The 70,901-nt window shown below is 41.3% G+C and overlaps 6 pseudogenes; all 6 read right to left on the bottom strand.

Moving 5' to 3' along the window:
• Window positions 1-680: 680 nt before the first annotated feature.
• LOC141192476 (U2 spliceosomal RNA) lies at window positions 681-849 on the bottom strand (annotated as a pseudogene).
• A 1,469-nt stretch (window positions 850-2,318) lies between these two features.
• LOC141192473 (U2 spliceosomal RNA) lies at window positions 2,319-2,490 on the bottom strand (annotated as a pseudogene).
• A 9,867-nt stretch (window positions 2,491-12,357) lies between these two features.
• On the bottom strand, window positions 12,358-12,526 carry LOC141192469 (U2 spliceosomal RNA; annotated as a pseudogene).
• A 1,473-nt stretch (window positions 12,527-13,999) lies between these two features.
• LOC141192479 (U2 spliceosomal RNA) lies at window positions 14,000-14,168 on the bottom strand (annotated as a pseudogene).
• Window positions 14,169-15,639: 1,471 nt separating this feature from the next.
• On the bottom strand, window positions 15,640-15,808 carry LOC141192477 (U2 spliceosomal RNA; annotated as a pseudogene).
• A 1,472-nt stretch (window positions 15,809-17,280) lies between these two features.
• Window positions 17,281-17,449, bottom strand: LOC141192471 (U2 spliceosomal RNA; annotated as a pseudogene).
• Window positions 17,450-70,901: the final 53,452 nt, after the last annotated feature.

Raw genomic sequence — 70,901 nt, 5'->3', positions numbered from 1 at the left:
ATTCCATCTACTGCAGGCAGGATACCTGGCTGGCTGAACGGCACTGAGAAGCTCACAGAGACCGCCATAAGCAACAGTTTAAAAGAATGCCATAGACTAATCAACCAAACTTTTTGGGTTGGGTTATTTTTTATAGTCTGCAGGCGTTAAATGAAAGAAGTCAGTGTTCCACCAGAGGGAGACAACGTTTCAGAAAAGGCATTGGAGCAAGCCAAAAAAGACATTTTAAGTGCAGCAGAGTATAACCAGCGCACATACGTGTTAGCTCAGGTGAGTTTAAACGGCTGCTGTTGATAACAAGGGCATTTGCTAAATAGATGGTGTGTGTGCAACAATATACTGAAAGAACAATTATATTGTGCAGCTTATCTCACCACCTGTAGTTAGTTAGGTGAAAGCTCCAAAATGCTTGCCTAATATGGCTGTTTATCCAAAAGGAAGGAAAGGGGGGTATAGCTGGATACATAGCATTGCATTACAGTAGATTAAAATGCAATGCAGAGTTTCTGAAGTTGAACCAAAACAAGTTTGTCATCTGGCTTCTGCAACTTGTAACTTGAAAAATCCAATGAGGGGAAGAAAAGCAAGGCTAAAATGTCCTTCCAAAAATGTAACAAACAAGCAAAAGCAACAAAATGTATTGAATTCAATTCTTTCTGATTTTAGAAACTGCATTAAAGAAGGAGTGCACCGGTCCTGGAAATGCTGCAATACCAGGTCAATGCGTGGAGTGGACAGAGCAAGCTCTTTTACCATCTCCCTGTTCTAAAAATCCATTTAATATATGGTCCCCAGATAGGGGACGTATCAGATATTAAACTGATAAGAACAGATTTTGATTGAATATATCTTTTATTAGCACAGAAAATAAGTTAACAGACAGTGTACAGTGCCGCAGCCCAGTACACACAGAATTCTACATCATATTTACATAGCATGAGGATACGACGCACTAACTAGACACATCACACCCCTATGCTACACAAAACACTCAATCTGAAAGAAAAAGCGTGTCAATCAATACAGTACGACGAACCATGATAAGGGATGGGGATTGGGAAAAAGGGGATGGGGAGGGGAAAATCACAGGCCCAAAGCTTTATTGAAAGACAAGACACATAAGGGGAGAGGGGGAGGAGGAGTTTAGTCCTCATCCTCGTCCTCCGGACCGTCCACGATGGATTAGTCTCTGAGCAGGCCGAGAAGCGATAACCAGAATTGGTTTCGGCCTACGCTACCACCCTCGGATCCTGAAAAGTCCATTGGTGGAGATGGGCACCTGGACTCCCGTTAAGAAGACATGTTGTCAACCTCTAGATCCCTTACATGCCTGCACTTTTCGGCTTGCTGCTGCCGCAATCCACGCGTTTTAGATATGCATAACTCCACCTATATTAGCACAGCACCCTCACCCCCTGCTGTTCCCACCCACCTCAACACCGGTGGAAGGGAGGAGAACCAATTAAGGGGGGGGGGGTGGAACGAGCAGCTGTCTACACTTAGCAGGAGTGTTGCTGATTACTTACCTTTCCTGCTGCTGCTGGCTGTCCAGCAGCAGACTGAAGGTGGCTGCTGCCGTGCGCAGGTATATAAAGGCTCAGAGCCTATTAAGACACGCGCAGCCAGCGTTCCATTGCCACATTCCATCTACTGCAGGCAGGATACCTGGCTGGCTGAACGGCACTGAGAAGCTCACAGAGACCGCCATAAGCAACAGTTTAAAAGAATGCCATAGACTAATCAACCAAACTTTTTGGGTTGGGTTATTTTTTATAGTCTGCAGGCGTTAAATGAAAGAAGTCAGTGTTCCACCAGAGGGAGACAACGTTTCAGAAAAGGCATTGGAGCAAGACAAAAAAGACATTTTAAGTGCAGCAGAGTAACCAGCGCACATACCTGTTAGCTCAGGTGAGTTTAAACGGCTGCTGTTGATAACAAGGGCATTTGCTAAATAGATGGTGTGTGTGCAACAATATACTGAAAGAACAATTATATTGTGCAGCTTATCTCACCACCTGTAGTTAGTTAGGGGAAAGCTCCAAAATGCTTGCCTAATATGGCTGTTTATCCAAAAGGAAGGAAAGGGGGGTATAGCTGGATACATAGCATTGCATTACAGTAGATTAAAATTCAATGCAGAGTTTCTGAAGTTGAACCAAAACAAGTTTGTCATCTGGCTTCTGCAACTTGTAACTTGAAAAATCCAATGAGGGGAAGAAAAGCAAGGCTAAAATGTCCTTCCAAAAATGCAACAAACAAGCAAAAGCAACAAAATGTATTGAATTCAATTCTTTCTGATTGTAGAAACTGCATTAAAGAAGGAGTGCACCGGTCCTGGAAATGCTGCAATACCTGGCAATGCGTGGAGTGGACAGACAGAGCAAGCTCTTTTACCATCTCCCTGTTCTAAAAATCCATTTAATATATGGTCCCCAGATAGGGGACGTATCAGATATTAAACTGATAAGAACAGATTTTGATTGAATATATCTATTATTAGCACAGAAAATAAGTTAACAGACATTGTACAGTGCCGCAGCCCAGTACACACAGAATTCTACATCATATTTACATAGCATGAGGATACGACGCACTAACTAGACACATCACACCCCTATGCTACACAAAACACTCAATCTGAAAGAAAAAGCGTGTCAATCAATACAGTACGACGAGCCGTGATAAGGGATGGGGATTGGGAAAAAGGGGATGGGGAGGGGAAAATCACAGGCCCAAAGCTTTATTGAAAGACAAGACACATAAGGGGAGAGGGGGAGGAGGAGTTTAGTCCTCATGCTCGTCCTCCGGACCGTCCATGATGGAATAGTCTCTGAGCAGGCCGAGAAGCGATAACCAGAATTGGTTTCAGCCTACGGTACCACCCTCGGATCCTGAAAAGTCCATTGGTGGAGATGGGCACCTGGACTCCCGTTAAGAAGACATGTTGTCAACCTCTAGATCCCTTACATGCCTCCACTTTTCGGCTTGCTGCTGCTGCAATCCACGCGTTTTAGATCTGCATAACTCCACTTATTTTAGCACAGCACCCTCAACCCCTGCTGTTCCCACCCGCCTCAACACCGGTGGAAGGGAGGAGAACCAATTACGGGGGGGGGTGGAACGAGCAGCTGTCTACACTTAGCAGGAGTGCTGCTGATTACTTACCTTTCCTGCTGCTGCTGGCTGTCCTGCAGCAGACTGAAGGTGGCTGCTGCCGTGCGCAGGTATATAAAGGCTCAGAGCCTATTATGACACGCGCAGCCAGCGTTCCATTGCCACATTCCATCTACTGCAGGCAGGATACCTGGCTGGCTGAACGGCACTGAGAAGCTCACAGAGACCGCCATAAGCAACAGTTTAAAAGAATGCCACAGACTAATCAACCAAACTTTTTGGGTTGGGTTATTTTTTATAGTCTGCAGGCGTTAAATGAAAGAAGTCAGTGTTCCACCAGAGGGAGACAACGTTTCAGAAAAGGCATTGGAGCAAGCCAAAAAAGAAATTTTAAGTGCAGCAGAGTATAACCAGCGCACATACCTGTTAGCTCAGGTGAGTTTAAATGGCTGCTGTTGATAACAAGGGCATTTGCTAAATAGATGGTGTGTGTGAAACAATATACTGAAAGAACAATTATATTGTGCAGCTTATCTCACCACCTGTAGTTAGTTAGGTGAAAGTGACGCGCCCCCTGGGCCATGTTGTGTAGCATTGCACACGCGGGGAATACCCGGAGCCGGATCCGATAGGGTTAGTAGTCCTCGTGGCGGTGACCCGGTCCGTGCCCACGGTGTCAAACTAAGTGGCGGAATTTTAGTGTATGATGTTATAGTGTTCGACTACGCCACCCGTTGAATGTGGTTACGAAACCGCCGCTGCAGGGCAGACCGCTGAGGCCGGTGGTACAGTTGTGCAGCGTGGGTAGTATAACCCCCAACGGGAGGGGTATGGCCTCAGGGCAGCGGACGTGGATGATGGGGAAGTAGAATTGCACGCAGGCACCAGGAACCACTCAGAGACGGTGCGGTGTAGTTCAGGGTCTTTATGTTATGTTCTGCTACCAGAGCTAAGGAAAGAGAGGAGATCTGTCCCTACGATAGGACTCAGCTGAATCTCTACGATGTAACAGGGAACCTGATCCTGCGATCAGACCTGCTAAAGTCCTAAGCTAGTCTGTACGGAGACCTATAGATGTGGGGAGGGAATCCCTACAAGTACTAAGGACTGGGAGGAATATGGGACACCTCCTAACAGAAATAGTAGCAGACAGACGAACAAACAAAATAAATAGAACATAGAGGTCCGTAGACCAAGCAAACTAACAGAGTTAGATACAGAGCACAGGCTAGCTAGAAAGTAGATATACAATGAAGTCCAGCAAAGCCAGAAGGGCGGAGCAGGATTAAATAGGCCAACAAGGTCATGTGACCAGCAAAGGAAAAAAACTAAGAGCAAGGTTCTAACACTTTACTGGTGGCAAAGGTAGACCCTCCCGGGAGTACTGGCTAGCGGTCGGGGTCTGGTCAGTCCGTGAGCAGATAGGATCTCCCCCGGCCAGGCGGAGTTGTAGGCCTCCCCAACTAATTGTACTCTTCTTGGCTACCTTGCTAGAAGCGGGTAAAAGTAGCCCACGTCCCTGAGTGTGCCGTGTGGTGCTCACCCGTATGGCCGGTGACTCGGGGCCTTCTGGTAGCCTCCGCTCCAGGGAGGCGGTGCTGGTCCCTTGCGTGTGACCGTGCCTTCGGGTTTCTTGGCCAGAGGACCTGAAATCCCCTGCCGGGCGGTTTCTGCTGCTGGGTATGGAACAGTCCCCACAGCCTCGGACTCCGTGTCCGGTGAGATCTATTCAGTCAGGACCAGCTCTACAGCTTTCAGTCCCTGACCTCTTTTGTCACTGCTCCCACAGAGCTCCTGTTCTTGCTTTTCCTGCAACTGCTCCACTCCAGACCAGACTGTGTCTCTGTCTGGGACTCCTCTTCTTCTCCTTCTCCTAACCCTGCCTCAGCCCCAGTTTATATAGGGGAAGTTCTTCCCCTCCCAGGACTGGGCAGGAGGTGTGGCATGCTTAGGGTTTCCTGACCAGGAGACCTCCCACCTGCTCACAGACGTAATATTGCTATTACTGTGGTAACCAGACCCCTGGGGTTCCACATTCCCCCCTAGTAAAATTTAGTACTCCGGGACTAAACATATTTTTAAAACATAACAGGGTATAAACAAGAACAATACAATAAGGAAAAACACGTTAAGGTGGTCATGGAGTGTCCACAACCGGGTACAAATTTTTGAAGAAATAAGGGTGTCCATTTCACCAAAGAACAGGGAGCCGTAACCAGGTAGGGGTCTGTCCTGCCCCGAGTCTTTAACAGTCTTTAGTCCGTTCCTGGGTTACGCTCCAAACATATATACAACACCTATAAATTAACTGGAAAAACATAATTATTTACAAGCAACAGTAAACAGGTAAATACCAATAAAACAGTCTGAACACTTTAGATCCTCCAACGTACGGGCAACTGGCCTCTAGTGGCCCTAGTAGACCTACGGAGCTTACTGACTGGTCCTGAGCTACAGGGTGTAGGAGCTGTCAAAGGTAAGCTGGGCAGCTGTCTACGGGGTCTTTGGCTCCCTAGGGGCACGGCAGGCTCACTATAAGCAGAGGGTCGATTCTCCTGGTCTGCTTGTGTAGGGTCTTCTGCCTCCTGGACCGGCTGCTCTTCCAGCTCTACCTGTTTTTCCGTAGGTACTTGGGATGCTGGCTGGAGGAAGGTGAGGACGGGTACCACAACAGCGCCATTTACTTGTGTCCAAGACCGAGGGAAGTCTCCGAGTACAGTACTGACCATCTCTTCCCTTTTCTCTGCGGGTCGAGGGTTTTCTTGATCTTCTTCAGGGTTTCGTAGCTGCTCGGGACACTTCTTCAGGTGATCTCGGGAGACAATGGCTGTGGTTTCTCCTCCATCCTTACTGATTGTGCAGACTTTTGGGTTTTCATGGCTTGATGGCAGTACGGTGTACGGGTCCTTCTCCCACTGGTCGTCCAACTTGTGGAGCCGTCTTTTCCTCTTCAAGACCTGCTCTCCAGGTACCAGGGGAACAGCGGAGCATACTGGTTGTAAGTCTTCTCCTGTCTTTCTCTTGCTTGACAGAGACTTCGCTCAACGGTGTCCTGTACTTTCCGGTACTGCTGCTGCCTCTCTGTGTCCCAGTCTGCTTCTGGTGAAGTGTCCTCGGGTGTCAGGACTCCCATATCCAGATCAACAGGCAGCTTACCAGGTCTTGCTCTCATTAGGTAAGCCGGGGTACAGTTGGTAGAACCTACAGGGATGTGGTTGTATAGGTCCACCAGATCAGGCAGTTTCTCAGGCCACAGACTGCGTTCTTCCAGGGGCAATGTTTTCAGAAGGTCTATCACCACCTGGTTCATCTTCTCGCAGAGTCCATTGGTTTGCGGATGATAGGGTGTTGTTCTTATCTTCCGGCAGCCATACAGAGTGCAGAACTCCTGGAAGACTTCCGCTTCAAAGGCAGGTCCTTGGTCCGTCAGCACCTGCTCTGGGTATCCGTGTGGACGGCAGAAGTGCTGCTGGAAGGCTCTAGCTGCTGTTTGAGCCGTTAAGTCCTTGACGGGGACTACAACCAAGAACCGGGAGTAGTGATCCACGATGGTTAACGCATAGACGTAGCCACTTCTGCTGGGGGTCAGTTTTACATGGTCCAAGGCTACCAGTTCCAACGGCTGCCTGGTGACGATGGACTGCAGGGGGGTCTTCTGGCTGGCACGGTCCTTCCTTCTTAGGTTGCATGGGCCACAGTCTCTGCCCCACCTCTCGATGGTTCCTCTCATGCCTACCCAGTGGAACCGCCCGCGCAGCAGGAACTCTAGCTTCTTCCATCCGAAGTGCCCAGCTCCGTCGTGGTATGCCTCCAGTACCATAGCCGCGTCTCTTCTTGGCACCACTACTTGCCAGATCAGTTCATGCGTCCGGGAGTTAACCAATCTGCGGCACAACTTCCCCTTGTAAAGGAACAGTCGACTCTTCTCAGCCCACAGTTGCTTGGTCTCCTCCGGAGCGTCTGGGTCAAGGCGGGCATCTGGCTGAGTCAGCATCTCCTTCACCAGTCGGACGGCGGGGTCACTGTCTTGCGTTTCCGCCCAGTTGTAATGAGGTAAGGGGTTGAACGTAGCGGATTGCTTACCCCTTACACGGTGGGAATACTGGGTAGTCCCATGACGGTGGAACGCGGGGAGTTCAACTTCTTCCAGTTCCTCTGGATCTTCCCCTACGTCCGGTAGGTTTGGCATTCTGGACAAGGCATCCGCGTTGGTATTGGAGCGTCCTGCCCGGTATTTGATCGTGAACTCATAGTTGGTCAGGCGGGCCATCCATCTCTGCTCCAGGGCACCGAGTCTTGCAGTGTCCAGGTGTGTCAACGGGTTGTTATCCGTGTACACGGTGAACCGGGAAGAGGCGAGGTAGTGCTTAAAGCGTTCGGTGACTGCCCACACCACTGCCAGGAACTCTAGCTTGAATGAGCTGTAATTCTCAGGGTTTCTTTCGGTGGGTCGCAGTTTTCGGCTGGCGTAAGCAATTACCCGTTCTCTCCCCTGCTGGATCTGGGACAGTACGGCTCCTAGCCCGATGTTACTTGCGTCGGTGTAGAGGATAAAGGGCTGGCTGTAATCAGGGTACGCCAGGATTTCATCCCCCGTGAGGGCCATCTTCAGCTGGCGGAAGGACTCTTCTTCCAGCTTCTCCCATCTGAAGGGCGGCTTCTGGTTCTTGGCCTTCCTGGACTGGCCTATCAGGAGGTCCTGCATAGGAGCTGCCTTTTTGGTGAAACCGGGAATGAACCTTCGGTAGTAGCCTACCAACCCGAGGAACTGCCGCATTTCCTTTACGCTGGAGGGTCTTGGCCATTCCTTAATCGCGGTGATCTTATCAGGGTCGGGAGCCACTCCGTCAGCACTCACCACGTGTCCCAGGTACTGCACTTTTGGTTTTAGCAGGTGACACTTCGACGGTTTCACCTTCAGACCGTAGTTTGCCAGGGCTTCAAACACTTCCGCCAGGTGTTTCAGGTGGTCCTCGTAGGTTTTGGAATAAACTATAACATCGTCCAGGTACAGCAGGACCGTCTCAAAGTTCCGGTGTCCCAGACAGCATTCCATCAATCGTTGGAAGGTTCCTGGTGCGTTGCAGAGTCCGAACGGCATGCAGGTAAACTCGCTAAGTCCCATCGGGGTGGTGAATGCGGTCTTCTCCCGGTCCGCCTCTGCTACAGGAACCTGCCAGTACCCGCTAGTGAGATCCAAAGTGGAGAAGAAGTTAGCAGATTTTAAAGCAGCCAAAGACTCCTCTATCCTTGGTAAGGGGTACGCGTCTTTGTGTGTGATACGGTTGATTTTCCGGTAATCTACACACATTCTCATGGTGTTGTCTTTCTTTTTAACCAAGACTAGTGGAGCTGCCCAGGGGCTACAGCTATCCCTGATTACCCCAGCCTCCTTCATGTCTCTAAGCATCCCCTTGGCGTGTTGGTAGTGTGCAGGGGGTACGGGACGATACCTCTCCTTTATGGGAGGATGGTCTCCCGTGGGGATGTGATGTTCCACTCCCTTTACTCGCCCAAAGTCTAGCGGGTGTTTACTGAACACTCTCTCGTATTCCTGGATCACCCGGTAGACTCCCTGCTTTTGGTGAGCGGGTGTGGAGTCAGTACCCAAATGCAGTTGCTGACACCAGTCCTCCATTTGTTGCTTAGAGCCGTTACCTTCCTCTGGATGAGATGAAGGCAAGGGTTCCACGGACTGTACAGAATTTTGGTTGATGGTATACAATTTGGCTAGCGTAGCATACCGGGGCAGGTACACTTCCCTCTTCCCAATATTTATTATGCGAACGGGCACCCTCCCATGGCGTACATCAACCACCCCCCGTGCCGTCAAAATGGTGGGCCTACTATCTGAGTAGACTGGTTCTACCATTGCCTGGTAATCTCTACCTCTCAGACCAATAGCTGCCTGGCACCAAATCATCATTTCACTTTTCGGGGGCATGGCAATAGGGAAAGGGTCACACATTCTCACGCTACCAATCTCACTACCGGAGAGTTCCACCTGTTGCCGTCGCATCAGTGCCCGGATCTCTTTTTGGAGCACTCGCTGCTGGCCGGAGCTGGCGTTCTTGGCAACCTGCTGTAAAATGAGAATCACCTCTGCAAGACAATTTTCAATCACATTAGTTCCTAGAGTTATCTTTGGGTGACTCTCGCGCTTGTCAATGTCCACAATGATCAGTCCCTGTGCTGCCAGTTCGACTTTACCGATTTTAATGGTCACCTCTTTAAATCCGATCTGTGGCACGGGCTGACCATTGCTGGCGATGATACTCAAGTCGTCGTCTGGGTAGCGGGTTATATCCGAGTCATTCCAGTACTGCTTGAAGAGCACGTACGGGATGGTGGTGACCTGTGACCCGGTGTCAAGTAGGGCACTCATAGGAATGCCATCCAGTACCACAGGCAAGACTGGACGTCCTCCCACATATTTGTCACGCCAGTTCGATGGGCCTGGTGATCTTATTCCTAGGGGTTGGCCCTCTACCCCAGGTTGTGCCAGTTTAAAGGACAGTACCTTGCCATATGTCCGGGTTGATTGCAGCGGCGGCAGATGGGTTGTCCGTCCTCGTTGTATCGGTCGCTGGGTCTTCCTCTGGCCGGTGGGGTCCTCCTTGGTCGGCGCCACGGGATATCCTCCGGTCCGGATGCCAGCTGGATCTTCCCTGGAGTAGAAACCTGTAAAGACTGCACAGTTCGGGTTAGCGCGGCAACGCTTTTAGTTAGCTCTTGGACCTGATGGTGCAGGTCTGTAGCCGGGTCATTGTTTAAAGCCTGCGCATCAGCTCCCACAGGCCCTGCCGACAAGGGCGCCGTCTCCTGGTGGTAAGTGGTAGCAGGGCGTTTGTGGGTCACAGCGCCACCTGGTGCCGGTTCTCGGAGCACCCGGATGGCTCTGTCCTTGAACTGTGCAAAGTCCAGATGAGGGTCCTGTAAGGCCATTGCTCGCAACTGGGTTCGGTGGGCATTACAATGTAGACCCTCTATAAATTGTTCAGTCAACAGCTTGTCTTCGTTTCCCACGCCGTCAGGGTCGGCCTGCTTAATGGCTCTCAGGGCCTCTTGTAGGTTTAGTGCATAGTCCCTTATATTCTCATGTGCTCGCTGCTTGCACCCGTAGAATCTAAGCTTGATCTCGGCTGAGGTACGGGTATCAAAGGTGTCCTTCAGCCGGGCTAGTATCTCTGCGACAGTCCTCCTCCTCCCAAGTGGCCAGGACTTTACCTCCCTTTGGGCTGCCCCTGTTAATTGAGCCACCAGGATGCTCACTTTTTGCTCTTCTGTGAGGGGGTACACCTGGAAGAGGCTATCCAGCCTTTCTCTGAAGTCATTTAGGGTATGTGACTCCCCTGAGTACTGGGGTAGCCAGGCTGCCCCTGGGATATAGGGCATGGTGAAAGGCATGACCGCAGCAGCGGTGGCGCTGGCGGTGGCTGTGGCAGTGAAGCTCTCCTCCGTATCCGACATCCTCCTCCCCCCTAGTGGACCGTGGCCTACCTGGCGATGATCCTCTTCCGTAGGCCGCGGCTCCGCAGTGGATCGTCAGGGTTGAGGACCTTCCGTCGCGCTCCTGTGACGTCGGCGTCTGCTGGGCTCCTTCCAGGACCTTAAGCAACGTCCGGACGTGAGGCGGAGCTTCAGTTCTCGCGCACTTTCGGAGTTCACGCCCCTCTTCTTCCCGCGCGGCGTCCTCAAGATGGCGTCCAATGGCAGGAAAACTCCACGGATGGCGGGAAGAAGGCAGAAGATGGCGTCGGATGGCGGGAAAACTCCACGGATGGCGGGAAGAAGGCAGAAGATGGCGTCGGATGGCGGGAATCTTCACCACAGGTTAGTTTAACAGTCTTTTTCAGGCACGCAGTACCCGGTGGTTGCGGGCACGGAATCCTGCCGACTACGCCAAAAGTTGACGCGCCCCCTGGGCCATGTTGTGTAGCGTTGCACACGCGGGGAATACCCGGAGCCGGATCCGATAGGGTTAATAGTCCTCGTGGCGGTGACCCGGTCCGTGCCCAGGGTGTCAAACTAAGTGGCGGAATTTTAGTGTATGATGTTATAGTGTTCGACTACGCCACCCGTTGAATGCGGTTACGAAACCGCCGCTGCAGGGCAGACCGCTGAGGCCGGTGGTACAGTTGTGCAGCGTGGGTAGTATAACCCCCAACGGGAGGGGTATGGCCTCAGGGCAGCGGACGTGGATGATGGGGAAGTAGAATTGCACGCAGGCACCAGGAACCACTCAGAGACGGTGCGGTGTAGTTCAGGGTCTTTACTGGTGGCAAAGGTAGACCCTCCCGGGAGTACTGGCTAGCGGTCGGGGTCTGGTCAGTCCGTGAGCAGATAGGATCTCCCCCGGCCAGGCGGAGTTGTAGGCCTCCCCAACTAATTGTACTCTTCCTGGCTACCTTGCTAGAAGCGGGTAAAAGTAGCCCACGTCCCTGAGTGTGCCGTGTGGTGCTCACCCGTATGGCCGGTGACTCGGGGCCTTCTGGTAGCCTCCGCTCCAGGGAGGCGGTGCTGGTCCCTTGCGTGTGACCGTGCCTTCGGGTTTCTTGGCCAGAGGACCTGAAATCCCCTGCCGGGCGGTTTCTGCTGCTGGGTATGGAACAGTCCCCACAGCCTCGGACTCCGTGTCCGGTGAGATCTATTCAGTCAGGACCAGCTCTACAGCTTTCAGTCCCTGACCTCTTTTGTCACTGCTCCCACAGAGCTCCTGTTCTTGCTTTTCCTGCAACTGCTCCACTCCAGACCAGACTGTGTCTCTGTCTGGGACTCCTCTTCTTCTCCTTCTCCTAACCCTGCCTCAGCCCCAGTTTATATAGGGGAAGTTCTTCCCCTCCCAGGACTGGGCAGGAGGTGTGGCATGCTTAGGGTTTCCTGACCAGGAGACCTCCCACCTGCTCACAGACGTAATATTGCTATTACTGTGGTAACCAGACCCCTGGGGTTCCACAAAAGCTCCAAAATGCTTGCCTAATATGGCTGTTTATCCAAAAGGAAGGAAAGGGGGGTATAGTTGGATACATAGCATTGCATTACAGTAGATTAAAATGCAATGCAGAGTTTCTGAAGTTGAACCAAAACAAGTTTGTCATCTGGCTTCTGCAACTTGTAACATGAAAAATCCAAAGAGGGGAAGAAAAGCAAGGCTAAATTGTCCTTCCAAAAATGCAACAAACAAGCAAAAGCAACAAAATGTATTGAATTCAATTCTTTCTGATTTTAGAAACTGCATTAAAGAAGGAGTGCACCGGTCCTGGAAATGCTGCAATACCAGGTCAATGCGTGGAGTGGACAGAGCAAGCTCTTTTACCATCTCCCTGTTCTAAAAATCCATTTAATATATGGTCCCCAGATAGGGGACGTATCAGATATTAAACTGATAAGAACAGATTTTGATTGAATATATCTTTTATTAGCACAGAAAACAAGTTAACAGACAGTGTACAATGCCGCAGCCCAGTACACACAGAATTCTACATCATATTTACATAGCATGAGGATACGACGCACTAACTAGACACATCACACCCCTATGCTACACAAAACACTCAATCTGAAAGAAAAAGCGTGTCAATCAATACAGTACGACGAACCGTGATAAGGGATGGGGATTGGTAAAAAGGGGATGGGGAGGGGAAAATCACAGGCCCGAAGCTTTATTAAAAGACAAGACACACAAGGGGAGAGGGGGAGGAGGAGTTTAGTCCTCATCCTCGTCCTCCGGACCGTCCACGATGGAATAGTCTCTGAGCAGGCCGAGAAGCGATAACCAGAATTTGTTTCGGCCTACGGTCCCACCCTCGGATCCTGAAAAGTCCATTGGTGGAGATGGGCACCTGGACTCCCGTTAAGAAGACATGTTGTCAACCTCTAGATCCCTTACATGCCTGCACTTTTCGGCTTGCTGCTGCTGCAATCCACGCGTTTTAGATCTGCATAACTCCACCTATTTTAGCACAGCACCCTCACCCCCTGCTGTTCCCACCCGCCTCAACACCGGTGGAAGGGAGGAGAACCAATTAAGGGGGGGGGGGGGTGGAACGAGCAGCTGTCTACACTTAGCAGGAGTGCTGCTGATTACTTACCTTTCCTGCTGCTGCTGGCTGTCCAGCAGCAGACTGAAGGTGGCTGCTGCCGTGCGCAGGTATATAAAGGCTCAGAGCCTATTATGACACGCGCAGCCAGCGTTCCATTGCCACATTCCATCTACTGCAGGCAGGATACCTGGCTGGCTGAACGGCACTGAGAAGCTCACAGAGACCGCCATAAGCAACAGTTTAAAAGAATGCCACAGACTAATCAACCAAACTTTTTGGGTTGGGTTATTTTTTATAGTCTGCAGGCATTAAACGAAAGAAGTCAGTGTTCCACCAGAGGGAGACAACGTTTCAGAAAAGGCATTGGAGCAAGCCAAAAAAGACATTTTAAGTGCAGCAGAGTATAACCAGCGCACATACCTGTTAGCTCAGGTGAGTTTAAACGGCTGCTGTTGATAACAAGGGCATTTGCTAAATAGATGGTGTGTGTGCAACAATATACTGAAAGAACAATTATATTGTGCAGCTTATCTCACCACCTGTAGTTAGTTAGGTGAAAGCTCCAAAATGCTTGCCTAATATGGCTGTTTATCCAAAAGGAAGGAAAGGGGGGTATAGCTGGATACATAGCATTGCATTACAGTAGATTAAAATGCAATGCAGAGTTTCTGAAGTTGAACCAAAACAAGTTTGTCATCTGGCTTCTGCAACTTGTAACATGAAAAATCCATTGAGGGGAAGAAAAGCAAGGCTAAAATGTCCTTCCAAAAATGCAACAAACAAGCAAAAGCAACAAAATGTATTGAATTCAATTCTTTCTGATTTTAGAAACTGCATTAAAGAAGGAGTGCACCGGTCCTGGAAATGCTGCAATACCAGGTCAATGCGTGGAGTGGACAGAGCAAGCTCTTTTACCATCTCCCTGTTCTAAAAATCCATTTAATATATGGTCCCCAGATAGGGGACGTATCAGATATTAAACTGATAAAAACAGATTTTGATTGAATATATCTTTTATTAGCACAGAAAATAAGTTAACAGACAGTGTACAGTGCCGCAGACCAGTACACACAGAATTCTACAACATATTTACATAGCATGAGGATACGACGCACTAACTAGACACATCACACCCCTATGCTACACAAAACACTCAATCTGAAAGAAAAAGCGTGTCAATCAATACAGTACGACTAACCATGATAAGGGATGGGGATTGGTAAAAAGGGGATGGGGAGGGGAAAATCACAGGCCCGAAGCTTTATTAAAAGACAAGACACATAAGGGGAGAGGGGGAGGAGGAGTTTAGTCCTCATCCTCGTCCTCCGGACCGTCCACGATGGAATAGTCTCTGAGCAGGCCGAGAAGCGATAACCAGAATTGGTTTCGGCCTACGGTCCCACCCTCGGATCCTGAAAAGTCCATTGGTGGAGATGGGCACCTGGACTCCCGTTAAGAAGACATGTTGTCAACCTCTAGATCCCTTACATGCCTGCACTTTTCGGCTTGCTGCTGCTGCAATCCACGCATTTTAGATCTGCATAACTCCACCTATTTTAGCACAGCACCCTCAACCCCTGCTGTTCCCACCCGCCTCAACACCGGTGGAAGGGAGGAGAACCAATTAAGGGGGGGGGAGTGGAACGAGCAGCTGTCTACACTTAGCAGGAGTGTTGCTGATTACTTACCTTTCCTGCTGCTGCTGGCTGTCCAGCAGCAGACTGAAGGTGGCTGCTGCCGTGCGCAGGTATATAAAGGCTCAGAGCCTATTATGACACGCGCAGCCAGCGTTCCATTGCCACATTCCATCTACTGCAGGCAGGATACCTGGCTGGCTGAACGGCACTGAGAAGTTCACAGAGACCGCCATAAGCAACAGTTTAAAAGAATGCCACAGACTTATCAACCAAACTTTTTGGGTTGGGTTATTTTTTATAGTCTGCAGGCGTTAAATGAAAGAAGTCAGTGTTCCACCAGAGGGAGACAACGTTTCAGAAAAGGCATTGGAGCAAGTCAAAAAAGAAATTTTAAGTGCAGCAGAGTATAACCAGCGCACATACCTGTTAGCTCAGGTGAGTTTAAACGGCTGCTGTTGGTAACAAGGGCATTTGCTAAATAGATGGTGTGTGTGCAACAATATACTGAAAGAACAATTATATTGTGCAGCTTATCTCACCACCTGTAGTTAGTTAGGTGAAAGCTCCAAAATGCTTGCCTAATATGGCTGTTTATCCAAAAGGAAGGAAAGGGGGGTATAGCTGGATACATAGCATTGCATTACAGTAGATTAAAATGCAATGCAGAGTTTCTGAAGTTGAACCAAAACAAGTTTGTCATCTGGCTTCTGCAACTTGTAACATGAAAAATCCAATGAGGGGAAGAAAAGCAAGGCTAAAATGTCCTTCCAAAAATGCAACAAACAAGCAAAAGCAACAAAATGTATTGAATTCAATTCTTTCTGATTTTAGAAACTGCATTAAAGAATGAGTGCACTGGTCCTGGAAATGCTGCAATACCAGGTCAATGTGTGGAGTGGACAGAGCAAGCTCTTTTACCATCTCCCTGTTCTAAAAATCCATTTAATATATGGTCCCCAGATAGGGGACGTATCAGATATTAAACTGATAAGAACAGATTTTGATTGAATATATCTTTTATTAGCACAGAAAATAAGTTAACAGACAGTGTACAGTGCCGCAGCCCAGTACACACAGAATTCTACATCATATTTACATAGCATGAGGATACGACGCACTAACTAGACACATCACACCCCTATGCTACACAAAACACTCAATCTGAAAGAAAAAGCATGTCAATCAACACAGTACCACGAACCGTGATAAGGGATGGGGATTGGGAAAAAGGGGATGGGGAGGGGAAAATCACAGGCCCGAAGCTTTATTGAAAGACAAGACACATAAGGGGAGAGGGGGAGGAGGAGTTTAGTCCTCATCCTCGTCCTCCGGACCGTCCACGATGGAATAGTCTCTGAGCAGGCCGAGAAGCGATAACCAGAATTGGTTTCGGCCTACGGTACCACCCTCGGATCCTGAAAAGTCCATTGGTGGAGATGGGCACCTGGACTCCCGTTAAGAAGACATGTTGTCAACCTCTAGATCCCTTACATGCCTGCACTTTTCGGCTTGCTGCAGCCGCAATCCACGCGTTTTAGATATGCATAACTCCACCTATATTAGCACAGCACCCTCACCCCCTGCTGTTCCCACCCACCTCAACACCGGTGGAAGGGAGGAGAACCAATTAAGGGGGGGGGGGGTGGAACGAGCATCTGTCTACACTTAGCAGGAGTGCTGCTGATTACTTACCTTTCTTGCTGCTGCTGGCTGTCCAGCAGCAGACTGAAGGTGGCTGCTGCCGTGCGCAGGTATATAAAGGCTCAGAGCCTATTATGACACGCGCAGCCAGCGTTCCATTGCCACATTCCATCTACTGCAGGCAGGATACCTGGCTGGCTGAACGGCACTGAGAAGCTCACAGAGATCGCCATAAGCAACAGTTTAAAAGAATGCCACAGACTAATCAACCAAACTTTTTGGGTTGGGTTATTTTTTATAGTCTGCAGGCGTTAAATGAAAGAAGTCAGTGTTCCACCAGAGGGAGACAATGTTTCAGAAAAGGCATTGGAGCAAGCCAAAAAAGAAATTTTAAGTGCAGCAGAGTATAACCAGCGCACATACCTGTTAGCTCAGGTGAGTTTAAACGGCTGCTGTTGATAACAAGGGCATTTGCTAAATAGATGGTGTGTGTGCAACAATATACTGAAAGAACAATTATATTGTGCAGCTTATCTCACCACCTGTAGTTAGTTAGGTGAAAGCTCCAAAATGCTTGCCTAATATGGCTTTTTATCCAAAAGAAAGGAAAGGGGGGTATAGCTGGATACATAGCATTGCATTACAGTAGATTAAAATGCAATGCAGAGTTTCTGAAGTTGAACCAAAACAAGTTTGTCATCTGGCTTCTGCAACTTGTAACATGAAAAATCCAATGAGGGGAAGAAAAGCAAGGCAAAAATGTCCTTCCAAAAATGCAACAAACAAGCAAAAGCAACAAAATGTATTGAATTCAATTCTGTCTGATTTTAGAAACTGCATTAAAGAAGGAGTGCACCGGTCCTGGAAATGCTGCAATACCAGGTCAATGCGTGGAGTGAACAGAGCAAGCTGTTTTACCATCTCCCTGTTCTAAAAATCCATTTAATATATGGTCCCCAGATAGGGGACGTATCAGATATTAAACTGATAAGAACAGATTTTGATTGAATATATCTTTTATTAGCACAGAAAATAAGTTAACAGACAGTGTACAGTGCCGCAGCCCAGTACACACAGAATTCTACATCATATTTACGTAGCATGAGGATACGACGCACTAACTAGACACATCACACCCCTATGCTACACAAAACACTCAATCTGAAAGAAAAAGCGTGTCAATCAATACAGTACGACGAACCGTGATAAGGGATGGGGATTGGGAAAAAGGGGATGGGGAGGGGAAAATCACAGGCCCGAAGCTTTATTGAAAGACAAGACACATAAGGGGAGAGGGAGAGGAGGAGTTTAGTCCTCATTCTCGTCCTCCGGACCGTCCACGATGGAATAGTCTCTGAGCAGGCCGAGAAGCGATAACCAGAATTGGTTTCGGCCTACGGTACCACCCTCGGATCCTGAAAAGTCCATTGGTGGAGATGGGCACCTGGACTCCCGTTAAGAAGACATGTTGTCAACCTCTAGATCCCTTACATGACTGCACTTTTTGGCTTGCTGCTGCTGCAATCCACGTGTTTTAGATCTGCATAACTCCACCTATTTTAGCACAGCACCCTCACCCCCTGCTGATCCCACCCGCCTCAACACCGGTGGAAGGGAGGAGAACCAATTAAGGGGGGGGGTGGAACGAGCAGCTGTCTACACTTTGCAGGTGTATGCCCAGTGGTGGCCACTCTTAGTCTCGGAATTCCGCTAATGTTTAACAATGCTTTGGAACTCTTCCATTGTTTTCGGAATTTCGCTGATGTTTATCAATGCTTTGGAACTCTTCCATTGTTCTCGGAATTCTGATGAAGTTTAAAAATACTTTGGAACTGTTCCATTGTTCTCGATATTCTGGTGAAGTTTAAAAATGCTTTGGAACTTTTCCATTGTTCTTGGAATTCCAGTAATGTTTTACAATGCTTTGGAACTCTTCCATTGTTCTCGGAATTCCGCTGATATTTAACAATGCTTTGGAACTCTTCCATTGTTCTCAGAATTCCGCTGAAGTTTAAAAATGCTTTGGAACTCTTCCATTGTTCTCAGAATTCCGCTGAAGTTTAAAAATGCTTTGGAACTCTTCCATTGTTCTCGGAATTCTGCTGAAGTTTAAACATGCTTTGGAACTTTTCCATTGTTCTCGTAATTCCGCTGATGTTTAACACTGCTTTGGAACTTTTCCATTGTTCTCGTAATTCCGCTGATGTTTAACACTGGTTTGGAACTCTTCCATTGTTCTCGGAATTCCGCTGAAGTTTAAAAATTCTTTAGAACTCTTCCTTTGTTCTCGGACTTCCGCTGATATTTATCAATGCTTTCGAACTCTTCCATTGTTCTCGGAACTCTGCTGAAGTTTAAACATGCTTTGGAACTTTTCCATTGTTCTCGTAATTCCGCTGATGTTTAACACTGCTTTGGAACTCTTCCATTGTTCTCAGAATTCCGCTGACGTTTAAAAATGCTTTGGAACTCTTCCTTTGTTCTCGGAATTCCGCTGATATTAATCAATGCTTTCGAACTCTTCCAGTGTTCTCGGAACTCTGCTGAAGTTTAAAAATGCTTTGGAACTTTTCCATTGTTCTTGGAATTCCACTAATGTTTAACAATGCTTTGGAACTCTTCCATTGTTCTCGTAATTCTGCTGATGTTTAAATATGCTTTGAAACTCTTCCATTGTTCTCAGAATTCCGCTGAAGTTTAAAAATGCTTTGGTACTCTTCCATTGTTCTCGCAATTCCGCTAAAGTTTAAAAATGCCTTGGAACTCTTCCATTATTCTCGGAATTCCGGTGAAGTTTAAATATGCTTTGGAACTCTAACACTGCTCTCGGAATTCCGCTGAAGTTTAAAAATACTTTGGAACTCTTCCATTGCTCTCAGAATTTCACTGAAATTTAAAAAAGCTTTGGAATTGTTCCATTGTTCTAGGAATTCTGCTGAAGTTTAAAAATGTTTGGGAACTCTTCCATTGTTTTTAGAATTCCGCAGATGTTTAACAGTGCTTTGGAACTCTTCCATTGTTATCGGAATTCCGCTGAAGTTTAAAAATGCTTTGGAACTCTTCCTTTGTTCTCGGAATTCCGCTGATATTTGTCAATGCTTTCGAACTCTTCCATTGTTCTCGGAACTCTGCTGAAGTTTAAAAATGCTTTGGAACTTTTCCATTGTTCTTGGAATTCCACTAATGATTAACAATGCTTTGGAACTCTTCCATTGTTCTCGTAATTCCGCTGATGTTTAAATATGCTTTGGAACTCTTCCATTGTTCTCAGAATTCCACTGAAGTTTAAAAATGCTTTGGTACTCTTCCATTGTTCTCAGAATTCCGCTGAAGTTTAAAAATGCTTTGGAACTCTTCCATTGTTCTCGGAATTCTGCTGAAGTTTAAACATGCTTTGGAACTTTTCCATTGTTCTCGTAATTCCGCTGATGTTTAACAGTGCTTTGGAACTATTCCATTGTTCTCGGAATTATGCTGAAGTTTAAAAATGCTTTGGAGCTCTTCCATTGTTCTTGGAATTCCGTTGATGTTTAACAATGCTTTTGAACTCTTCCATTTTTATCGGAATTTCGCTGAAGTATAAAAATGCTTTGGAACTCTTCCATTGTTCTCGGAATACTGCTGAAGTTTAAAAATGCATTGGAACACTTCCATTGTTCTCAGAATTCTGCTGAAGTTTAAAAAAGCTTTGGAATCCTCCATTGTTTTCGGAATTCCGCTGAAGTTTAAAAATGCTTTGGAACTCTTCCATTGTTCTCGGAATTCCGCTGAAGTTTAGCAATGCTTTGAAACTCTTCCGTTTTTCTCGGAATACTGCTGAAGTTTAAAAATGCATTGGAACTCTTCCATTGTTCTCAGAATTCTGCTGAAGTTAAAAAATGCTTTGGAATTCTTCCATTGTTCTCGGAATTCCACTGAAGTTTAAAAATGCTTTGGAACTCTTCCATTGTTCTCGGAATTCTGTTGATGTTTAACAATGCTTTGGAATTCTTCCATTGTTCTCTGAATTCTGCTAAAGTTTAAAAATGCTTGGAACTCTTCCATTGTTCTCAGAATTGCGCTGAAGTTTAAAAATGCTTTGGAACTCTTCCATTGTTCTCGGAATTTCGTTGAACTTTAAAAATGCTTTGGAACTCTTCCATTATTCTAGGAATTCTGCTGAAGTTTAAAAATGTTTTGGAACTCTTCCATTATTCTTGACATTCCGCTGAAGTTTCAAAATGCTTTGGTATTCTTCCATTGTACTCGGAATTTTGCTGAAGTTTAAAAATGCGTTGGAACTCTTCCATTGTTCTCGGAATTCTCCTGAAATTTAAAAATGCTTTGGAACTCTTCCATTGTTCCTGGAATTCCGCTGATTATTAACAATGCTTTGCAACTCTTCCATTGTTATCGGAATTCCGCTGAAGTTTAAAAATGCTTTGGAACTCTTCCATTGTTCTCGGGCTTTTGCTGATGTTTAACAATGCTTTGCAACTCTTCCATTGTTCTCGGAATTCCGCTGATGTTTAACAATGCTTTGAAACTCTTTCATTGTTCTCGGAGTTCCGCTAAAGTTTAACAATGCTTTGGAACTCATCCATTGTTATTGGAATACTGCTCTAGTTTAAAAATGCTTTGCAATTCTTCCATTGTTCTCAGAATTCTGCTGAAGGTTAAAAATGCTTTGCAACTCTTCCATTGTTCTCGGAATTATGCTGAAGTTTAAAAATGCTTTGGAGCACTTCCATTGTTCTTGGAATTCCGCTGATGTTTAAAAATGCATTGGAACTCTTCCATTGTTCTCGGAATTCTGCTGAAGTTTAAAAATTCTTTGGAACTTTTTCATTGTTCTCTGAATTTTGCTGATCGGTAACAATGCTTTGGAACTCCTCCCTTGTTCTCGGAATTCCGCTGATGTTTAACAATGCTCTGGAACTCTTCCATTGTTCTCGGAATTATGCTGAAGTTTAACAATGCTTTGGAACTCTTTCATTGTTCTCGGAATTCTGCTGAAATTTAAAAATGCATTGGAACTCTTCCATTGTTCTCGGAATTCCGCTGAAGTTTAAAAATGCTTTGGAACTCTTCCATTGTTCTCGGAATTCCGCTGAAGTTTAACAATGCTTTGAAACTCTTCCACTGTTTTCAAAATACTGCTAAAGTTTAAAAATGCATTGGAACTCTTCCATTGTTCTCAGAATTCTGCTGAAGTTAAAAAATGCTTTGGAATTGTTCCATTGTTCTCTGAATTCCGCTGAAATTTAAAAATGCTTTGGAACTCTTCCATTGTTCTGGGAATTCTGCTGATATTTAACAATGCTTTGGAACTCTTTCATTGTTCTCGGAATTCTGCTGAAGTTTAAAAATGCTTGGAATTCTTCCATTGTTCTCAGAATTCCCTGAAGTTTAAAAATGCTTTGGAACTCTTCTATTTTTCTCGGAATTCCGCTGAAGTTTAACAATGCTTTGGAACTCTTCCATTATTCTTAGAATTTCGCTGAAGTTTAAAAATGCTTTGGAACTCTTTTATTGTTCTCGGAATTCCGCTTATGTTTAACAAGCTTTGGAACTCTTCCGTTGTTCTCGGAATTCTGCTGATGTTTAACAATGCTTTGAAACTTCCATTGTTCTTGGAATTCCGCTGAAGTTTAAAAATGCTTTGGAACTCTTCCATTGTTCTCGGAATTCTGATGAAGTTTAAAAATGTTTTGAAACTCTTCCATTGTTCTCACAATTCTGCTGAAGTTTAAAAATGATTTGGAACTCTTCCATTGTTCTGGAAATTCCGCTGATATTTAACAATGCTTTGGAATTCTTCGATTGTTCTCAGAATTCTACTGAAGTTTAAAAATGCTTTGGAATTCTTCCATTGTTCTCGGAATTCCGCTGAAGTTTAAAAATGCTTTGGAACTCTTCCATTGTTCTCGGAATTCTGCTGATGTTTAACAATGCTTTGGAATTCTTCCATTGTTCTCTGCATTCTGCTGAAGTTTAAAAATGCTTAGAACCCTTCCATTGTTCTCAGAATTGCGCTGAAGTTTAAAAATGCTTTGGAACTCTTCCATTGTTCTCGGAATTCCGTTGAAGTTTAAAAATGCTTTGGAACTCTTCCATTGTTCCTTGAATTACGCTGATTACTAACAATGCTTTGGAACTCTTCCATTGTCATCGGAATTCCGCTGAAGTTTAAAAATGCTTTGGAACTCTTCCATTGTTCTCTGACTTTTGCTGATGTTTAACAATGATTTGCAACTCTTCCATTGTTCTCGGAATTCCACTGATGTTTAACAATGCTTTGAAACTCTTTCATTGTTCTCGGAATTCCGCTGAAGTTTAACAATGCTTTGGAACTCATCCATTGTTATGGGAATACTGCTCTAGTTTAAAAATGCATTGGAACTCTTCCATTGTTCTCAGATTTCTGCTGAAGTTTAAAAATGCTTTGGAACACTTCCATTGTTGTCAGAATTCCGCTGAAGTTTAAAAATGCTTTGCAACTCTTCCATTGTTCTCAGAATTCTGCTGAAGTTTAAAAATGCTTTGGAACTCCTCCATTGTTTTCGGAATACTGCTGAAGTTTAAAAATGCATTGGAACTCTTCTATTGTGCTCAGAATTCTGCTGAAGTTAAAAAATGCTTTGGAACTCTTCCATTGTTCTCAGAATTCCCTGAAGTTTAAAAATGCTTTGGAACTCTACAATTGTTCTCGGAATTCCGTTGAAGTTTAAAATTGCTTTGGAACTCTTTCATTATTTTCGGCATTCCACTGAAGTTTAAAAATGCTTTGGTATTCTTCCATTGTTCTGGGAATTCCGCTGATGTTTAACAATGCTTTGGAATCAATCCATTTTTCTAAGAATTCTGCTGAAGTTTAAAAATGCCATGGAATTCTTCCATTGTTCTCGGAATTCTGCTGAAGTTTAAAAATGCTTTGGAGCTCTTCCATTCTTCTCGGAATTCCGCTGATGTTTAACAATACTTTGGAACTCTTCCATTGTTCTCGGAATTCTGCTGAAGTTTAAAAATGCTTGGAACTCTTCCATTGTTCTCAGAATTGCGCTGAAGTTTAAAAATGCTTTGGTACTCTTCCATTGTTCTTGGAATTCCGAGAAGTTTAAAAATGCTTTGGAACTCTTCCATTATTCTCGGAATTCCGCTGAAGTTTAAAAATGCTTTGGAACTCTTCCATTATTCTTGGCATTCCGCTGAAGTTTAAAAATGCTTAGGTATTCTTCCATTGTTCTCGGAATTTCGCTGAAGTTTAAAAATGCTTTTGAACTCTTCCATTATTCTTGGCATTCCGCTGAAGTTTAAAAATGCTTTGGTATTCTTCCATTGTTCTCGGAATTTCACTGAAGATTAAAAATGCTTTGGAACTCTTCCATTGTTCTCGGAATTCTGCTGAAGTTTAAAAATGCTTTGGAACTCTTCCATTGTTCCTGGAATTCCGCTGATTATTAACAATGCTTTGGAACTCTTTCATTGTTATCGGAATTCTGCTGAAGTTTAAAAATGCTTTGGAACTCTTCCATTGTTCTTGGACTTTTGCTGATGTTTAACAATGATTTGCAACTCTTCCATTGTTCTCGGAATTCCGCTGATGTTTAACAATGCTTTGAAACTCTTCCATTGTTCTCGGAATTCTGCTGAAGTTTAAGAATGCTTTGGAACTCTTCCATTGTTGTCAGAATTCCGCTGAAGTTTAAAAATGCTTTGGAACTCTTCCATTGTTCTCAGAATTCTGCTGATGTTTAAAAATGCTTTGGAACTCTTCCATTGTTCTGGGAAGTCCGCTGATGTTTAACAATGCTTTGCAATACTTCCATTGTTCTCAGAATTCTGCTGAAGTTTAAAAATGCTTTGGAACCCTTCCATTGTTCTCGGAATAATGCTGAAGTTTAAAAATGCTTTGGAGCTCTTCCATTGTTCTTGGAATTCCGCTGATGTTTAACAATGCTTTGGAACTCTTCCATTGTTCTCGGAATTCTGCTGAAGTTTAAAAATTCTTTGGAACTTTTTCATTGTTCTCTGAATTTTGCTGATGGGTAACAATGCTTTGGAACTCTTCCCTTGTTCTCGGAATTCCGCTGATGTTTAACAATGCTCTGGAACTCTTCCAATGTTCTCGGAATTACTCTGAAGTTTAACAATGCTTTGGAACGCTTTCATTGTTGTCGGAATATTGCTGAAATTTAATAATGCATTGGAACTCTTCCATTGTTCTCGGAATTTCGCTGAAGTTTAAAAATGCTTTGGAACTCTTCCATTGTTCTTGGACTTTTGCTGATGTTTAACAATGATTTGCAACTCTTCCATTGTTCTCGGAATTCCGCTGATGTTTAACAATGCTTTGAAACTCTTCCATTGTTCTCTGAATTCCGCTGAAGTTTAACAATGCTTTGGAACTCATCCATTGTTATCGGAATACTGCTCTAGTTTAAAAATGCATTGGAACTCTTCCATTGTTCTCAGAATTCTGCTGAAGTTTAAAAATGCTTTGGAACTCTTCCATTGTTGTCAGAATTCCGCTGAAGTTTAAAAATGCTTTGGAACTCTTCAATTGTTCTCAGAATTCTGCTGAAGTTTAAAAATGCTTTGGAACTCTTCCATTGTTCTGGGAAGTCCGCTGATGTTTAACAATGCTTTGCAATTCTTCCATTGTTCTCAGAATTCTGCTGAAGTTTAAAATTGCTTTGGAACTCTTCCATTGTTCTCGGAATTATGCTGAAGTTTAAAAATGCTTTGGAGCTTTTCCATTGTTCTTGGAATTCTGCTGATGTTTAACAATGCTTTGGAAGTCTTCCATTGTTCTCGGAATTCCGCTGAAGTTTAAAAATGCTTTGGTATTCTTCCATTGTTCTCGGAATTTCGCTGAAGTTTAAAAATGCTTTGGAACTCTTCCATTGTTCTCGGAATTCTAATGAAGTTTAAAAATGCTTTGGTATTCTTCCATTGTTCTCGGAATTTCGCTGAAGTTTAAAAATGCTTTGGAACTCTTCCATTGTTATCGGAATTCCGCTGAAGTTTAAAAATGCTTTGGAACTCTTCCATTGTTCTCGGACTTTTGCTGATGTTTAACAATGATTTGCAAATCTTCCATTGTTCTCGGAATTCCGCTGATGTTTAACAATGCTTTGAAACTCTTTCATTGTTCTCGGAATTCCGCTGAAGTTTAACAATGCTTTGGAACTCATCCATTGTTATGGGAATACTGCTCTAGTTTAAAAATGCATTGGAACTCTTCCATTGTTCTCGGAATTTCACTGAAGTTTAGAAATGCTTTGGAACTCTTCCATTGTTCTCGGAATTCCGCTGAAGTTTAACAATGCTTTGAAACTCTTCCACTGTTTTCGGAATACTGCTGAAGTTTAAAAATGCATTGGAACTCTTCTATTGTGCTCAGAATTCTGCTGAAGTTAAAAAATGCTTTGGAACTCTTCCATTGTTCTCAGAATTCCCTGAAGTTTAAAAACGCTTTGGAACTCTACCATTGTTCTCGGAATTCCGTTGATTTTTAAAATTGCTTTGGAACACTTCCATTATTCTCGGAATTCCGCTGAAGTTTAAAAATGCTTTGGTACTCTTCCATTATTTTCGGCATTCCGCTGAAGTTTAAAAATGCTTTGGTATTCTTCCATTGTTCTGGGAATTCCGCTGATGTTTAACAATGCTTTGGAATCAATCCATTTTTCTAAGAATTCTGTTGAAGTATAAAAATGCCATGGAATTCTTCCATTGTTCTCGGAATTCTGCTGAAGTTTAAAAATGCTTTGGAGCTCTTCCATTCTTCTCGGAATTCCGCTGATGTTTAACAATGCTTTGGAACTCCTCAATTGTTTTCGGAATTCTGCTGAAGTTTAAAAATGCTTGGAAGTCTTCCATTGTTCTCAGAATTGCGCTGAAGTTTAAAAATGCTTTGGTACTCTTCCATTGTTCTCGGATTTCCGAGAAGTTTAAAAATGCTTTGGAACTCTTCCATTATTCTCGGAATTCCGCTGAAGTTTAAAAATGCTTTGGTATTCTTCCATTGTTCTCGGAATTTCACTGAAGATTAAAAATGCTTTGGAACTCTTCCGTTGTTCCCGGAATTCTGCTGAAGTTTAAAAATGCTTTGGAACTCTTCCATTGTTCCTGGAATTCCGCTGATTATTAACAATGCTTTGGATCTCTTCCATTGTTCTCGGAATTCTGCTGAAGTTTAAAAATGCTTTGGAACTCTTCCATTGTTCCTGGGATTCCGCTGATTAATAACAATGCTTTGAAACTCTTCCATTGTTATCGGAATTCCGCTGAAGTTTAAAAATGCTTTGGAACTCTTCCATTGTTCTCGGACTTTTGCTGATGTTTAACAATGATTTGCAACTCTTCCATTGTTCTCGGAATTCCGCTGATGTTTAACAATGCTTTGAAACTCTTTCATTGTTCTCGGAATTCCGCTGAAGTTTAACAATGCTTTGGAACTCATCCATTGTTATGGGAATACTGCTCTAGTTTAAAAATGCATTGGAACTCTTCCATTGTTCTCAGAATTCTGCTGAAGTTTAAAAATGCTTTGGAACTCTTCCATTGTTGTCAGAATTCCGCTGAAGTTTAAAAATGCTTTGGAACTCTTCCATTGTTCTCAGAATTCTGCTGAAGTTTAAAAATGCTTTGGAACTCTTCCATTGTTTTCGGAATACTGCTGAAGTTTAAAAATGTATTGGAACTCGTCTATTGTGCTCAGAATTCTGCTGAAGTTAAAAAATGCTTTGCAACTCTTCCATTGTTCTCAGAATTCCCTGAAGTTTAAAAATGCTTTGGAACTCTACAATTGTTCTCGGAATTCCGTTGAAGTTTAAAATTGCTTTGGAACTCTTTCATTATTTTCGGCATTCCGCTGAAGTTTAAAAATGCTTTGGTATTCTTCCATTGTTCTGGGAATTCCGCTGATGTTTAACAATGCTTTGGAATCAATCCATTTTTCTAAGAATTCTGCTGAAGTTTAAAAATGCCATGGAATTCTTCCATTGTTCTCGGAATTCTGCTGAAGTTTAAAAATGCTTTGGAGCTCTTCCATTCTTCTCGGAATTCCGCTGATGTTTAACAATGCTTTGGAACTCTTCCATTGTTCTCGGAATTCTGCTGAAGTTTAAAAATGCATTGGAACTCTTCCATTGTTCTCAGAATTCTGCTGAAGTTTAAAAATGCTTTGGAACTCTTCCATTGTTGTCAGAATTAAGCTGAAGTTTAAAAATGCTTTGGAACTCTTCCATTGTTCTCAGAATTCTGCTGAAGTTTAAAAATGCTTTGGAACTCTTCCATTGTTCTGGGAAGTCCGCTGATGTTTAACAATGCTTTGCAGTAACTTCCATTGTTCTCAGAATTCTGCTGAAGTTTAAAAATGCTTTGGAACCCTTCCATTGTTCTCGGAATTATGCTGAAGTTTAAAAATGCTTTGGAGCTCTTCCATTGTTCTTGGAATTCCGCTGATGTTTAACAATGCTTTGGAACTCTTCCATTGTTCTCGGAATTCTGCTGAAGTTTAAAAATTCTTTGGAACTTTTTCATTGTTCTCTGAATTTTGCTGATGGGTAACAATGCTTTGGAACTCGTCCCTTGTTCTCGGAATTCCGCTGATGTTTAACAATGCTCTGGAACTCTTCCAATGTTCTCGGAATTACGCTGAAGTTTAACAATGCTTTGGAACTCTTTCATTGTTCTCGGAATATTGCTGAAATTTAATAATGCATTGGAACTCTTCCATTGTTCTCGGAATTTTGCTGAAGTTTAAAAATGCTTTGGAACTCTTCCATTGTTCTCGGAATTCCGCTGAAGTTTAACAATGCTTTGAAACTCTTCCACTGTTTTCGGAATACTGCTGAAGTTTAAAAATGCATTGGAACTCTTCTATTGTGCTCAGAATTCTGCTGAAGTTAAAAAATGCTTTGGAACTCTTCCATTGTTCTCAGAATTCCCTGAAGTTTAAAAATGCTTTGGAACTCTACCATTGTTCTCGGAATTCCGTTGAAGTTTAAAAATGCTTTGGTATTCTTCCATTGTTCTGGGAATTCCGCTGATGTTTAACAATGCTTTGGAATCAATCCATTTTTCTAAGAATTCTGCTGAAGTTTAAAAATGCCATGGAATTCTTCCATTCTTCTCGGAATTCTGCTGATGTTTAACAATGCTTTGGAACTCTGCCATTGTTCTCGGAATTCTGCTGAAGTTTAAAAATGCTTGGAACTCTTCCATTGTTCTCAGAATTGCGCTGAAGTTTAAAAATCCTTTGGTACTCTTCCATTGTTCTCGGAATTTGGAGAAGTTTAAAAATGCTTTGGAACTCTTCCATTATTCTCGGAATTCCGCTGAAGTTTAAAAATGCTTTGGAACTCTTCCATTATTCTTGGCATTCCGCTGAAGTTTAAAAATGCTTTGGTATTCTTCCATTGTTCTCGGAATTTCGCTGAAGATTTAAAATGCTTTGGAACTCTTCCATTGTTCTCGGAATTCTGCTGAAGTTTAAAAATGCTTTGGAACTCTTCCATTTTTCCTGGAATTCCGCTGATTATTAACAATGCTTTGGAACTCTTCCATTGTTATCGGAATTCTGCTGAAGTTTAAAAATGCTTTGGAACTCTTCCATTATTCTTGGACTTTTGCTGATGTTTAACAATGATTTGCAATGCTTCCATTGTTCTCGGAATTCCACTGATGTTTAACAATGCTTTGAAACTCTTCCATTGTTCTCGGAATTCCGCTGAAGTTTAACAATGCTTTGGAACTCATCCATTGTTATCGGAATACTGCTCTAGTTTAAAAATGCATTGGAACTCTTCCATTGTTCTAAGAATTCTGCTGAAGTTTAACAATGCTTTGGAACTCTTCCATTGTTGTCAGAATTCCGCTGAAGTTTAAAAATGCTTTGGAACTCTTCCATTGTTCTCAGAATTCTGCTGATGTTTAAAAATGCTTTGGAACTCTTCCATTGTTGTGGGAAGTCTGCTGATGTTTAACAATGCTTTGCAATACTTCCATTGTTCTCAGAATTCTGCTGAAGTTTAAAAATGCTTTGGAACCCTTCCATTGTTCTCGGAATTATGCTGAAGTTTAAAAATGCTTTGTAGCTCTTCCATTGTTCTTGGAATTCCGCTGATGTTTAACAATGCTTTGGAACTCTTCCATTGTTCTCGGAATTCTGCTGAAGTTTAAAAATTCTTTGGAACTTTTTCATTGTTCTCTGAATTTTGCTGATGGGTAACAATGCTTTGGAACTCTTCCCTTGTTCTCGGATTTCCGCTGATGTTTAACAATGCTCTGGAACTCTTCCAATGTTCTCGGAATTACTCTGAAGTTTAACAATGCTTTGGAACTCTTTCATTGTTCTCGGAATATTGCTGAAATGTAATAATGCATTGGAACTCTTCCATTGTTCTCGTAATTTCACTGAAGTTTAAAAATGCTTTGGAACTCTTCCATTGTTCTCGGAATTCCGCTGAAGTTTAACAATGCTTTGAAACTCTTCCACTGTTTTCGGAATACTGCTGAAGTTTAAAAATGCATTGGAACTCTTCTATTGTGCTCAGAATTCTGCTGAAGTTAAAAAATGCTTTGGAACTCTTCCATTGTTCTCAGAATTCCCTGAAGTTTAAAAATACTTTGGAACTCTACCATTGTTCTCGGAATTCCGTTGAAGTTTAAAATTGCTTTGGAACTCTTCCATTATTCTCGGAATTCCGCTGAAGTTTAAAAATGCTTTGGTACTCTTCCATTATTTTCGGCATTCCGCTGAAGTTTAAAAATGCTTTGGTATTCTTCCATTGTTCTGGGAATTCCGCTGATGTTTAACAATGCTTTGGAATCAATCCATTTTTCTAAGAATTCTGCTGAAGTTTAAAAATGCCATGGAATTCTTCCATTGTTCTCGGAATTCTGCTGAAGTTAAAAAATGCTTTGGAGCTCTTCCATTCTTTTCGGAATTCCGCTGATGTTTAACAATGCTTTGGAACTCTTCCATTGTTCTCGGAATTCTGCTGAAGTTTAAAAATGCTTGGAACTCTTCCATTGTTCTCAGAATTGCGCTGAAGTTTAAAAATCCTTTGGTACTCTTCCATTGTTCTCGGAATTCGGAGAAGTTTAAAAATGCTTTGGAACTCTTCCATTATTCTCGGAATTCCGCTGAAGTTTAAAAATGCTTTGGAACTCTTCCATTATTCTTGGCATTCCGCTGAAATTTAAAAATGCTTTGGTATTCTTCCATTGTTCTCGGAATTTCACTGAAGATTAAAAATGCTTTGGAACTCTTCCGTTGTTCTCGGAATTCTGCTGAAGTTTAAAAATGCTTTGGAACTCTTCCATTGTTCTTGGAATTCCGCTGATTATTAACAATGCTTTGGAACTCTTCCACTGTTATCGGAATTCCGCTGAAGTTTAAAAATGCTTTGGAACTCTTCCATTATTCTTGGCATTCTGCTGAAGTTTAAAAATGCTTTGGTATTCTTCCATTGTTCTCGGAATTTCGCTGAAGATTAAAAATGCTTTGGAGTTCTTCCGTTGTTCTCGGAATTCTGCTGATGTTTAAAAATGCTTTGGAACTCTTCCATTGTTCCTGGAATTCCGCTGATTATTAACAATGCTTTGGAACTCTTCCATTGTTATCGGAATTCCGCTGAAGTTTAAAAATGCTTTGGAACTCTTCCATTGTTCTTGGACTTTTGCTGATGTTCAACAATGATTTGCAACTCTTCCATTGTTCTCGGAATTCCGCTGATGTTTAACAATGCTTTGAAACTCTTCCATTGTTCTCTGAATTCCGCTGAAGTTTAACAATGCTTTGGAACTCATCCATTGTTATCGGAATACTGCTCTAGTTTAAAAATGCATTGGAACTCTTCCATTGTTCTCAGAATTCTGCTGAAGTTTAAAAATGCTTTGGAACTCTTCCATTGTTGTCAGAATTCTGCTGAAGTTTAAAAATGCTTTGGAACTCTTCAATTGTTCTCAGAATTCTGCTGAAGTTTAAAAATGCTTTGGAACTCTTCCATTGTTCTGGGAAGTCCGCTGATGTTTAACAATGCTTTGCAATTCTTCCATTGTTCTCAGAATTCTGCTGAAGTTTAAAATTGCTTTGGAACTCTTCTATTGTTCTCGGAATTATGCTGAAGTTAAAAATGCTTTGGAGCTTTTCCATTGTTCTTGGAATTCTGCTGATGTTTAACAATGCTTTGGAAGTCTTCCATTGTTCTCGGAATTCCGCTGAAGTTTAAAAATGCTTTGGTATTCTTCCATTGTTCTCGGAATTTCGCTGAAGTTTAAAAATGCTTTGGAACTCTTCCATTGTTCTCGGAATTCTGCTGAAGTTTAAAAATGCTTTGGTATGCTTCTATTGTTCTCGGAATTTCGCTGAAGTTTAAAAATGCTTTGGAACTCTTCCATTGTTCTCGGAATTCTGCTGAAGTTTAAAAATGCTTTGGAACTCTTCCATTGTTCCTGGGATTTCGCTGATTAGTAACAATGCTTTGACACTCTTCCATTGTTATCGGAATTCCGCTGAAGTTTAAAAATGCTTTGGAACTCTTCCATTGTTCTCGGACTTTTGCTGATGTTTAACAATGATTTGCAACTCTTCCATTGTTCTCGGAATTCCACTGATGTTTAACAATGCTTTGAAACTCTTTCATTGTTCTCGGAATTCCGCTGAAGTTTAACAATGCTTTGAAACTCATCCATTGTTATGGGAATACTGCTCTAGTTTAAAAATGCATTGGAACTCTTCCATTGTTCTCAGAATTCTGCTGAAGTTTAAAAATGCTTTGGAACTCTTCCATTGTTGTCAGAATTCCGCTGAATTTTAAAAATGCTTTGGAACTCTTCCATTGTTCTCAGAATTCTGCTGAAGTTTGAAAATGCTTTGGAACTCTTCCATTGTTTTCGGAATACTGCTGAAGTTTAAAAATGCATTGGAACTCTTCTATTGTTCTCAGAATTCTGCTGAAGTTAAAAAATGCTTTGGAACTCTTCCATTGTTCTCAGAATTCCCTGAAGTTTAAAAATGCTTTGGAACTCTACAATTGTTCTCGGAATTCCGTTGAAGTTTAAAATTGCTTTGGAACTCTTTTATTATTTTCGGCATTCCGCTGAAGTTTAAAAATGCTTTGGTATTCTTCCATTGTTCTGGGAATTCCGCTGATGTTTAACAATGCTTTGGAATCAATCCATTTTTCTAAGAATTCTGCTGAAGCTTAAAAATGCCATGGAATTCTTCCATTGTTCTCGGAATTCTGCTGAAGTTTAAAAATGCTTTGGAGCTCTTCCATTCTTCTCGGAATTCCGCTGATGTTTAACAATGCTTTGGAACTCTTCCATTGTTCTCGGAATTCTGCTGAAGTTTAAAAATGCTTGGAACTCTTCCATTGTTCTCAGAATTGCGCTGAAGTTTAAAAATGCTTTGGTACTCTTCCATTGTTCTCGGAATTCCGAGAAGTTTAAAAATGCTTTGGAACTCTTCCATTATTCTCGGAATTCCGCTGAAGTTTAAAAATACTTTGGAACTCTTCCATTATTCTTGGCATTCCGCTGAAGTTTAAAAATGCTTTGGTATTCTTCCATTGTTCTCGGAATTTCGCTGAAGTTTAAAAATGCTTTGGTATTCTTCCATTGTTCTCGGAATTTCGCTGAAGTTTAAAAATGCTTTGGAACTCTTCCATTGTTCTCGGAATTCTGCTGAAGTTTAAAAATGCTTTGGAACTCTTCCTTTGTTCTCAGAATTCTGCTGAAGTTTAAAAATGCTTTGGAACTCTTCCATTGTTCTGGGAAGTCCGCTGATTTTTAACAATGCTTTGCAATACTTCCATTGTTCTCAGAATTCTGCTGAAGTTTAAAAATGCTTTGGAACCCTTCCATTGTTCTCGGAATTATGCTGAAGTTTAAAAATGCTTTGGAGCTCTTCCATTGTTCTTGGAATTCTGCTGATGTTTAACAATGCTTTGGAACTCTTCCATTGTTCTCGGAATTCTGCTGAAGTTTAAAAATTCTTTGGTACTTTTTCATTGTTCTCTGAATTTTGCTGATGGGAAACAATGCTTTGGAACTCGTCCCTTGTTCTCGGAATTCCGCTGATGTTTAACAATGCTCTGGAACTCTTCCAATGTTCTCGGAATTACGCTGAAGTTTAACAATGCTTTGGAACTCTTTCATTGTTCTCGTAATATTGCTGAAATTTAATAATGCATTGGAACTCTTCCATTGTTCTCGGAATTTTGCTGAAGTTTAAAAATGCTTTGGAACTCTTCCATTGTTCTCGGAATTCCGCTGAAGTTTAACAATGCTTTGAAACTCTTCCACTGTTTTCGGAATACTGCTGAAGTTTAAAAATGCATTGGAACTCTTCTATTGTGCTCAGAATTCTGCTGAAGTTAAAAAATGCTTTGGAACTCTTCCATTGTTCTCAGAATTCCCTGAAGTTTAAAAATGCTTTGGAACTCTACCATTGTTCTCGGAATTCCGTTGAAGTTTAAAATTGCTTTGGAACTCTTCCATTATTTTCGGCGTTCCGCTGAAGTTTAAAAATGCTTTGGTATTCTTCCATTGTTCTGGGAATTCCGCTGATGTTTAACAATGCTTTGGAATCAATCCATTTTTCTAAGAATTCTGCTGAAGTTTATAAATGCCATGGAATTCTTCCATTGTTCTCGGAATTCTGCTGAAGTTTAAAAATGCTTTGGAGCTCTTCCATTCTTCTCGGAATTCCGCTGATGTTTAACAATGCTTTGGAACTCTGCCATTGTTCTCGGAATTCTGCTGAAGTTTAAAAATGCTTGGAACTCTTCCATTGTTCTCAGAATTGCGCTGAAGTTTAAAAATGCTTTGGTACTGTTCCATTTTTCTCGGAATTCGGAGAAGTTTAAAAATGCTTTGGAACTCTTCCATTTTTCTCGGAATTCGGAGAAGTTTAAAAATGCTTTGGAATTCTTCCATTATTCTCGGAATTCCGCTGAAGTTTAAAAATGCTTTGGAACTCTTCCATTTTTCCTGGAATTCCGCTGATTATTAACAATGCTTTGGAACTCTTCCATTGTTATCGGAATTCCGCTGAAGTTTAAAAATGCTTTGGAACTCTTCCATTATTCTTGGACTTTTGCTGATGTTTAACAATGATTTGCAACTCTTCCATTGTTCTCGGAATTCCGCTGATGTTTAACAATGCTTTGAAACTCTTCCATTGGTCTCGGAATTCCGCTGAAGTTTAACAATGCTTTGGAACTCATCCATTGTTATCGGAATACTGCTCTAGCTTAAAAATGCATTGGAACTCTTCCATTGTTCTCAGAATTCCGCTGAAGTTTAAAAATGCTTTGGAACTCTTCCATTGTTCTCAGAATTCTGCTGATGTTTAAAAATGCTTTGGAACTCTTCCATTGTTCTGGGAAGTCCGCTGATGTTTAACAATGCTTTGCAATACTTCCATTGTTCTCAGAATTCTGCTGAAGTTTAAAAATGCTTTGGAACCCTTCCATTGTTCTCGGAATTATGCTGAAGTTTAAAAATGCTTTGTAGCTCTTCCATTGTTCTTGGAATTCCGCTGATGTTTAACAATGCTTTGGAACTCTTCCATTGTTCTCGGAATTCTGCTGAAGCTTAAAAATTCTTTGGAACTTTTTCATTGTTCTCTGAATTTTGCTGATTTTTAACAATGCTTTGGAACTCTTCCCTTGTTCTCGGATTTCCGCTGATGTTTAACAATGCTCTGGAACTCTTCCAATGTTCTCGGAATTACTCTGAAGTTTAACAATGCTTTGGAACTCTTTCATTGTTCTCGGAATATTGCTGAAATGTAATAATGCATTGGAACTCTTCCATTGTTCTCGTAATTTCGCTGAAGTTTAAAAATGCTTTGGAACTCTTCCATTGTTCTCGGAATTCCGCTGAAGTTTAACAATGCTTTGAAACTCTTCCACTGTTTTCGGAATACTGCTGAAGTTTAAAAATGCATTGGAACTCTTCTATTGTGCTCAGAATTCTGCTGAAGTTAAAAAATGCTTGGGAACTCTTCCATTATTCTCAGAATTCCCTGAAGTTTAAAAATGCTTTGGAACTCTACCATTGTTCTCGGAATTCCGTTGAAGTTTAAAATTGCTTTGGAACTCTTCCATTATTCACGGAATTCCGCTGAAGTTTAAAAATGCTTTGGTACTCTTCCATTATTTTCGGCATTCCGCTGAAGTTTAAAAATGCTTTGGTATTCTTCCATTGTTCTGGGAATTCCGCTGATGTTTAACAATGCTTTGGAATCAATCCATTTTTCTAAGAATTCTGCTGAAGCTTAAAAGTGCCATGGAATTCTTCCATTGTTCTCGGAATTCTGCTGAAGTTTAAAAATGCTTTGGAGCTCTTCCATTCTTCTCGGAATTCCGCTGATGTTTAACAATGCTTTGGAACTCTTCCATTGTTCTCGGAATTCTGCTGAAGTTTAAAAATGCTTGGAACTCTTCCATTGTTCTCAGAATTGCGCTGAAGTTTAAAAATGCTTTGGTACTCTTCCATTGTTCTCGGAATTCCGAGAAGTTTAAAAATGCTTTGGAACTCTTCCATTATTCTCGGAATTCCGCTGAAGTTTAAAAATGCTTTGGAACTCTTCCATTATTCTTGGCATTCCGCTGAAGTTTAAAAATGCTTTGGTATTCTTCCATTGTTCTCGGAATTTCGCTGAAGATTAAAAATGCTTTGGAACTCTTCCGTTGTTCTCGGAATTCTGCTGAAGTTTAAAAATGCTTTGGAACTCTTCCATTGTTCCTGGAATTCCGCTGATTATTAACAATGCTTTGGAACTCTTCCATTGTTATCGGAATTCCGCTGAAGTTTAAAAATGCTTTGGAACTCTTCCATTGTTCTTGGACTTTTGCTGATGTTTAACAATGATTTGCAACTCTTCCATTGTTCTCGGAATTCCGCTGATGTTTAACAATGCTTTGAAACTCTTCCATTGTTTTCGGAATTCCGCTGAAGTTTAACAATGCTTTGGAACTCATCCATTGTTATCGGAATACTGCTGTAGTTTAAAAATGCATTGGAACTCTTCCATTGTTCTCAGAATTCTGCTGAAGTTTAAAAATGCTTTGGAACTCTTCCATTGTTGTCAGAATTCCGCTGAAGTTTAAAAATGCTTTGGAACTCTTCAATTGTTCTCAGAATTCTGCTGAAGTTTAAAAATGCTTTGGAACTCTTCCGTTGTTCTGGGAAGTCCGCTGATGTTTAACAATGCTTTGCAATTCTTCCATTGTTCTCAGAATTCTGCTGAAGTTTAAAATTGCTTTGGAACTCTTCCATTGTTCTCGGAATTATGCTGAAGTTTAAAAATGCTTTGGAGATCTTCCATTGTTCTTGGAATTCTGCTGATGTTTAACTATGCTTTGGATTTCTTCCATTGTTCTCGGAATTCCGCTGAAGTTTAAAAATGCTTTGGTATTCTTCCATTGTTCTCGAAATTTCACTGAAATTAAAAAATGCTTTGGAATTCTTCCATTGTTCTCGGAATTCCGCTGAAGTTTAAAAATGCTTTGGAGCTCTTCCATTGTTCTCGGAATTCTGCTGATGTTTAACAATGCTTTGGAACTTTTCCATTGTTCTCGGAATTCCGCTGAAGTTTAAAAATGATTTGGAACTCTTCCATTGTTCTCAGAAATCCGCTGAAGTTTAAAAATGCTTTGGAACTCTTCCATTGTTCTCGGAATTCCGTTGAAGTTTAAAAATTCTTTGGAACTCTTCCATTATTCTCGGAATTTCGCTGAAGATCAAAAATGCTTTGGAACTCTTCCATTGTTCTCGGAATTCCGCTGAAGTTTAAAAATCCTTTGGAACTCTTCCATTGTTCTCGGAATTCTGCTGGAGTTTAAAAACGCTTTGGAACTCTTCCATTGTTCTGGGAATTCCGCTGAAGTTTAAAAATGCTTTGGAACTCTTCCATTGTTCTTGGAATTCTACTGATGTTTAACAAAGCTTTGGAACTCTTCCATTGTTCTCGGAATGCTGAGAAAGTTTAAAAATGCTTTGGAACTCTTCCATTGTTCTCGGTATTCAGCTGAAGTTTAAAAATGCTTCGGAACTCTTCCATTGTTCTCAGAATTCCGCTGAAGTTTAAAAATGCTTTGGAACTCTTACATTGTTATCTGAATTCCGCTGAAGTTTAAAAATGCTTTGGAACTCTTCCATTGTTCTTGAAATTCCGCTGATGCTTAACAAGCTTTGGAACTCTTCCATTGTTCTTGGAACTCTGCTGATGTTTAACAATGCTTTGGAACTTTTTCATTGTTCTCTAAATTCCACTGATGTGTAACAATTCTTTGGAACTCTTCCATTGTTCTTGGAATTCCACTGATGTTTAACAATGCTTTGGAACTCTTCCATTGTTCTCGGAATTATGCTGAAGTTTAAAAATGCTTTGGAGCTCTTCCATTGTTCTTGGAATTCTGCTGATGTTTAACAATGCTTTGGATGTCTTCCATTGTTCTCGGAATTCCTCTGAAGTTTAAAAATGCTTTGGTATTCTTCCATTGTTCTCGAAATTTCACTGAAATTAAAAAATGCTTTGGAATTCTTCCATTGTTCTCGGAATTCCGCTGAAGTTTAAAAATGCTTTGGAACTCTTCCATTGTTCTCGGAATTCTGCTGATGTTTAACAATGCTTTGGAACTCTTCCATTGTTCTCGGAATTCCGCTGAAGTTTAAAAATGATTTGAAACTCTTCCATTGTTCTCAGAAATCCGCTGAAGTTTAAAAATGCTTTGGAACTCTTCCATTGTTCTCGGAATTCCGTTGAAGTTTAAAAATGCTTTGGAACTCTTCCATTATTCTCGGAATTTCGCTGAAGATCAAAAATGCTTTGGAACTCTTCCATTGTTCTCGGAATTCCGCTGAAGTTTAAAAATGCTTTGGAACTCTTCCATTGTTCTCGGAATTCTGCTGGAGTTTAAAAACGCTTTGGAACTCTTCCATTGTTCTGGGAATTCCGCTGAAGTTTAAAAATGCTTTGGAACTCTTCCATTGTTCTTGGAATTCTACTGATGTTTAACAAAGCTTTGGATCTCTTCCATTGTTCTCGGAATTCTGAGAAAATTTAAAAATGCTTTGGAACTCTTCCATTGTTCTCGGTATTCAGCTGAAGTTTAAAAATGCTTCGGAACTCTTCCATTGTTCTCAGAATTCCGCTGAAGTTTAAAAATGCTTTGGAACTCTTACATTGTTATCGGAATTCTGCTGAAGTTTAGAAATGCTTTGGAACTCTTCCATTGTTCTTGAAATTCCGCTGATGCTTAACAAGCTTTGGAACTCTTCCATTGTTCTCGGAACTCTGCTGATGTTTAACAATGCTTTGGAACTTTTGCATTGTTCTCTAAATTCCGCTGATGTGTAACAATTCTTTGGAACTCTTCCATTGTTCTTGGAATTCCACTGATGTTTAACAATGCTTTGGAACTCTTCCATTGTTCTCGGAATTCCGATGAAGTTTAACAATGCTTTGGAACTCTTCCATTGTTCTCGGAATACTGCTGAAGTTTAAAAATGTATTGGAACTCTTCCATTGTTCTCGGAATTCCGCTGAAGTTTAAAAATGCTTTGGAACTCTTCCATTGTCCTCAGCATTCCACTGAAGTTTAACAATGCTTTGGAACTCTTCCATTGTTCTCGGAATACTGCTGAAGTTTAAAAATGCATTGGAACTCTTCCATTGTTCTCAGAATTCTGCTGAAGCTTAAAAATGCTTTGGAATTCTTCCGTTGTTCTCGGAATTCCACTGAAGTTTAAAAATGCTTTGGAACTCTTCCATTGTTCTCGGAATTCTGCTGATGTTTTGCAATGCTTTGGAACTCTTCCATTGTTCTCGGAATTCCGCTGAAGTCTTAAAATGCTTTGGAACTGTTCCATTGTTCTCGGAATAGCGCTGAAGTTTAAAAATGCTTTGGAACTCTTCCATTGTTTGCGGAATTCCGCTGAAGTTTAAAATTGCTTTGGAACTCTTCCATTGCTCTCGAAATTTCGCTGAAGTTCAAAAATGCTTTGGAACTCTTCCATTGTTATCAGAATTCCGCTGAAGTTTAAAAATGCTTTGGTACTCTTCCATTGTTTCGGAATTCCGCTGATGTTTAACAAGCTTTGGAACTCTTCCATTGTACATGGAATTCCGTTGATGTTTAGTAATGCTTTGGAACTCTTCCATTGTTCTCTGAATTCTGCTAAAGTTTATAAATGCTCTGGAACTCTTCCATTGTTCTCGGAATTCCGCTGAAGTTTAACAATGCTTTGGAACTCATCCATTGTTATTGGAACACTGCTGAAGTTTAAAAATTAGTGTTGAGCGAACATGCTCGACACTGCTCGGTACTCGCCCGAGCATCACGCTACTCGGGATGTTCGGCGAGCACCGACCATTTCCGGGTTACTCGGGCGGGAGCTCGGGTCTCTGCCCTGCATGTTTGGTGCTCTTTACAGAGCCAATGAACATGCAGGGATTGCCAGCCAGTCACTGTAATGCCGTAGCCATGTTGTTTGTGGACATTACAGTGATTGGCTGGCCGCACAGCGTCACCTTGAGTATTTAAAACCGGGCGCCGCCATCTTGGACACAGTCGCTTCGGATCAGACAGTGTAGGGACAGCGCTGCTGATTTAGGGAGAGATATATCCTGCAAAATAGTTAGTGTAGGGTCTGTAAAGGCTGCCAGATCAAACAAACAGTCCTTCTCAGGACTAATATCCATCCCAGGTATATCAGGCAGGCAGGCAGGCTGTATAGGAGACGCAGTGGTTATATCAGCAAACGCTGCATTACAGTCCTGTGTGCTGCTCCTGTTGCTGAAATTGCTGGACTTAGCTCCAGGTCCCGGGGGCCAGGAAAAATCCTTTTTTTTATCTAAATCCTCTTTTTTTTTTCCTCCTTCACAATGTACAAATACCCATCTTATTAACCTTTTGGTCCCCCCCCCCCCCCAAAAAAAAAACGTGTGCCTCTGATTTTTCAGACACAAATATATCTGTTGAAAATAGTCTGGTGTAGGCCAGAGAAATAGAAGTGTGGTTTTGCAGTTCAATGGGCCATTTGTATCTAAAAAAAACAGTTTGAGTGTGTCGCTCACTGTTTAGCCGCAAATATATATATTTAAAAAAGTCTGGTATACACCAGTAAATTATTACTGTGGTTTTGATGCTCCACGGTAAAACATCTCTATTATCCTGTTTTTGGCATTTTTTGCTGTATAAAAATAATAATAGTGTCTCCCTGATTTTTCAGACACAAATATATCTGTTGAAAATAGTCTGGTGTAGACCAGAGAGACAGAAGTGTGCTTTTGCTGTTCCACGGTAAAAAATCTCTATTATCCTGCTTTTTGCATTTTTTGCTCTAAAAAAAAATAATAATAGTGTCTCCCTGATTTTTCAGACACAAATATATCTGTTGAAAATAGTCTGGTGTAGGCCTGAGAAATACAAGTGTGGTTTTGCAGTTTCACGGTACAAACCTCTGTATTATCCACTTTTGGGCCATTTGTATCTAAAAAAAACAGTTTGAGTGTGTCGCTCACTGTTCAGCCGCAAATATATATATATTCAAAAAAGTCTGGTATACACCAGTAAATTATAACTGTGGTTTTGCTGTTCCACGGTAAAACATCTCTATTATCCTGCTTTTGGCATTTTTTGCCGTAAAAAATAAATAGTGCCTCCTGATTGTTCAGACACAAATATATCTGTTGAAAATAGTCTGGTGTAGGCCCGAGAAATACAAGTGTGGCTTTGCAGTTTCATGGTTCAAACCTCTGTAGTATCCACTTTTGGACCATTTGTATCTAAAAAAAAACAGTTTGAGTGTGTCGCTCACTGTTCAGCCGCAAATATCTCTATTTAAAAAAGTGTGGTATACCCCAGTAAACAATAACTGTGGTTTTCCTCTTCCATGGTTCTAATCTACTCTTTATTACCCTTTTTCCATTGATAGTGCAAGTGTAAGCTATTTTACTTCATTTACAATGGGCAAGGCGCGTGGCAAGGGACGTGGAAGTGGACGTTCTGGTGATGGTTCGTGCAGAGGACGGGGCCGTGGCCAAGGTGAAAATGTGCCACAACCAACAGCCACATCTTCTCGCTCCCACTTCTTGACTGAATTACTAGGGAAGCACAGAACACCAGTATTGAGAACTGATTAGTGTGAACAGGTTATTAATTGGATAGCAGACAATACTTCCAGTTACCTGGGCACCACCACCTCCGGTCTATCTTCCACACGGTCAACTCTTAGTAGCCGTGAGTCTCGACCGCATACTCCTCCTCACCCTGATGCTCCTTCCTCCCACCATGCCAAGTGTCGTCAGACAGCAAGTGATCCCACACTTGGACACTCTGAAGAGCTGTTCACTGGTCCATTTCCATATTTGGGCCCCTCGCCTGATACGCTTGAAGTGGTGGAAGAGGAGATCCCATGTTGCGATGCCCAAATATTTGAACAGCCACGGCCACAGGAAGTCGACGTTGGCAATCTGTCACAAGAGGTGGACGATGACGAGACACAATTGCCAGGAAGTGAGGAGGAGGATCGTGGTGCGCAAGTGGAAGATGAGGAGGTGGTGGATGATCTAGTAACTGACCCAACGTGGAAGGAGGACATGCAGAGTGAGGCCAGCAGCAGACAGGGGGAGGGAGGCAGAGTACCCCAACAGGCAGGAAGAAGCAGTGTGGTGGCCGCAGACAGAAGGCAGGCAACCGTTCCCCGCAACACCAACATGAGGGACGTTGCCAGTACAAGCAGTAGGTCTTCCAGAGTCTGGAATTTTTTTAAAGACTCTGCTGATAACCCCAAAAAGGCCATATGTTCCACCTGCCATGCCAGCATCAGCAGGGGTGACAAAACTACCAGCCTGACCACCACCAGCATGATCAGGCACATGGCAACAAAGCACCCGACTTTGTGGGGCGAAACCCAGGGTCCACGACCAGTGTCAGCGGGTGTCATCACTGCTTCTTCCACTGTTGTGCATGCAATAGAACCCCCTGTTGTGTGTGCAAGGCAATCCCCTGTCCATACTGCATGTAAAGATGCCCCCTCCTCTCAGTCTTCACTTGTTATGGCAGTTTCTCAAGAAACAGCATCAACGTCCACGTCCACGTCCCACCGCAACGTTCAATTGTCCATATCCCAGACCTTTGAACGAAAGCAGAAATTCGCAGCTAACGTCCCACAGGCCACAGTCCTAAATTCGCACATTTCACGACTGCTTGCATTGGAAATGCTGCCTTTTAGGCTGGTGGAGACAGAATCCTTCCGCAATCTTATGGCGGTGGCCGTCCCTCGGTACTCGTTCCCCAGCCAACACTATTTTGCCCGGTGTGCCATCCCCGCACTACACAAGCACGTGTCCCAAAGCATCTGCCGTGCCCTCAACAACGCAGTTACTGGGAGAGTCCACCTGACAACGGACACGTGGACAAGTGCTTGTGGCCAGGGACAGTACATCTCTCTGACGGCACACTGGGTAAACATAGTGGAAGCCGGGACCCAGTCGGACCTTGAGATGGAACACATCCTCCCCACACCGAGGATTGCGGGCCCTATGTCAGTCAGAGTTGCCCCCACAGTGTACAGCTCCTGCGCATCCTCCTCCTCCTTCTCATGTTCAGCCTCCATCTCAGATATCACCACATCAGTTACAAGCTGGAAGCATTACAGTACTGCCTCCGCCAAGCGGCAACAGGCTGTGCTGAAACTCATAAGCTTAGGTGATAAACCTCACACTGCTTGTGAGTTGTGGACAGCTGTGAAAGAGCAGGCAGATCTGTGGCTGAGACCGCTGAACCTACATCCCGGCGTGGTCGTGTGTGACAATGTCAAAATGTTGGGTGACAGTCATTACTGGTTGGTGACACTTGTAGACCCCCGCTACAAGGAGAACTTTCACTCTCTTATTCCTGAGGTGGAGAGGTCTACAAAAATGGGGCAATACCAGAAGGCCCTTGCTGCAGAACTATTAAAAAAATTCCCATCTGAACACGCTAGCGGCAGAGGTCACAGTTCGTTGTCCAACCAAGGCGTACAGGCGAGAGAGATGCAACTCCAATCCAGCAGAGGCAGGGGAACACTGTCAACGTTCTGGGACAGTTTTCTGACACCCGCCCAGCTTACAGGCCCTGAGGCGCGGTGTACTCTCACAAGGAGTGGAAAGTTTCAAAAGATGGTGAGGGAGTACCTTGCCGATCGTACCAGCGTCCTCCGTGATTCCTCTGTGCCTTTTAATTATTGGGTATCCAAGCTGGACACTTGGAATGAACTCGCTCTGTACGCCTTGGAGGTCCTGGCCTGCCCTGCCGCTAGCGTGTTATCGGAGCGTGTTTTTAGTGCCGCTGGGGGAATTATAACTGATAAGTGCACTCGCCTGTCAACTGACAATGCTGACAAGCTGACCCTTATCAAAATGAACAAGGGCTGGATTGGGCCAGACTTTTCATCACCACCAAATGACAACAGAGTAACATAAAGTCAAATCCACTGTGTTATTTCGGGAGGTGTATTCACATGCACCGCTTCACACCCACACATGGGTATACGCTTTCTCGTTTCGGCTGTTTAATCTTCTTCTCCTTATCCTCAGCCTCCACCACCACTATACCACCAGGGTGCCAGCATTTTTGTAAGGGGCATTGCAAGTTGCTCCGTCCTAATTTTTGGCAGCTTTTGCTGGGAAAGCATAAGCAAATACTATGGGAGACCCACTCCCCAATAATGGGACGTATGTTTGTAATATGCTGTACTGCATGGCTCTTGTAAGGGGCATTGCAAGTTGCTCCGTCCTAATTTTTGGCAGCTTTTGCTTGCAAGGCATAAGCATATACTATGGGACACCCACTCCCCAATAATGGGACTTATGTTTGTAATATGCTGTACTGCATGGCTCTTGTAAGGGGCATTTCAAGTTGCTCCATCCTAATTTTCGGCAGCTTTTGCTGGGAAAGTATAAGCAAATACTATGGGAGACCGACTCCCCAATAATGGGACTTATGCTTGTAATATGCTGTACTGCATGGCTCTTGTAAGGGGCATTGCAAGTTGCTCCGTCCTAATTTTTGGCAGCTTTTGCTGGGAAAGCATAAGCAAATACTATGGGAGACCCACTCCCCAATAATGGGACTTATGTTTGTAATATGCTGTACTGCATGGCTCTTGTAAGGGGCATTGCAAGTTGCTCCGTCCTAATTTTTGGCAGCTTTTGCTTGCAAGGCATAAGCAAGTACTATGGGAGACCCACTCCCCAATAATGGGACTTATGTTTGTAATATGCTGTACTGCATGGCTCTTGTAAGGGGCAGTGCAAGTTGCTCCGTCCTAATTTTTGGCAGCTTTTGCTTGCAAGGCATAAGCAAGTACTATGGGAGACCCACTCCCCAATAATGGGACTTATGTTTGTAATATGCTGTACTGCATGGCTCTTGTAAGGGGCATTGCAAGTTGCTCCGTCCTAATTTTTGGCAGCTTTTGCTGGGAAAGCATAAGCAAATACTATGGGAGACCCACTCCCCAATAATGGGACTTATGTTTGTAATATGCTGTACTGCATGGCTCTTGTAAGGGGCATTGCAAGTTGCTCCATCCTAATTTTTGCCAGCTTTTGCTTGCAAAGCATAAGCAAATACTATGGGAGACCCACTCCCCAATAATGGGACTTATGTTTGTAATATGCTGTACTGCATGGCTCTTGTAAGGGGCATTGCAAGTTGCTCCGTCTTAATTTTTGGCAGCTTTTGCTGGGAAAGCATAAGCAAATACTATGGGAGACCCACTCCCCAATAATGGGACTTATGTTTGTAATATGCTGTACTGCATGGCTCTTGTAAGAGGCATTTCAAGTTGCTCCGTCCTAATTTTTGGCAGCTTTTGCTGGGAAAGCATAAGCAAATACTATGGGAGACCCACTCCCCAATAATGGGACTTATGTTTGTAATATGGTGTACTGCATGGCTCTTGTAAGGGGCATTGCAAGTTGCTCTGTCCTAATTTTTGGCAGCTTTTGCTGGGAAAGCATAAGCAAATACTATGGGAGACCCACTCCCCAATAATGGGACTTATGTTTGTAATATGCTGTACTGCATGGCTCTTGTAAGGGGCATTGCAAGTTGCTCCGTCCTAATTTTTGGCAGCTTTTGCTTGCAAGGCATAAGCATATACTATGGGACACCCACTCCCCAATAATGGGACTTATGTTTGTAATATGCTGTACTGCATGGCTCTTGTAAGGGGCATTTCAAGTTGCTCCATTCTAATTTTCGGCAGCTTTTGCTGGGAAAGTATAAGCAAATACTATGGGAGACCGACTCCCCAATAATGGGACTTATGTTTGTAATATGCTGTACTGCATGGCTCTTGTAAGGGGCATTGCAAGTTGCTCCGTCCTAATTTTTGGCAGCTTTTGCTGGGAAAGCATAAGCAAATACTATGGGAGACCCACTCCCCAATAATGGGACGTATGTTTGTAATATGCTGTACTGCACGGCTCTTGTAAGGGGCATTGCAAGTTGCTCCGTCCTAATTTTTGGCAGCTTTTGCTTGCAAGGCATAAGCAAGTACTATGGGAGACCCACTCCCCAATAATGGGACTTATGTTTGTAATATGCTGTACTGCATGGCTCTTGTAAGGGGCATTGCAAGTTGCTCCGTCCTAATTTTTGGCAGCTTTTGCTGGGAAAGCATAAGGAAATACTATGGGAGACCCACTCCCCAATAATGGGACTTATGTTTGTAATATGCTGTACTGCATGGCTCTTGTAAGGGGCAGTGCAAATTGCTCCGTCCTAATTTTTGGCAGCTTTTGCTTGCAAGGCATAAGCAAGTACTATGGGAGACCCACTCCCCAATAATGGGACTTATGTTTGTAATATGCTGTACTGCATGGCTCTTGTAAGGGGCATTGCAAGTTGCTCCATCCTAATTTTTGGCAGCTTTTGCTTGCAAGGCATAAGCAAATACTATGGGACACCCACTCCCCGATAATGGGACTTATGTTTGTAATATGCTGTACTGCATGTGACGCACCCCCTGGGCCGTGTGTACACGTGTGTGGGACACCCGGTGCCGGGTCTCTGGGGTCTGTAGTCTCCGTGGCGGTGACCCGGTCCCGTGGCTCAGGCTGGTCAAACCAGTGGCAGTCTTTCTTAGGTTTTGAGGTTAATTGTCCGACTGCGCCACCCGTGGATTGCGGTCAGGGAGTACCACCGCTGCGAGGCAGACCGCTGAGGCTGGTGTTGTGTGCGCAGCATAGAATGGGATAACTCCCCTCGGGAGGAGTATAGCCTCAGGGCAGTGAGTGTGGATGATGGGGGTGATGGTGCGCGAGCGCAGCAGGAGCGACTCAGAGTCTTTGCAATGCAGTTCAGGGTCTTTACTGATGATTATAAGGTAGACCCTCCCGGGAGTACTGGCTAGCATAAGAGGCCTGGTCAGTCTGTGAGCAAGCAGGAGTTCCCCTGGCCAGGTGGAGTTGTAGGCCTCCCCGTCTGTTTGCACTCTTCCTGGCTACCTTGCTGTAAGCGGGTAGAAGTAGCCCACGTCCCTGAGTGTACCGTGTAGTGCTCATCCGTATGGCTGGTGACTTGGGGCCTTCTGTTAGCCTCCGCTCCACGACGGCGGTGCTGGTCCCTTGCTTGTGACTGAGCCTCCGGGCTTCTATGGCCAGAGGACCTGAAATCCCCTGCCGGCTGATTTCTGCTGCTGGATATATAAGTCCTCACAGCTTCGGACTCCTGTGTCCGGTTCCTATTGTCTTCTGCCACGGCAAGCTCTACTCAGCTTCCAGCCCCTGGTCTTTAGCTCCTAGCTCCTACAGAGCTCCTTGCTGTTACTTTCCCTTGCTCTCACTCTGACTCTGACTGTTCTCTGACTCACTCAACCCCGCCCCAGATCCAGTTTATAAGGGCAGAATTCTCCCCTCCCAGGACTGGGGCAGGAGGATGTTGCATGTTTAAGGGATCCTGACCAGGAAACCTCCCACTTGCTCTCCGACGTAATATCTCTATTACTGTGGTGAGCAGACCCCTGGGGTGCCACATATGGCTCTTGTAAGGGGCATTGCAGTTCCTCATAATTTTTGGAAAGCCTTCCATTCACTGCTTAGGCCAACAGTGCACAGGAGACCCAGTTGCTATAAATCGAAAAAAAGGTTTAGTTAACGCCCTCTGACCTCCATGTCATTTCCAAGGGGCATTGGAGTGGCTCGAAATTTTTGGTAGGCATTGCACTCACTGTATGCCCTATAACTGTGTAGCCGAACCGCTCCTTTTGTTACAGAAACATATCCTACAAGACATATCTGGTTGACTGGCCTGATATTGATGTGAATGGTCCCTGTTCCTCCTGCTCTTTCTCCTTTGCCACCACCTCATCCATCATTTATCACCTGAAGCTTTGTTTTAACGGGAGTCATAGAACTGGGATAGTAGCAGGAAAACATCCAGCAATCCTCGGAGGAGGTAGGATATGCGCCAAAACGCGGACCACCTCAGGCCTAGCCGCTACTACATACATGCGCTTGCATTCCAAGAAAACAAAGCAGATGCTAACTTCTATCATCATCATCATGCTCCTCACCTAGGCACTCTCAACTCCCCTGATGGAGAAGCCAGGGCCCACTGGAGGAGTCTGGTTCTCTGGTGGGCTCATCCAATGCTGCCCTAAAGCAGGCCAGGCTAAGAAAAGTGTGGGGGAAGGTGACAGGAGAAATCAGGGCGGCTGGGGACCGAGTATGGACACCTGGCCGCCACCTGGCGGCTGGGGACCGAGCGTGGACACCCGGCCACCGGGCGGCTGGGGACAGAGTATGGATACCTCGCTGCCGAAGCGGCCATGAGGTAGTGGCCAGCTTCGGCCTCCTCCAAACTAAAAGGCCCCATTTCAAGTGAAAGCTAGCAGTATGGTATTGCAGCCTGCGGGTGGGTGGGTGGTTGGCTGCATATTTTCGATTGCATTGCAAGGAATGGGGGAGGTAGAATTGAACACTGCCCCGGGACAAGGACTTGCACGAGGATAGTTGCAAGTCTGCATCTTCTGATGCGGCAAGGATCATTTCTAATGGGCACACTTTTAGACAGTGACCTGGGGGTCAGAGATGCTTTCAGGGGTCTTCCCCATGCTGATCCCTTGTCTTTTCAGCACTGTATGCATGTGTCACACAGCACATGGCCAGACAAGGTTGTAAAATGTTAAAATGACATTTCCCGGTGAACGCATTTGTCACGGTTGAAAGCAATACAAAAGTGCAAAAACGCATGAAAAATGCTACTTGTGAACATAGCCCAAGGTGTGGAGGAGTATTTTTGTTTTTGGTTATTTATTTTACCTTATCCACAAGTTTTTACCCTGGAAAGGAAATTCCTTAACATATTTCACAGGAAAACCGTTTCAGTTTCGTTTTTGAACATTTTATTGTGAGCCCGCAAAAGTGGCTTAATACCTCTGACCACGTTGTTGACAGCAGTGACCTGGGGGTCAGAAATGCTTCCAGGGGCGATCCCCATGCTGTCCCCATGTCATTTGAGCACTGTCACTCTTCCATTGTTCTCAGAATTCTGCTGAAGTATAAAAATGCTTTGGAGATCTTCCATTGTTCTGGGAATTCCGCTGATGTTTAACAATGCTTTGGAATCCATCCATTTTTCTAAGAATTCTGCTGAAGTTTAAAAATGCTATGGAATTCTTCCATTGTTCTCGGAATTCTGCTGAAGTTTAAAAATGCTTTGGAGCTCTTCCATTCTTCTCGGAATTCCGCGGATGTTTAACAATGCTTTGGAACTCTAGCATTGTTCTCGGAATTCTGCTGAAGTTTAAAAATGCTTGGAACTCTTCCATTGTTCTCAGATTTGCGCTAAAGTTTAAAAATGCTTTGGTACTCTTCCATTGTTCTCGGAATTCCGAGAAGTTTAAAAATGCTTTGGAACTCTTCCATTATTCTCGGAATTCCGCTGAGGTTTAAAAATGCTTTGGAACTCTTCCATTATTCTTGGCATTCCGCTGAAGTTTAAAAATGCTTTGGTATTCTTCCATTGTTCTCGGAATTTTGCTGAAGTTTAAAAATGCTTTGGAACTCTTCCATTGTTCTCGGAATTCTTCTGAAGTTTAAAAATGCTTTGGAACTCTTCCATTGTTCCTGGAATTCCGCTGATTATTAACAATGCTTTGGAACTCTTCCATTGTTATCGGAATTCCGCTGAAGTTTAAAAATGCTTTGGAACTCTTCCATAGTTCTCGGAATTCCGCTGATGTTTAACAATGATTTGCAACTCTTCCATTGTTCTCGGAATTCCGCTGATGTTTAACAATGCTTTGAAACTCTTCCATCGTTCTCGGAATTCCGCTGAAGTTTAACAATGCTTTGGAACTCATCCATTGTTATCGGAATACTGCTCTAGTTTAAAAATGCATAGGAACTCATCCATTGTTCTCAGAATTCTGCTGAAGTTTAAAAATGCTTTGGAACTCTTCCAATGTTGTCAGAATTCCGCTGAAGTTTAAAAATGCTTTAGAACTCTTCCATTGTTCTCAGAATTCTGCTGAAGTTTAAAAATGCTTTGGAACTCTTCCATTGTTCTGGGACGTCCGCTGATGTTTAACAATGCTTTGCAATTCTTCCATTGTTCTCAGAATTCTGCTGAAGTTTAAAAATGCTTTGGAACTCTTCCATTGTTCTCGGAATTCCGCTGATGTTTAACAATGCTTTGGAACTCTTCCATTGTTATTGGAATTCTGCTGAAGTTTAAAAATTCTTTGGAACTTTTTCATTGTTCTCTGAATTCCGCTGATGTTTAAAAATGCTCTGGAACTCTTCCATTTTTCTCGGAAATCCGCTGAAGTTTAACAATGCTTTGGAACTCTTCCACTGTTCTCGTAATTCCGCTGAAGTTTAACAATGCTTTGAAACTCTTCCATTGTTCTCAGAATACTGCTGAAGTTTAAAAATGCATTGGAATGCTTCCATTGTTCTCAGAATTCTGCTGAAGTTAAAAATTGCTTTGGAATTCTTCCATTGTTCTCGGAATTCCGCTGAAGCTTAAAAATGCTTTGGAACTCTTCCATTGTTCTCGGAATTCTGCTGATGTTTAACAATGCTTTGGAACTCTTCCATTGTTCTCGGAATTCCGCTGAAGTTTAAAAATGCTTTGGAACAAGTCCATTGTTCTCAAAATTCCGCTGAAGTTTAAAAATGTTTTGGAACTCTTCCATTGTTCTCGGAATTACGTTGAAGTTTAAAAATGCTTTGGAACTCTTCTATTATTCTCGGAATTCAGTTGAAGTTTAAAAATGCTTTGGAACTCTTCCATTGTTCTCGGAATTCCGCTGAAGTTCAAAAATGCTTTGGATCTCTTCCTTTGTTCTCGAAATTCCACTGATGTTTAAAATGCTCTGGAACTCTTCCATTGTTCTCGGAATTCCGCTGAAGTTTAAAAATGCTTTGGAACACTTCCATTGGTCTCGGAATTCCGCTGAAGTTTATCAATGCTTTGGAACTCTTCCATTGTTCTCAGAATTCTGTTGAAATTTAAAAATGCTTTGGAACTCTTCCATTGTTCTCGGAATTCTCCTGAAGTTTAAAAACGCTTTGGAACTCTTCCATTGTTCTCGGAATTTTGCTGAAGTTTAAAAATGCTTTGGAACTCTTCCATTGTTCTTGGAATTCAACTGATGTTTACCAAAGCTTTGGAACTCTTCCATTGTTCTCGGAATTCTGAGAAAGTTTAAAAATGCTTTGGAACTCTTCCATTGCTCTTAGAATTTCGTTGAAGTTTAAAAATGCTTCGTAACTCTTCCATTGTTCTCGGAATTCTGCTGAAGTTTAAAAATGCTTTGGAACTCTTTCATTGTTATCGGAATTCCGCTGAAGTTGAAAAATGCTTTGGTACTCTTCCATTTTTCTCAGAATAATGCTGAAGTTTAAAAATGCATTGGAACTCTTCCACTGTTCTCAGAATTCTGCTGAAGCTTAACAATGCTTTGGAACTCTTCCATTGTTCTCGGAATTCTGCTGAAGTTTAAAAATGCTTTGGAACTGTTCCATTGTTCTCGGAATACCGTTGAAGTTTAAAAATGCTTTGGAACTCTTCCATTGTTCGCGGAATTCCGTTGAAGTTTAAAAATGCTTTGGAACTCTTCCATTATTGTCGGAATTCTGCTGATGTTTAAAAATGCTTTGGAAATCTTCCATTGCTCTCAGAATTTGGCTGAAGTTCAAAAATGCTTTGGAACTCTTGCATAGTTATCGGAATTCCGCTGAAGTTTAAATATGCTTTAGAACTCTTCCATTGTTCTCGGAATTCTGCTGAAGTTTAAAAATTCTTTGGAACTCTTCCATTGTTCTCAGAATTCTGCTGAAGTTTAAAAATGCTTTGGAACTCTTCCATTGCTCTGGGAAGTCCGCTGATGTTTAACAATGCTTTGCAATCCCTCCATTGTTCTCAGAATTTTGCTGAAGTTTAAAAATGCTTAGGAACTCTTCCATTGTTCTCGGAATTCCGCTGAAGTTTAAAAATGCTTTGGAGCTCTTCCATTGTTCTCGGAATTCCGCTGATGTTTAACAATGCTTTGGAACTCTTGCATTGTTCTCGGAATTCTGCTGAAGTTTAAAATTTCTTTGGAACTTTTTCATTGTTCTCTGAATTGCGCTGATGGGTAACAATGCTTTGGAACTCTTCCCTTGTTCTCGGAATTCCGCTGATGTTTAACAATGCTCTGGAACTCTTCCATTTTTCTCGGAATTCCGCTGAAGTTTAACAATGCTTTGTAACTCTTCCATTGTTCTCGGAATTGCGCTGAAGTTTAACAATGCTTTGAAACTCTTCCATTATTCTCGGAATACTGCTGAAGTTTAAAAATGCATTGGAACTCTTCCACTGTGCTCAGAATTCTGCTGAAGTTAAAAAATGCTTTGGAATTGTTCCATTGTTCTCGGAATTCCGCTGAAGTTTAAAAATGCTTTGGAACTCTTCCATTGTTCTCGGAATTCTGCTGATGTTTAACAATGCTTTGGAATTCTTCCATTGTTCTCGGAATTCCGCTGAAGTTTAAAAATGCTTTGGAACTCTTCCATTGTTCTCGGAATTCCGCTGAAGTTTAAAAATGCTTTGGAACTCTTCCATTGTTATCGGACTTCCGCTGAAGATCAAAAATGCTTTGGAACTCTTCCATTGTTATCGGACTTCCGCTGAAGATCAAAAATGCTTTGGAACTCTTCCATTGTTCTCGGAATTCCGCTGAAGTTTAAAAATCCTTTGGAACTCTTCCATTGTTCTCGGAATTCCGTTGAAGGTTAAAAATGCTTTAGAACTCTTCCATTATTCTCGGAATTCCGCTGAAGTTAAAAATGCTTTGGAACTCTTCCATTGTTATCGGACTTCAGCTGAAGATTAAAAATGCTTTGGAACTCTTCTATTGTTCTCAGAATTCCGCAGAAATTTAAAAATGCTTTGGAACTCTTCCACTGTTCTCGGAATTCTGCTGGAGCTTAAAAATGCTTTGGAACTCTTCCATTGTTCTCGGAATTCCGCTGAAGTTTAAAAATGCTTTGGAACTCTTACATTCTTCTTGGAATTCAAATGATGTTTAATGAAGCTTTGGAACTCTTCCATTGTTCTCGGAATTCTCAGAAAGTTTAAAAATGCTTTGGAACTCTTCCATTGTTCTCGGTATTCGGCTGAAGTTTAAAACTGCTTTGGAACTCTTCCATTGTTCTCGGAATTGCGCTGAAGTTTAGCAATGCTTTGGAACTCTTGCATTGTTCTTAGAATTTCGCTGATGTTTAAAAATGCTTTGGAACTCTTTCATTGTTCTCGGAATTCTGCTTATGTTTAACAAGCTTTGGAACTCTTCCATTGTTCTCGGAATTCTGCTGATGTTTAACAATGCTTTGCAACTTTTCCATTGTTCTCGGAATTCCGCTGAAGTTTAAAAATGCTCTGGAACTCTTCTATTGTTCTCGGAATTCCGATGAAGTTTAAAAACGCTTTGAAACTCTTCCATTGTTCTCAGAATTCTGCTGAAGTTTAAAAATGCTTTGGAACTCTGCCATTACTCTGGAAATTCCGCTGATATTTAACAATGCTTTGCAATTCTTCGATTGTTCTCAGAATTCTGCTGAAGTTTAAAAATGCTTTGGAACTCTTCCATTGTTCTCGGAATTTTGCTGAAGTTTAAAAATGCTTTGGAGCTCTTCCATCCTTCTCGGAATTCCGCTGATGTTTAACAATACTTTGGAACTCGACCATTGTTCTCGTAATTCTGCTGAAGTTTAAAAATTCTTTGGAACTTTTTCGTTTTTTTTGAATTCCGCTGATGTGTAACAATTCTTTGGAACTCTTCCATTATTCTTGGAATTCCACAGATGTTTAACAATGTTTTGGAACTCTTACATTGTTCTCAGAATACCGATAAAGTTTAACAATGCTTTGGAACTCTTCCATTGTTCTCGGAAAACCGCTGAAGTTGAAAAATGCATTGGAACTCTTCCATTGTTCTCGGAATTCCGCTGAAGTTTATCAATGCTTTGGTACTCTTCCATTTTTCTCAGAATAATGCTGAAGTTTAAAAATGCATTGGAACTCTTCCACTGTTCTCAGAATTCTGCTGAAGCTTAACAATGCTTTGGAACTCTTCCATTGTTCTCGGAATTCTGCTGAAGTTTAAAAATGCTTTGGAACTGTTCCATTGTTCTCGGAATACCGTTGAAGTTTAAAAATGCTTTGGAACTCTTCCATTGTTCGCGGAATTCCGTTGAAGTTTAAAAATGCTTTGGAACTCTTCCATTATTGTCAGAATTCTGCTGATGTTTAAAAATGCTTTGGAAATCTTCCATTGCTCTCGGAATTTGGCTGAAGTTCAAAAATGCTTTGGAACTCTTGCATAGTTATCGGAATTCCGCTGAAGTTTAAAAATGCTTTAGAACTCTTCCATTGTTCTCGGAATTCTGCTGAAGTTTAAAAAATCTTTGGAACTCTTCCATTGTTCTCAGAATTCTGCTGAAGTTTAAAAATGCTTTGGAACTCTTCCATTGCTCTGGGAAGTCCGCTGATGTTTAACAATGCTTTGCAATCCCTCCATTGTTCTCAGAATTTTGCTGAAGTTTAAAAATGCTTAGGAACTCTTCCATTGTTCTCGGAATTACGCTGAAGTTTAAAAATGCTTTGGAGCTCTTCCATTGTTCTCTGAATTGCGCTGATGGGTAACAATGCTTTGGAACTCTTCCCTTGTTCTCGGAATTCCGCTGATGTTTAACAATGCTCTGGAACTCTTCCATTTTTCTCGGAATTCCGCTGAAGTTTAACAATGCTTTGGAACTCTTCCATTGTTCTCGGAATTCCGCTGAAGTTTAACAATGCTTTGAAACTCTTCCATTCTTCTCAGAATACTGCTGAAGTTTAAAAATGCATTGGAACTCTTCCATTGTTCTCAGAATTCTGCTGAAGTTAAAAATTGCTTTGGAATTCTTCCATTGTTCTCGGAATTCTGCTGAAGTTTAAAAATGCTTTGGAACTCTTCCATTGTTCTCGGATTTCTGCTGATGTTTAACAATGTTTTGGAACTCTTCCATTGTTCTCGGAATTCCGCTGAAGTTTAAAAATGCTTTGGAACACTTCCATTTTTCTCAGAATTTCGCTGAAGTTTAAAAATGCTTTGGAACTCTTCCATTGTTCTCGGAAATCTGTTGAAGTTTAAAAATGCTTTGGAACTCTTCCATTATTCTCAGAATTCCGATGAAGTTTAAAAATGCTTTGGAACTCTTCCATTGTTCTCGGAATTCCGCTGAAGTTCAAAAATGCTTTGGAACTCTTCTTTTGTTCTCGAAATTCCACTGATGTTTAAAATGCTTTGAAACTCTTCCATTGTTCTCGGAATTCCGCTGAAGTTTAAAAATGCTTTGGAACTCTTCCATTGGTCTCGGAATTCCGCTGAAGTTTATCAATGCTTTGGAACTCTTCCATTGTTCTCAGAATTCCGCTGAAATTTAAAAATTCTTTGGAACTTTTTCATTGTTCTCTGAATTCCGATGATGGGTAACAATGCTTTGGAACTCTTCTCTTGTTCTCGGAATTCCGCTGATGTTTAACAATGCTCTGGAACTGTTCCATTGTTCTCGGAATTCCGCTGAAGTTTAACAATGCTTTGGAAGTCTTCCATTGTTCTCGGAATTGCGCTGAAGTTTAACAATGCTTTGAAACTCTTCCATTGTTCTCAGAATTCTGCTGAAGTTTAAAAATGCTTTGGAACTCTTCCATTGTTCTGGGAAGTCCGCTGATGTTTAACAATGCTTTGCAATTCTTCCATTGTTCTCAGAATTCTGCTGAAGTTTAAAAATGCTTTGGAACTCTTCCATTGTGCTCAGAATTCTGCTGAAGTTAAAAAATGCTTTGGAATTGTTCCATTGTTCTAAGAATTCCGCTGAAGTTTAAAAATGCTTTGGAACTCTTCCATTGTTCTCGGAATTCTGCTGATGTTTAACAATGCTTTGGATCTCTTCCATTATTCTCGGAATTCCGCTGAAGTTTAAAAATGCTTTGGAACTCTTCCATTGTTATCGGACTTCCGCTGAAGATCAAAAATGCTTTGGAACTCTTTCATTGTTCTCGGAATTCCGCTGAAGTTTAAAAATGCTTTGGAACTCTTACATTGTTCTCGGAATTCCATTGAAGGTTAAAAATGCTTTGGAACACTTCCATTATTCTCGGAATTCCGCTGAAGTTTAAAAATGCTTTGGAACTCTTCCATTGTTATCGGACTTCCGCTGAAGATCAAAAATGCTTTGGAACTCTTCCATTGTTCTTGGAATTCCGCTGAATTTTAGCAATGCTTTGGAACTCTTCCATTGTTCTCAGAATTCCGCTGAAATTTAAAAATGCTTTGGAACTCTTCCATTGTTCTCGGAATTCTGCTGGAGCTTAAAAATGCTTTGGAACTCTTTCATTGTTCGCGGAATTCCGCTGAAGTTTAAAAATGCTTTGGAACTCTTCCATTCTTCTTGGAATTCAAATAATGTTTAATGAAGCTTTGGAACTCTTCCATTGTTCTCGGAATTCTCGGAAAGTTTAAAAATGCTTTGGAACTCTTCCATTGTTCTCGGTATTCTGCTGTAGTTTAAAACTGCTTTGGAACTCTACCATTGTTCTCGGAATTGCGCTGAAGTTTAGCAATGCTTTGGAACTCTTCCATTGTTCTTAGAATTTCGCTGAAGTTTAAAAATGCTTTGGAACTCTTTCATTGTTCTCGGAATTCTGCTTATGTTTAACAAGCTTTGGAACTCTTCCATTGTTCTCGGAATTCTGCTGATGTTTAACAATGCTTTGCAACTTTTCCATTGTTCTCGGAATTCCGCTGAAGTTTAAAAATGCTCTGGAACACTTCTATTGTTCTCGGAATTCCGATGAAGTTTAAAAACGCTTTGAAACTCTTCCATTGTTCTCAGAATTCTACTGAAGTTTAAAAATGCTTTGGAACTCTGCCATTACTCTGAAAATTCCGCTGATATTTAACAATGCTTTGGAATTCTTCGATTGTTCTCAGAATTCTGATGAAGTTTAAAAATGCTTTGGAACTCTTCCATTGTTCTCGGAATTCTGCTGATGTTTAACAATGCTTTGGAACTCTTCCATTATTCTCGGAATTCCGCTGAAGTTTAAAAATGCTTTGGAACTCTTCCATTGTTATCGGACTTCCGCTGAAGATCAAAAATGCTTTGGAACTCTTTCATTGTTCTCGGAATTCCGCTGAAGTTTAAAAATGCTTTGGAACTCTTCCATTGTTCTCAGAATTCCGTTGAAGGTTAAAAATGCTTTGGAACTCTTCCATTATTCTCGGAATTCCGCTGAAGTTTAAGAATGCTTTGGAACTCTTCCATTGTTCTTAGAATTTCGCTGAAGTTTAAAAATGCTTTGGAACTCTTTCATTGTTCTCGGAATTCTGCTTATGTTTAACAAGCTTTGGAACTCTTCCATTGTTCTCGGAATTCTGCTGATGTTTAACAATGCTTTGCAACTTTTCCATTGTTCTCGGAATTCCGCTGAAGTTTAAAAATGCTCTGGAACACTTCTATTGTTCTCGGAATTCCGATGAAGTTTAAAAACGCTTTGAAACTCTTCCATTGTTCTCAGAATTCTACTGAAGTTTAAAAATGCTTTGGAACTCTGCCATTACTCTGAAAATTCCGCTGATATTTAACAATGCTTTGGAATTCTTCGATTGTTCTCAGAATTCTGATGAAGTTTAAAAATGCTTTGGAACTCTTCCATTGTTCTCGGAATTCTGCTGATGTTTAACAATGCTTTGGAACTCTTCCATTATTCTCGGAATTCCGCTGAAGTTTAAAAATGCTTTGGAACTCTTCCATTGTTATCGGACTTCCGCTGAAGATCAAAAATGCTTTGGAACTCTTTCATTGTTCTCGGAATTCCGCTGAAGTTTAAAAATGCTTTGGAACTCTTCCATTGTTCTCAGAATTCCGTTGAAGGTTAAAAATGCTTTGGAACTCTTCCATTATTCTCGGAATTCCGCTGAAGTTTAAGAATGCTTTGGAACTCTTCCATTGTTCTTAGAATTTCGCTGAAGTTTAAAAATGCTTTGGAACTCTTTCATTGTTCTCGGAATTCTGCTTATGTTTAACAAGCTTTGGAACTCTTCCATTGTTCTCGGAATTCTGCTGATGTTTAACAATGCTTTGCAACTTTTCCATTGTTCTCGGAATTCCGCTGAAGTTTAAAAATGCTCTGGAACACTTCTATTGTTCTCGGAATTCCGATGAAGTTTAAAAACGCTTTGAAACTCTTCCATTGTTCTCAGAATTCTGCTGAAGTTTAAAAATGCTTTGGAACTCTGCCATTACTCTGAAAATTCCGCTGATATTTAACAATGCTTTGGAATTCTTCGATTGTTCTCAGAATTCTGATGAAGTTTAAAAATGCTTTGGAACTCTTCCATTGTTCTCGGAATTCTGCTGATGTTTAACAATGCTTTGGAACTCTTCCATTATTCTCGGAATTCCGCTGAAGTTTAAAAATGCTTTGGAACTCTTCCATTGTTATCGGACTTCCGCTGAAGATCAAAAATGCTTTGGAACTCTTTCATTGTTCTCGGAATTCCGCTGAAGTTTAAAAATGCTTTGGAACTCTTCCATTGTTCTCAGAACTCCGTTGAAGGTTAAAAATGCTTTGGAACTCTTCCATTATTCTCGGAATTCCGCTGAAGTTTAAGAATGCTTTGGAACTCTTCCATTGTTATCGGACTTCCGCTGAAGATCAAAAATGCTTTGGAACTCTTCCATTGTTCTTGGAATTCCGCTGAATTTTAACAATGCTTTGGAACTCTTCCATTGTTCTCAGAATTCCGCTGAAATTTAAAAATGCTTTGGAACTCTTCCATTGTTCTCGGAATTCTGCTGGAGCTTAAAAATGCTTTGGAACTCTTCCATTGTTCGCGGAATTCCGCTGAAGTTTAAAAATGCTTTGGAACTCTTCCATTCTTCTTGGAATTCAACTGATGTTTAATGAAGCTTTGGAACTCTTCCATTGTTCTCGGAATTCTCAGAAAGTTTAAAAATGCTTTGGAACTCTTCCATTGTTCTCGGTATTCTGCTGAAGTTTAAAACTAGTTTGGAACTCTTCCATTGTTCTCGGAATTGCGCTGAAGTTTAACAATGCTTTGGAACTCTTCCATTGTTCTTAGAATTTCGCTGAAGTTTAAAAATGCTTTGGAACTCTTTCATTGTTCTCGGAATTCTGCTTATGTTTAACAAGCTTTGGAACTCTTCCATTGTTCTCGGAATTCTGCTGATGTTTAACAATGCTTTGCAACTTTTCCATTGTTCTCGGAATTCCGCTGAAGTTTAAAAATGCTCTGGAACGCTTCTATTGTTCTCGGAATTCCGATGAAGTTTAAAGACGCTTTGAAACTCTTCCATTGTTCTCAGAATTCTGCTGAAGTTTAAAAATGCTTTGAAACTCTGCCATTTCTCTGAAAATTCCGCTGATATTTAACAATGCTTTGGAATTCTTCGATTGTTCTCAGAATTCTGCTGAAGTTTAAAAATGCTTTGGAACTCTTCCATTGTTCTCGGAATTTTGCTGAAGTTTAAAAATGCTTTGGAGCTCTTCCATTCTTATCGGAATTCCGCTGATGTTTAACAATACTTTGGAACTCGACCATTGTTCTCGTAATTCTGCTGAAGTTTAAAAATTCTTTGGAACTTTTTCATTTTTTTTTAATTCCGCTGATGTGTAACAATTCTTTGGAACTCTTCCATTATTCTTGGAATTCCACAGATGTTTAACAATGTTTTGGAACTCTTACATTGTTCTCAGAATACCGATAAAGTTTAACAATGTTTTGGAATTCTTCCATTGTCCTCGGAATACCGCTGAAGTTGAAAAATGCATTGGAACTCTTTCATTGTTCTCGGAATTCCGCTGAAGTTTATCAATGCTTTGGTACTCTTCCATTGTTCTCAGAATAATGCTGAAGTTTAAAAATGCATTGGAACTCTTCCACTGTTCTCAGAATTCTGCTGAAGCTTAACAATGCTTTGTAACTCTTCCATTTTTCTTGGAATTCTGCTGATGTTTAACAATGCTTTGGAAAACTTTCATTGTTCTCGGAATTCTGGTGAAGTTTAAAAATGCTTTGGACTGTTCCATTGTTCTCGGAATACCGTTGAAGTTTAAAAATGCTTTGGAACTCTTCCATTGTTAGCGGAATTCCGTTGAAGTTTAAAAATGCTTTGGAACTCTTCCATTATTGTCGGAATTCTGCTGATGTTTAAAAATGCTTTGGAACTCTTCCATTGCTCTCGGAATTTGGCTGAAGTCCAAAAATGCTTTGGAACTCTTGCATTGTTATTGGAATTCCGCTGAAGTTTAAAAATGCTTTAGAACTCTTCCATTGTTCTCGGAATTCTGCTGAAGTTTAAAAATTCTTTGGAACTCTTCCATTGTTCTCAGAATTCTGCTGAAGTTTAAAAATGCTTTGGAACTCTTCCATTGCTCTGGGAAGTCCGCTGATGTTTAACAATGCTTTGGAACTCTTTCATTGTTCTCGGAATTCTGCTGAAGTTTAAAAATTCTTGGAACTCTTCAATTGTTCTCAGAATTCCCTGATGTTTAAAAATGCTTTGGAACTCTTCCATTGTTCTCGGGATTCCGTTGAAGTTTAAAATTGCTTTGGAACTCTTCCATTATTCTCGGAATTCCGCTGAAGTTTAAGAATGCTTTGGAACTCTTCCATTGTTCTTGGAATTCCGCTGAATTTTAACAATGCTTTGGAACTCTTCCATTGTTCTCAGAATTCCGCTGAAATTTAAAAATGCTTTGGAACTCTTCCATTGTTCTCGGAATTCTGCTGGAGCTTAAAAATGCTTTGGAACTCTTCCATTGTTCTCGGAATTTCGCTGAAGTTTAAAAATGCTTTGGAAGTCTTCCATTATTTTCGGCATTCCGCTGAAGTTTAAAAATGCTTTGGTATTCTTCCATTGTTCTCGGAATTTCGCTGAAATTAAAAAACGCTTTGGAATTCTTCCATTGTTCTCGGAATTCCGCTGAAGTTTAAAAATGCTTTGGAACTCTTCCATTGTTCTCGGAATTCTGCTGATGTTTAACAATGCTTTGGAATTCTTCCATTGTTCTTAGAATTTCGCTGAAGTTTAAAAATGCTTTGAACTCTTTCATTGTTCTCGGAATTCTGCTTATGTTTAACAAGCTTTGGAACTCTTCCATTGTTCTCGGAATTCTGCTGATGTTTAACAATGCTTTGCAACTTTTCCATTGTTCTCGGAATTCCGCTGAAGTTTAAAAATGCTCTGGAACTCTTCTATTGTTCTCGGAATTCCGATGAAGTTTAAAAACGCCTTGAAACTATTCCATTGTTCTCAGAATTCTGCTGAAATTTAAAAATGCTTTGGAACTCTTCCATTGTTCTCGGAATTTTGCTGAAGTCTAAAAATGCTTTGGAGCTCTTCCATTCTTCTCGGAATTCCGCTGATGTTTAACAATACTTTGGAACTCGTCCATTGTTCTCGTAATTCTGCTGAAGTTTAAAAATTCTTTGGAACTTTTTCATTTTTTTTGAATTTTGCTGATGTGTAACAATTCTTTGGAACTCTTCCATTATTCTTGGAATTCCACAGATGTTTAACAATGTTTTGGAACTCTTACATTGTTCTCAGAATACCGATAAAGTTTAACAATGCTTTGGAACTCTTCCATTGTTCTCGCAATACTGCTGAAGTTGAAAAATGCATTGGAACTCTTCTATTGTTCTCGGAATTCCGCTGAAGTTTATCAATGCTTTGGTACTCTTCCATTGTTCTCAGGATAATGCTGAAGTTTAAAAATGCATTGGAACTCTTCCACTGTTCTCAGAATTCTGCTGAAGCTTAACAATGCTTTGGAACTCTTCCATTTTTCTTGGAATTCTGTTGATGTTTAACAATGCTTTGGAAAACTTCCATTGTTCTCGGAATTCTGCTGAACTTTAAAAATGCTTTGGAACTGTTCCATTGTTCTCGGAATACCGCTGAAGTTTAAAAATGCTTTGGAACTCTTCCATTGTTCGCGGAATTCCGTTGAAGTTTAAAAATGCTTTGGAACACTTCCATTATTGTCGGAATTCTGCTGATGTTTAAAAATGCTTTGGAAATCTTCCATTGCTCTCGGAATTTGGCTGAAGTTCAAAAATGCTTTGGAACTCTTGCATAGTTATCGGAATTCCGCTGAAGTTTAAAAATGCTTTAGAACTCTTCCATTGTTCTCGGAATTCTGCTGAAGTTTAAAAATTCTTTGGAACTCTTCCATTGTTCTCTGAATTCTGCTGAAGTTTAAAAATGCTTTGGAACTCTTCCATTGCTCTGGGAAGTCCGCTGATGTTTAACAATGTTTTGGAACTCTTCCATTGTTCTCGGAATTCCGCTGAAGTTTAAAAATGCTTTGGAACACTTCCATTGTTCTCAGAATTCCGCTGAAGTTTAAAAATGCTTTGGAACTCTTCCATTGTTCTCGGAATTCCATTGAAGTTTAAAAATGCTTTGGAACTCTTCCATTATTCTCGGAATTCCGTTGAAGTTTAAAAATGCTTTGGAACACTTCCATTGTTCTCGGAATTCCGCTGAAGTTCAAAAATGCTTTGGAACTCTTCCTTTGTTCTCGAAATTCCACTGATGTTTAAAATACTTTGAAACTCTTCCATTGTTCTCGGAATTCCGCTGAAGTTTAAAAATGCTTTGGAACTCTTCCATTGGTCTCGGAATTCCGCTGAAGTTTATCAATGCTTTGGAACTCTTCCATTGTTCTCAGAATTCCGCTGAAATTTAAAAATGCTTTGGAACTCTTCCATTGTTCTCGGAATTCTGCTGGAGTTTAAAAACGCTTTGGAACTCTTACATTGTTCTCGGAATTCCGCTGAAGTTTAAAAATGCTTTGGAACTCTTCCATTGTTCTTGAAATTCAACTGATGTTTACCAAACCTTTGGAACTCTTCCATTGTTCTCGGAATTCTGAGAAAGTTTAAAAATGCTTTGGAACTCTTCCATTGTTCTTAGAATTTTGCTGAAGTTTAAAAATGCTTCGTAACTCTTCCATTGTTCTCAGAATTCCGCTGAAGTTTAAAAATGCTTTGGAACTCTTCCATTGTTATCGGAAATCAGCTGAAGTTTAAAAATGCTTTGGAGCTCTTCCATTGTTCTCGGAATTCCGCTGATGTTTAACAATGCTTTGGAACTCTTCCATTGTTCTCGGAGTTCTGCTGAAGTTTAAAAATTCTTTGGAACTTTTTCATTGTTCTCTGAATTCCGATGATGGGTAACAATGCTTTGGAACTCTTCTCTTGTTCTCGGAATTCCGCTGATGTTTAACAAGGCTCTGGAACTGTTCCATTGTTCTCGGAATTTAGCTGAAGTTTAACAATGCTTTGGAACTCTTCCATTGTTCTCGGAATTGCGCTGAAGTTTAACAATGCTTTGAAACTCTTCTATTATTCTCGGAATACTGCTGAAGTTTAAAAATGCATTGGAACTCTTCCATTGTGCTCAGAATTCTGCTGAAGTTAAAAAATGCTTTGGAATTGTTCCATTGTTCTAAGAATTCCGCTGAAGTTTAAAAATGCTTTGGAACTCTTCCATTGTTCTCGGAATTCTGCTGATGTTTAACAATGCTTTGGAACTCTTCCATTATTCTCGGAATTCCGCTGAAGTTTAAAAATGCTTTGGAACTCTTCCATTGTTATCGGACTTCCGCTGAAGATCAAAAATGCTTTGGAACTCTTTCATTGATCTCGGAATTCCGCTGAAGTTTAAAAATGCATTGGAACTCTTCCATTGTTCTCGGAATTCCGTTGAAGGTTAAAAGTGCTTTGGAACTCTTCCATTATTCTCGGAATTCCGCTGAAGTTTAAAAATGCTTTGGAACTCTTCCATTGTTATCGGACTTCCGCTGAAGATAAAAAATGCTTTGGAACTTTTCCATTGTTCTTGGAATTCCGCTGAATTTTAACAATGCTTTGGAACTCTTCCATTGTTCTCAGAATTCCGCTGAAATTTAAAAATGCTTTGGAACTCTTCCATTGTTCTCGGAATTCTGCTGGAGCTTAAAAATGCTTTGGAACTCTTCCATTGTTCGCGGAATTCCGCTGAAGTTTAAAAATGCTTTGGAACTCTTCCATTCTTCTTGGAATTCAACTGATGTTTAATGAAGCTTTGGAACTCTTCCATTGTTCTCGGAATTCTCAGAAAGTTTAAAAATGCTTTGGAACTCTTCCATTGTTCTCGGTATTCTGCTGAAGTTTAAAACTGCTTTGGAACTCTTCCATTGTTCTCGGAATTGCGCTGAAGTTTAGCAATGCTTTGGAACTCTTCCATTGTTCTTAGAATTTCGCTGAAGTTTAAAAATGCTTTGGAACTCTTTCATTGTTCTCGGAATTCTGCTTATGTTTAACCAGCTTTGGAACTCTTCCATTGTTCTCGGAATTCTGCTGATGTTTAACAATGCTTTGCAACTTTTCCATTGTTCTCGGAATTCCGCTGAAGTTTAAAAATGATCTGGAACACTTCTATTGTTCTCGGAATTCCGATGAAGTTTAAAAATGCTTTGAAACTCTTCCATTGTTCTCAGAATTCTGCTGAAGTTTAAAAATGCTTTGGAACTCTGCCATTACTCTGAAAATTCCGCTGATATTTAACAATGCTTTGGAATTCTTCGATTGTTCTCAGAATTCTGCTGAAGTTTAAAAATGCTTTGGAACTCTTCCATTGTTCTCGGAATTTTGCTGAAGTTTAAAAATGCTTTGGAGCTCTTCCATTCTTATCGGAATTCCGCTGATGTTTAACAATACTTTGGAACTCGACCATTGTTCTCGTAATTCTGCTGAAGTTTAAAAATTCGTTGGAACTTTTTCATTTTTTTTTAATTCCGCTGATGTGTAACAATTCTTTGGAACTCTTCCATTTTTCTTGGAATTCCACAGATGTTTAACAATGTTTTGGAACTCTTACATTGTTCTCAGAATACCGATAAAGTTTAACAATGCTTTGGAACTCTTCCATTGTTCTCGGAATACCGCTTTAGTTGAAAAATGCATTGGAACTCTTCCATTGTTCTCGGAATTCCGCAGAAGTTTATCAATGCTTTGGTACTCTTCCATTGTTCTCAGAATAATGCTGAAGTTTAAAAATGCATTGGAACTCTTCCACTGTTCTCAGAATTCTGCTGAAGCTTAACAATGCTTTGTAACTCTTCCATTTTTCTTGGAATTCTGCTGATGTTTAACAATGCTTTGGAAAACTTCCATTGTTCTCAGAATTCTGCTGAAGTTTAAAAATGCTTTGGACTGTTCAATTGTTCTCGGAATACCGTTGAAGTTTAAAAATGCTTTGGAACTCTTCCATTGTTCGCGGAATTCCGTTGAAGTTTAAAAATGCTTTGGAACTCTTCCATTATTGTCGGAATTCTGCTGATGTTTAAAAATGCTTTGGAACTCTTCCATTGCTCTCGGAATTTGGCTGAAGTTCAAAAATGCTTTGGACCTCTTGCATTGTTATCGGAATTCCGCTGAAGTTTAAAAATGCTTTAAAACTCTTCCATTGTTCTCGGAATTCTGCTGAAGTTTAAAAATTCTTTGGAATTCTTCCATTGTTCTCAGAATTCTGCTGAAGTTTAAAAATGCTTTGGAACTCTTCCATTGCTTTGGGAAGTCCGCTGATGTTTAACAATGCTTTGGAACTCTTTCATTGTTCTCGGAATTCTGCTGAAGTTTAAAAATTCTTGGAACTCTTCAATTGTTCTCAGAATTCCCTGATGTTTAAAAATGCTTTCGAACTCTTCCATTGTTCTCGGAATTTCGCTGAAGTTTAAAAATGCTTTGGAAGTCTTCCATTATTTTCGGCATTCCGCTGAAGTTTAAAAATGCTTTGGTATTCTTCCATTGTTCTTAGAATTTCGCTGAAGTTTAAAAATGCTTTGGAACTCTTTCATTGTTCTCGGAATTCTGCTTATGTTTAACAAGCTTTGGAACTCTTCCATTGTTCTCGGAATTCTGCTGATGTTTAACAATGCTTTGCAACTTTTCCATTGTTCTCGGAATTCCGCTGAAGTTTAAAAATGCTCTGGAACTCTTCTATTGTTCTCGGAATTCCGATGAAGTTTAAAAACGCCTTGAAACTCTTCCATTGTTCTCAGAATTCTGCTGAAGTTTAAAAATGCTTTGGAACTCTGCCATTATTCTGGAAATTCCGCTGATATTTAACAATGCTTTGGAATTCTTCGATTGTTCTCAGACTTCTGCTGAAGTTTAAAAATGCTTTGGAACTCTTCCATTGTTCTCGGAATTTTACTGAAGTCTAAAAATGCTTTGGAGCTCTTCCATTCTTCTCGGAATTCCGCTGATGTTTAACAATACTTTGGAACTCGTCCATTGTTCTCGTAATTCTGCTGAAGTTTAAAAATTCTTTGGAACTTTTTCATTTTTTTTTAATTTCGCTGATGTGTAACAATTCTTTGGAACTCTTCCATTATTCTTGGAATTCCACAGATGTTTAACAATGTTTTGGAACTCTTACATTGTTCTCAGAATACCGATAAAGTTTAACAATGCTTTGGAACTCTTCCATTGTTCTCGCAATACTGCTGAAGTTGAAAAATGCATTGGAACTCTTCTATTGTTCTCGGAATTCCGCTGAAGTTTATCAATGCTTTGGTACTCTTCCATTGTTCTCAGGATAATGCTGAAGTTTAAAAATGCATTGGAACTCTTCCACTGTTCTCAGAATTCTGCTGAAGCTTAACAATGCTTTGGAACTCTTCCATTTTTCTTGGAATTCTGTTGATGTTTAACAATGCTTTGGAAAACTTCCATTGTTCTCGGAATTCTGCTGAACTTTAAAAATGCTTTGGAACTGTTCCATTGTTCTCGGAATACCGCTGAAGTTTAAAAATGCTTTGGAACTCTTCCATTGTTCGCGGAATTCCGTTGAAGTTTAAAAATGCTTTGGAACTCTTCCATTATTGTCGGAATTCTGCTGATGTTTAAAAATGCTTTGGAAATCTTCCATTGCTCTCGGAATTTGGCTGAAGTTCAAAAATGCTTTGGAACTCTTGCATAGTTATCGGAATTCCGCTGAAGTTTAAAAATGCTTTAGAACTCTTCCATTGTTCTCGGAATTCTGCTGAAGTTTAAAAATTCTTTGGAACTCTTCCATTGTTCTCTGAATTCTGCTGAAGTTTAAAAATGCTTTGGAACTCTTCCATTGCTCTGGGAAGTCCGCTGATGTTTAACAATGTTTTGGAACTCTTCCATTGTTCTCGGAATTCCGCTGAAGTTTAAAAATGCTTTGGAACACTTCCATTGTTCTCAGAATTCCGCTGAAGTTTAAAAATGCTTTGGAACTCTTCCATTGTTCTCGGAATTCCATTGAAGTTTAAAAATGCTTTGGAACTCTTCCATTATTCTCGGAATTCCGTTGAAGTTTAAAAATGCTTTGGAACACTTCCATTGTTCTCGGAATTCCGCTGAAGTTCAAAAATGCTTTGGAACTCTTCCTTTGTTCTCGAAATTCCACTGATGTTTAAAATACTTTGAAACTCTTCCATTGTTCTCGGAATTCCGCTGAAGTTTAAAAATGCTTTGGAACTCTTCCATTGGTCTCGGAATTCCGCTGAAGTTTATCAATGCTTTGGAACTCTTCCATTGTTCTCAGAATTCCGCTGAAATTTAAAAATGCTTTGGAACTCTTCCATTGTTCTCGGAATTCTGCTGGAGTTTAAAAACGCTTTGGAACTCTTACATTGTTCTCGGAATTCCGCTGAAGTTTAAAAATGCTTTGGAACTCTTCCATTGTTCTTGAAATTCAACTGATGTTTACCAAACCTTTGGAACTCTTCCATTGTTCTCGGAATTCTGAGAAAGTTTAAAAATGCTTTGGAACTCTTCCATTGTTCTTAGAATTTTGCTGAAGTTTAAAAATGCTTCGTAACTCTTCCATTGTTCTCAGAATTCCGCTGAAGTTTAAAAATGCTTTGGAACTCTTCCATTGTTATCGGAAATCAGCTGAAGTTTAAAAATGCTTTGGAGCTCTTCCATTGTTCTCGGAATTCCGCTGATGTTTAACAATGCTTTGGAACTCTTCCATTGTTCTCGGAGTTCTGCTGAAGTTTAAAAATTCTTTGGAACTTTTTCATTGTTCTCTGAATTCCGATGATGGGTAACAATGCTTTGGAACTCTTCTCTTGTTCTCGGAATTCCGCTGATGTTTAACAAGGCTCTGGAACTGTTCCATTGTTCTCGGAATTTAGCTGAAGTTTAACAATGCTTTGGAACTCTTCCATTGTTCTCGGAATTGCGCTGAAGTTTAACAATGCTTTGAAACTCTTCTATTATTCTCGGAATACTGCTGAAGTTTAAAAATGCATTGGAACTCTTCCATTGTGCTCAGAATTCTGCTGAAGTTAAAAAATGCTTTGGAATTGTTCCATTGTTCTAAGAATTCCGCTGAAGTTTAAAAATGCTTTGGAACTCTTCCATTGTTCTCGGAATTCTGCTGATGTTTAACAATGCTTTGGAACTCTTCCATTATTCTCGGAATTCCGCTGAAGTTTAAAAATGCTTTGGAACTCTTCCATTGTTATCGGACTTCCGCTGAAGATCAAAAATGCTTTGGAACTCTTTCATTGATCTCGGAATTCCGCTGAAGTTTAAAAATGCATTGGAACTCTTCCATTGTTCTCGGAATTCCGTTGAAGGTTAAAAGTGCTTTGGAACTCTTCCATTATTCTCGGAATTCCGCTGAAGTTTAAAAATGCTTTGGAACTCTTCCATTGTTATCGGACTTCCGCTGAAGATAAAAAATGCTTTGGAACTCTTCCATTGTTCTTGGAATTCCGCTGAATTTTAACAATGCTTTGGAACTCTTCCATTGTTCTCAGAATTCCGCTGAAATTTAAAAATGCTTTGGAACTCTTCCATTGTTCTCGGAATTCTGCTGGAGCTTAAAAATGCTTTGGAACTCTTCCATTGTTCGCGGAATTCCGCTGAAGTTTAAAAATGCTTTGGAACTCTTCCATTCTTCTTGGAATTCAACTGATGTTTAATGAAGCTTTGGAACTCTTCCATTGTTCTCGGAATTCTCAGAAAGTTTAAAAATGCTTTGGAACTCTTCCATTGTTCTCGGTATTCTGCTGAAGTTTAAAACTGCTTTGGAACTCTTCCATTGTTCTCGGAATTGCGCTGAAGTTTAGCAATGCTTTGGAACTCTTCCATTGTTCTTAGAATTTCGCTGAAGTTTAAAAATGCTTTGGAACTCTTTCATTGTTCTCGGAATTCTGCTTATGTTTAACCAGCTTTGGAACTCTTCCATTGTTCTCGGAATTCTGCTGATGTTTAACAATGCTTTGCAACTTTTCCATTGTTCTCGGAATTCCGCTGAAGTTTAAAAATGATCTGGAACACTTCTATTGTTCTCGGAATTCCGATGAAGTTTAAAAATGCTTTGAAACTCTTCCATTGTTCTCAGAATTCTGCTGAAGTTTAAAAATGCTTTGGAACTCTGCCATTACTCTGAAAATTCCGCTGATATTTAACAATGCTTTGGAATTCTTCGATTGTTCTCAGAATTCTGCTGAAGTTTAAAAATGCTTTGGAACTCTTCCATTGTTCTCGGAATTTTGCTGAAGTTTAAAAATGCTTTGGAGCTCTTCCATTCTTATCGGAATTCCGCTGATGTTTAACAATACTTTGGAACTCGACCATTGTTCTCGTAATTCTGCTGAAGTTTAAAAATTCGTTGGAACTTTTTCATTTTTTTTTAATTCCGCTGATGTGTAACAATTCTTTGGAACTCTTCCATTTTTCTTGGAATTCCACAGATGTTTAACAATGTTTTGGAACTCTTACATTGTTCTCAGAATACCGATAAAGTTTAACAATGCTTTGGAACTCTTCCATTGTTCTCGGAATACCGCTTTAGTTGAAAAATGCATTGGAACTCTTCCATTGTTCTCGGAATTCCGCAGAAGTTTATCAATGCTTTGGTACTCTTCCATTGTTTTCAGAATAATGCTGAAGTTTAAAAATGCATTGGAACTCTTCCACTGTTCTCAGAATTCTGCTGAAGCTTAACAATGCTTTGTAACTCTTCCATTTTTCTTGGAATTCTGCTGATGTTTAACAATGCTTTGGAAAACTTCCATTGTTCTCAGAATTCTGCTGAAGTTTAAAAATGCTTTGGACTGTTCAATTGTTCTCGGAATACCGTTGAAGTTTAAAAATGCTTTGGAACTCTTCCATTGTTCGCGGAATTCCGTTGAAGTTTAAAAATGCTTTGGAACTCTTCCATTATTGTCGGAATTCTGCTGATGTTTAAAAATGCTTTGGAACTCTTCCATTGCTCTCGGAATTTGGCTGAAGTTCAAAAATGCTTTGGACCTCTTGCATTGTTATCGGAATTCCGCTGAAGTTTAAAAATGCTTTAAAACTCTTCCATTGTTCTCGGAATTCTGCTGAAGTTTAAAAATTCTTTGGAATTCTTCCATTGTTCTCAGAATTCTGCTGAAGTTTAAAAATGCTTTGGAACTCTTCCATTGCTTTGGGAAGTCCGCTGATGTTTAACAATGCTTTGGAACTCTTTCATTGTTCTCGGAATTCTGCTGAAGTTTAAAAATTCTTGGAACTCTTCAATTGTTCTCAGAATTCCCTGATGTTTAAAAATGCTTTCGAACTCTTCCATTGTTCTCGGAATTTCGTTGAAGTTTAAAAATGCTTTGGAAGTCTTCCATTATTTTCGGCATTCCGCTGAAGTTTAAAAATGCTTTGGTATTCTTCCATTGTTCTTAGAATTTCGCTGAAGTTTAAAAATGCTTTGGAACTCTTTCATTGTTCTCGGAATTCTGCTTATGTTTAACAAGCTTTGGAACTCTTCCATTGTTCTCAGAATTCTGCTGATGTTTAACAATGCTTTGCAACTTTTCCATTGTTCTCG

This window comes from Phyllobates terribilis, unplaced genomic scaffold (assembly GCF_046119375.1).
Source record: "Phyllobates terribilis strain yellow unplaced genomic scaffold, ASM4611937v1 Scaffold_61__1_contigs__length_8056638, whole genome shotgun sequence".
Lineage (NCBI taxonomy): Eukaryota > Metazoa > Chordata > Amphibia > Anura > Dendrobatidae > Phyllobates > Phyllobates terribilis.
Note: the sequence above shows the minus strand (reverse complement) of the source record. Positions and strands in the feature narration are given on the sequence as shown.